The following is a 72,089-nucleotide window of genomic DNA, read 5'->3' on the forward strand; positions in this document are numbered from 1 at the left end:
ACAAGGGGAAATTGCAATTAATCATTACTAAAAAAGGAAATTAAGTAAGTCTTGGCTGTGTACTTCTCTTTTTGCCTTATAGAATACATGGACAAACCTAATTTTACTAATTTCGTAAAGTTAACTGGTAAATTTTGAAGACAATTCATTTTTTATGGGCCAGTCATGAAGACCTCACTGTAAATATTTTCACCATGCAAAATGCTTGCAGCTGGGGCTGAGGAGCAAACCTGTGTTGCATTTCAAATCCTGAATTGATTCTGTTCAGGATCGTCTACATCTCTATCACCCAGTGATAATTTAATATCCTTCAGCAGACCTTTTTCTCTGCTGCCTGTGCAGCCATCACTACCTACCTTGTAAATTATTTTTCTACCTTTAAACAGGCAAGGGAAGAAAAATGCCCCAATGAGCTGATGCTGGTGAAATCGTCTTACCTGCAGCAGACACAGTTGCTGGAATGTTTACTAAGACCTTCCATCCTTTCATGCCTGACAGGCTTAATGAGCCCAATGGGTACAGCTCTCTCTGTGGCTTCAATGTCTAAGCAGCCTTTCAGGTAATGCTGCCTCCCTCTGAGTTTCAAGACATGAAAATATTAATTACTCATTCGCGATATAAACAACCTGGTTTTATTTTATTTGTTGCAAATTTACCACCAAATTGTTCTCTTTTTGTTGTCTTTTAATTTGTTGGGTTTTACTCTGGCAAAGGAAATAGTGGGTAAGCTGGCAAATTTGAAGATGACTCACAAGAACCAAGGATTGTTTTCAGTTTGTTTTTCTCTTCAACACAAATATTTTTACCCTGTTCAGAAATCTGCTTCTTGGAAACACCTCCCCAGTTTCTCAGTCAGTACTGAAGGCAGGTACAACACACTCCACATTACAATTAATAATAATAGAAAGAAGTCTGTGACATTTCATCTACTTATTTTAGTGTCTGTGATGTAAAGCTCACTGATGACACCCAAGGTGTATTGCAGAGATAAGGTGATACTGTTTGCTCATATTTTGAAGGAAAATTTTGCTGTCTTCCATTTAAATATTTACAGCGAGTGCATTCATCAGGACAGCTGCTTTCAATAGAGAAGCACAGCTGGAACTATGTGCTTGTGTGCTGGGTAATTTATTTTACATTTTACAGGCCATAATTTAGGAACAGAATGCTAATTTCAGTCTGAATTTTCTACGGATTATAGGCTTGCAGGGCATGTGGTGTCCTTGACCAGCATTAGGCAGATAGTGAGCAGATCACTTAGTCAGAAATGCAGTTTTAGGATTTCAGACTAAAAGAAGGAAGATTTTTACCCCTCAGGTCTCCTTGAGAGAAAGTTAACTCAAGGTAGCTCAATAGCTTATCTTCAAATAGTAAAGTTCTGTTCCAGACTATATCTGCCAAAATTAACCAGTCAGACCAGGGAGAAAGATTTGGTTAATACCTTTCACTTTAGTACGAATGAGAAAAGTATTTCTGGGATTTAAATGAACAGAGCCTCTCCAGCAAACCATACCTCCTCCTCCTGAGTTTGGCTCATCCTGAAGGAAAGATGTCTTTCCTCCCTTTCGTTTGCAGACCTGAGCCCACAACCACCATCAAATGTTCTGCCTCAGAAGCTCTGTGGTGCTTCTTGCAGATTTTTGGGCAGCTGCAGAAAGGTTGGGATGCTTCTTTAAGCAAATGGTTACATGCTGGGTATCAACTCTGAACTTATCAGAGAAGCTGTACAGTAACAACAGACATGCAAGAGTGAAAGATTTGATGTTGACTTCTCCAATCCATCCAGTCCAGCCAAAAGACATGGAAAAGACACAGCTGTGTCCTAGAATTAAATATGTGGCCTGCTGGCTGGGTCCTGTCAGCAGGACCTTTGTTTTCTTGACCAAAGGATGTGGTGTAAGGAGGAAGAATGCATAAGGAAATTGGGAGTAAGTTCCCTTTGTTACAGACTTCTTAGTAAAAAAAGATATAAATGAGACTGACATTGTTATAGGCCCAAAGTGTGACCCAGATATTGATAACTAGAAAAAGGTTAAAGGAGGAAGAAAAATAATGTGTCAGTCTGCTGAACAGCTGCAAGAAGCATGGGGAATAAAGAGGAGAATCTGGGAATCTTAATTGTAATATGCTGAACTCAGTTGGGAAACCAGGAAGCTGGAGGATGTGAGTGCAAATAACTGAATTATCATCTGCAGATGGTTCGTGCCTTTTTCTGCAGTGGAATTGTCATTTCCAACATATTACAATTTTAAAATTTCCCCTCAACCAACAGGTATCCTTTCACCAAATCAGGTGCTACAGAAGAGGCTTTCCACAGGGAAATACCTCTCAGGCATTTTTCTTTGAGAAACAGCAAATGTTACACAGTACCCTACAGAGCAGGTTCCTGGCACTGCTACGTGTTCATGCAGAACCACCACACTTTGAGGCCCACTCAAATAAGAACTCCTAGCAGCCTGATTTATACATTCATGATTTTCCTTCTTTCAGAAAGAATTTTGCACCATCCTTTGTTGGTTTTTATAGAAATCAAATAAAAATTAATGCTGATAGTTGAATTATCTTCATTATTTCAGGGCAAACAGGATGCTGAGGTGAGGAAGAGCAGCTCAGATCTCACAGAATACTTCTTGCCCATTCATAAACTCTGACTGAACTGCTTTCAAAGGTTGCATTGATATACATTTAGAAAATAATCTTTTCAACTATGAATATTAGAGATTGGTATGCAAATTTCCCAACACTGATCTTTAGGCACTTAAATCCAAAAAGAGAGGCTGAGCATTTGAGGTTTGTACTGCTCCTACCTATTTTTATTAAATGAGTTGCCACTTCTGAAAATATGCCTTTTGTGACATGTAGACTGGAGTACCAAATACTGCCAGAAAAAGACATTATATTATCTTCCCAGTGTGATACAGACTTGCTTTAGCAGGTCTATCAGATGTGAATCAGCTAATTTCTTTAAAAACCTGGGAGTGGTGTACAAAACGTAGGCACTGTTTGTAGACTGATTTCTTGAGCTGGCCTGGAGATGCTGCAGTCCATGTGCAGGCAATATCACTCTGGAATTCAGAAATAAAAACAGGACTCATAAACTTGACATAACAAACTGTAGTCTGCAGCAATCTGGAGCAGATAGCAGAAGAAAAATGCTAATGGAGAAGTGAATGTTCTTTAAGACAGCTGATAAAACACTCATTGAAGCATATATTCTTATCTGCATCACTCTCATCCTTGAAAAGGTATTTCCAGTTGATTCTTTGAGAATTTTTAGATGGTATCTTTGTAAAGAAAATGGTAGTTATTTTTTTCTTTCTATGTCTAAGCACTTTTGCAGCTCTGTTTCTTTCTTCCCTCTTTATCATTGGCACTAAGTTGACGTGTGAGACACGAATCATATGTGATTGAAATATCTATCTGTATGCCATATTACTGTGTCCTATCAATAAAGCCATATTGTTCAGAGAAATCAGTCATTCCTCCATTTTATCAACAGCAAAAGCTTCCTTTTGAATTTCTTGTGTGACAGCTCTGTCTGTAGCACAACATCCATCTGCAGCACATTTTTAGTCTGGCAGATTAATAAGTTAATAAATGTCTAGATGAAATGAAGTCCAGAATTCTTCTTGGGAATAGTCTCTGAATGTTTCAGCTTCAAAGAGCTCACTTGGTTGTCACATGATATGAGGTTCACATTAAACAAATCTAATCACTAACCATTGACCTTGCTTGTAATAATACATAAAATCTCAGATACCAGTTTTACAAAGGTTTTTCAAAGTCTGCCTATTTTTTGGGCCTTCAGAGTGAAATATTTTTCCATGATATGGGTACAGATAGGAACACGTGAATCAGGATTACAATAAAATGTTTATTTTTTTAGAGTTTGGTCTAGGTTAGGACTGGGGAGAAATCTGGTTTTATTATTAACATACTCTTTAGGTAGATTTGCCTCAAATTCTGGTTTTCATTCAGCCAGAAATTAAAAGTTCTTGGGAGTCTTATGGTGTCTTCTGAAGGAGGCATACAGTAACTTACATACATGCCTGTACAACTTTACCTAATTACTCTTGTTTTGTTTTGTTGAAGTCACTGTTAAATTTTTAGGTCACTAACAAGCATATTCTTTCAAACCTGGTGTTCATCTGTTTTTCATTTTCATGCACAATAGCCAGATAAAATATCAAATGGCTGTTTTCTATTATGCAGGGCTTCAATCTGTGGGATTTTTCCCATGTGTAAAACAATCATTGTCAGAGCAGGAACAAAACAGCGTCATGAAATAATTAATAACTGTTAGTTCAACTCATTATTGACCTAACCCAAATCCCATTCATGGTAATGAAAAGATTTCAAGGGATTTGGGGTACGTTAGGTATAAAACTAAGGGTTATGCAAAGTCTTTTACTGTCTTTCTGCAATAAATGCTAAACACTTGTTTGTGCTGATGTTGAAATCTCAGTGGTGAGGGGTAGGAGAGGGGGCAGAGAGAGCCTTTAACATAGAAAGATTTCATGTGCCACTTCAAAGCTGTCAGGACTGCCCTTCTCTGTCAATTCAATTTTAGATATGAAACTTTTCACTCAGATCACTGAATAAATTTTACCTTACAGTGAGATCTCCCTATATACAAATGCTTGGAGACATTCAGTTATGCATTGGAAAGACTCAAAGAAAAATAATACCTCTACCCTGGGAAGGATCAGCAGAGCTTCAGGCTGAACACAAAAATTATGATAGGAGGAGATGCTAAAAAAGAGATCAACTGTTAAGCGACATAGTAACATCTAAAATTAGACTTAGGAAAGGTTTCTGGAGCACACAAAGCAAACTGCTTTTTCAGACTGTCACAGCTATTTGGGAGAAGGCAAGACTGAGAAAAATTTTTCAAAATGGAAATCCAAGTTAATCAGAATGCCTATATTTATCAGGGGGAGAGCATGTCTGCAGTACTGACAAACCAATTATGTAGCTCCAAGTGTTTCGACTCTTACCTGTGCAGAAAACTCCTTTGTGATGGGTGAATTTGATCAACAAAGGTCTATGGTTTTGTTTTGGGTTACTCACAGAGGAGGCTTTGTTCCTAGATGGAGAGGAGGACTACCAGGTGTGTGTATCTCAGCCCAGCTCTTCCCTACATTGCATCTCCCAGCAGTAAGGGCAGGAACACCTTGCCCCTGGAGCCTCATGTTCCTCAGGGGGGTAAACCACTGAACCAGTGCTACTCTCCTTCTCCTTTGCTGAGGATATAGTGAATCTTTTGAGGTTATAACTGAATGTTTTGTTTGGAGTACAGCAACTTTTGCTTTTCAATCTGGCTTAGCCATTATTGCCTCAGAACCACCTGCATTGCCACAGAGTGGGCACCTGAGCTGCTGGCTGCTTCCAGCACACAGGGTGACTATTCTTTGATAAGAGGAAATGTCCAGTGATCATAGAAACTGCTGATTTTATGAGTTTTTTTCAACTGGAGCGAGGAATGTGTACTCAACTCAGTCGGCAAAGCTTCAAAATTATAATGAGATGTAATTTCTGTGTGCATTGAAGCATGGCATGCAATGCCTTTTTTAAGAGGTAGCATTCAAAACAAAGCCCCATTTATTGGGGTCTGTAAGTAATAACACAGAATGGTCAAAGAGAAGGTTTTGCTTCTTTTTTGAAAATTGGTCAAGGTTATAATGTTATAATGTTTATGATTTTCATTACATTCAAGACAGGGCATCACAGGTCTTTCAAACTTGAATTTCCCTTTTTGTCATGAGAAAATCAGCAGGCTGAAACCATGAATTTAAACACCTATAAAAGCTAAATTTTTGTATCTTTGCTTTCCCTGCTTGAAAGATAACATATATTATTTGACTCAGTGACAAAACCATTGTTGAGATTGGATATCTGCACTGGATGATATCCATCTGGCCCAGGAGAAGTGCATGCCCTCAACTGTGCTGTTCACACTTCTCTCTAGGTAGCTTCAGCTGGAGTGTGGTGCACTTAATAGTCTGTGAGGGTGCTGATGGATCTCCAGTACTGCACTGCAGCCTCCATGCTTCCCTTGATGCCATGGAGGGACCTAGACCTTCCTAACAGAGGCCAAAGGGGAAGATGTCTGTGGATTTCTAGGTTTAGTAAATGACCCTAAGTTAGGTCATCAGTTGATATCATGGAACTGCGGTTCAGATTTCATCTATGGCCTTAACATTGAACAGAATTATTATCAACTTTCATGTTATAATTGGCAATGATTATGAGTTTTCTCAGGATCAGCCATGGCAGCTCAGTTAATGACCAGCTCAGCTGCTCAGAGCATAAAACTTCATTTGAAGAATTGCCTTGGTAGTATTTTCTGGTTTTCTTAAAATGAAAGCTTTGAGTGTTTTGCTTGAAATAACTCCATTCTTTAAGCAAATCCCCCTTGCTAAACTACACCTGAGAAACTTAAGTCCTAAAAAATTATTTGAGAAACTTTGAACTGCTCTGCAGTTTGAATATACAAGGCAGACCCCCTACTTGAGATCTCATATATATGCAGTTCCAGTGGCTTGAAATGGTCTCCATATAACCAAGGACCTGAGTAATTAATCTATCTGTACAACTGAAACTAAATTTTAGACACAGTATTTCATTGCTTTTAGAAGTTCATCAGAAAGTCTAGTATTCATTCTTATTTGAAATACTGAAAAGAGAAATATCAAGAAGTGTGGAAGTTCTAGTTGGATAATCCTCTTGCTCTCTCCTCCCAGCTGTATTCACACATCAAGGTACAAATGCCATGTTTGTATTGTCTTTGGTACTTATGAAAGGAAGCACCCTGAAGTTCCTGATCCTAGAGCCTGGCATTGAGGGTGAAACCTCAGGGCTCTTCAGGTCAGAGGGGTCAGGCTCAAAATCCCTCTCAGATAGTGGTGGTTTTTTTTGTTTTTTGTTAGACGTACTGTAGCTCTACATATTTCAATAAAGCTTATTGAGAACACCCTTCTTTAGTTCAGCTGCTTCATGTTGAAGTTGTAATCATTGCCACATGTTATGTAGATAGGATTTTATCCTCTTCAGATCCTGAGATTGATCACCAAATTCACTGCAGATCAGTCTGACTGTTGTGAAGGGCTTTTAGGGAGAATTGTGTTCTAGGCAAATCCAGATTCTATCAAAAAAGATAAAATACACAGAATACAATAAATTTTCGGGTCCATGTTTTTCTTAGTAAGAAATAGGTCTGATCAACCTGAGATGTATTTCTCTCCTTTCCCTATTACCTTCCCAATACAGATATTGCAACCCATCTTCCTAGAAGGAATTCTGATGCCACTTGTGGGATTGCATTACCTTCCTAAATGCCAAGTGGAGGCAGAATTGCTGAAGTGAGAGGGACTTCTGAAGCTTTAGTTCAATCCTTGCTCAAAAGAGGGCAAGGTCCAGGTAGCCCAGGGCCATGAATGATGTTTTTTTCAGGAAAATCAAGGATATTGCACTGTGTGGAGTCCTTCACTGTGGATGTGACAGTACAGGGTGGAATAAACTCCTTCAGACTTTTTTCAACCTTTTGTCAAAGGCAATATCAACATTGCAGACAGGTTTGGGGTGGCCACTGAGATGGTATACAGAAATATACTCTGAGGGAGCTGCTTGCCACATCCCAGTGTTTCCTGACCTATATGTATACACACATGCATAAGCAAATGTGTCTTAAATATATATGTAGGTACATGCATATACATTTATGCACATCTACATTTATGATTGGGTGACTGAGGCCCCACACAAAAAGGTAAAATGTACCATTAGGCATGATCTGCAAGAGATGACCTTGCCTCTATCTCCTTCCTTTATTGCTTGCAGAGCTTCACTCTCAAAGACCAGTGAAACATCAACATGGTGTATTTCCTGTCTCAATTTACAAATCTCAGTGCCAGAATTGTAGTGCAGTGCTAAATACAATAAAACAGGGTGAACAGTAAGTGACAATACTGTTTCTCAAGTAACATATCTCAGTTTATTCAGTGTATTTCTGCTCTCAGAGAATGAAATATGCTAAGCAGTGGACAAAAAATATGTTGCTTGATAAAAGAGAAAAAAAATTGTTAAATTCCCATTTTCAAGTCCCACTCATGCATATATTTTTATAGTAGATATAGATATACCAGTTTGATCTATTGTGTAGCTGCAATAAGAAAACATAATATAGAACTAGAAGTATAAATTGACTTCCTACTGCTGAACTGGCCTTATTAGAATTTAATTTACATATGTTATATTAAAGTAAAAAATAGAATTGTATATTAGCACCGGATTACTTCTGACTTGCAATTTTTCAGAAGTGTTGAAGGATTTAGCAGTCAAAATCCCCTTTGAGGCTCTCAAGTGTTCTACAATAAGTGCCTACAGTTGGCTGACACCAATTCTACTTAATACCAGTAGGCAAAGAAAGTAATCTGCTTTATTTCATGCTATCTGGTCTCTATTGTGCCCTGCTTTCAGGGCATGCACTGCTCTCACAGTGCCATTGAATGTGTGCCACTCACTGTGCAGGGCTGTGTCTGCCAAAGGGACTGAGTGCCATATTGGAAAGGTGTACACAAGGATGGCAACCACCCTAATGAGGAGAGACGACACAAAGCTTAATTCCTTAGGAGGGTAGCACAGTGAACATTCTAACCATCATTTCAGATCCTGATTAAGGTGAACTTCAAGTTAGATTTAAGTGGCAGCTAATGGGGTGGTTTAGTCTTTCTCATCTATTCTCATAAACACAAATTGGTGTTCAAGTCCTATTTGTTTCAAAATTGTCTAATTTTCTTGCTGTGGTGACCCACTCTTCATCAGTGAAAGGAAACAGTTCTTGGAAGCTCTTGAAGAACCTTAAAACACTTTCAGTACAAAAAAATTATGAGATGCTTGTGGCCTGGGAGAAGTTCAGAGGGTAACAGAGAGGGAGGGAGCTGTTATAAAACATTCTGACTGGAAGAAGAAAAGCTGCTTCCTCAGTGTTTAATCACACATTTGTGGCACAACCCTTCCATCTTTCATCCAGAGCAAATGAAATTGTGGAGACACTCTCAGCCAGCTCTCTTATAGTGGTGATGATTTTCAGCTCATCTTTCCTCACTGTGTTGCACATGTGCCTGTTCTTTTCTTTCCCTATTTTACTTGCTTTCCATTTCTTTACCAGCTTCTCTTTGTGTATCAGAGACTGAACTCCTAATTGTCTATTCTGACTTTTCATGTAGCCCTGAACTGCTTTTGATCTCCTAGCTCTCTATTCTCTTTTTCTTAGTCCACAAATAACTTCTTTGTGACATACCTGATTTTGTTTTCTACTATGCTTCTTCCCTATGTGTCACAATATTTCCCTTCCCATCTTATACTTTTTTAAGAATTCCCAAAAAGAAATACCTATGTCCAAACTCACAGGTGTTAGGAAACCTTATAAGTAAAAATCCTATCATTGATTTTCTTTTTCTGGTCTCTGACAAATTCCTGGGGAAAATATTACAGCTTTAGGTATTGCTTTTCCTATAAGAAAATCTCTGATACAGGTATGATATTCTCTTCAATATCTCTCAATTTTTGAAGGTTGGAATGATGGAATGACCACAGTCATTCCAGCAGCAGTTAAAAGTGACATGTTTTGTTTCTTTATGATGATATCTGGAAGATGTTTGCTCTCCTTTTTTCCTATTATTTCCACAGAGTGGTCTAATCTGTTCTGCTGATGATCATCTTGGACTAATGATAGCTGAAAACCTGCACCATACTTCACCACATAATGTATTCATACCCTATGACTGTGAAGTTAGAGTTGGACACAAAATCACAAGAAAGCAAAAGGTTCATGTGGTTGCCAACAGGGAAACTGGTAAGAGAAATTTGGCTTATTACAGAAGTGAAGCCTGAGGATCTTACACTGGCATCTGAACACAGGATCCATGCCAATTAAACTCAGTTTTGATTTTTCTGCCTAAAGTTACACAAACATACACACATACAAGGACTTTGTTTTTGTGGTGGATTGACCTTAGCTGGCTGCAGTGTGGCAACCGAGCTTCTCTATCACTCCTCCTCCTCAAAAGGACTGGGTGTGGGGAGGAAATATGATGAAAGCACTCATGCTTTGAGATAAGGACAGGGAGTTCACTTACCACTTAGTGTCAAAGGCAAAACAGATCTGACCTGAGGAAAATATTAATGTTAATTATTGCCAATTATTAACATAGTAGGACAGCAGGAAAAAAAAACAACCCAAAGCTAAAAATGTCTTCCCTCCACACGCTTCTTCCTCCGAGGCTCCACTTCATTCATGACTCTTCCTCCTCCCTGCACAGAGTGTAGGGGATGGGGAATGGGGTACACAGTCAGAGATAGGACTGCACCACTGCCATTCCTTCCTTTCCTGCTCCAGCATGGGGTCCCTCCCACAGGGTATACTCCTACATGAGCTGGGCTCTTTGTAGACTGCAGTTTTTCAAGAACTCCTCCAGTGTGGATCTCTTTCATGAGAAAAACCAGGAAATTAAGTCTTCTTAACCTAAATGGTCTTTTGGAAATTTTGGCCTAGTGGTCAGTATTGAATTTTGGAAAATCAGACCCAAATTACTATATCAGGGTTTATCTTAAAGTGACTACAATTATTTAAATTGATCAGATATCTGCATGTACTATTTCTTTGATTTCTGAATGTTTCCTGTATTATCAGCAAACTGCAGCCCCAGAAAAAATGTGATTGTGCATATTTGCCTTTCTTGCTGTTTCCTTTGTTTTTTTTTCCCCAGGAGCAAAGATCTTCAGTGGGTACTAAGGAAGATAAAATCTCTTCCTGAGCAATTAAGTCTTTCAGGAGATAATTTTGTAAGTGAAAAAGGTGCTGTAGACCCTTTTTTCTGCCATGATGAGCTCTATAATCTGCTCATCATCCCTGGTTCTGCCAGAAGCACTTGCTGGGAGCTGCCCAAGAACTTGGCTGATACCAAGCCTGTGGTGTATTTGCCCTCATGTCTGGGTGTATTGGAAGAGATTTCTGGACCTGGTCATTGGTGCCATAGAATTTCTATGAATGGCATTGTCTGTTATCTGTGATTTCTTTTCCTCTCAGTACAGGGAAGTTGAGGATGCTAGGGAGGATCTGTGGGCAAAGTGTCAACACCTTTCAGAAGCTGGGTATTACGGTGGCAATGGTTTAATTCCACAGACAGATCAGAAAGTTTTGTGAAAAGCTGGTATAAATGCAGAGCTGATACATGAAATTCTGTGGTGCTGAATTTTGCTCTCCTTGTTCATCCCAGGGAACAAGAGGATTAAGGGATACTGCAGCAGAAACCTTTCCTGAGATCTACCTTCCTTGGCCTCACCTGAAAGATTTTTCCTGTTATATCATTTTCCTTTGAAAAATAAAAAGCACAGTTGTTTGAATCAAAGGTAGGCTCTTTTAAAAATGTGGTTTTAAACAGTTGAATCTGGCTCCTATGCTACTGTTGATGAGATAGAGTATTCTGAGTATCACGAATGTGTGTCTTATGGGGTGTTTTGTTAAGAAGAATTGATATTTGCTTGTGTGGGATGGGAGAAATAGCCTGCTACTACAAATCCTCATGTAATTTCCATTAAGTTAAAAAGACTTTTACTGCACAGTTCAGTAAGGGTATGGGCAGGAGATATGCCACTCTTTAGCAGATGGTGTAGCAATTTCATTTGCTGGAGAGTGTTACAACACACCACAAGTATTTAATCCTTCTTAAACTGTAGAGAGTTCATTACATATAAATCTGATACTCATTTCTTGTTTTCCACTCTATGACGGTAATAGTGCTGCATTACTATAATATCTGAAGTTTTTCCTCGTGGCTTATTCAAGAGGTATGTCCTTTGAAGTATTGGAATTCAGTACACAAGTTTCAGCAACAAAGTAAGTAGAACCAGACTAAATAAAGCAGAAAATAATTTTTTAATATAAAACAATTGTATAAAGCATTAGTTGGGGTGTTATAGCCACGAGAAACGATTAATTCCTCATTCTAGGAACCAAATTATGACAGTATATTTAAATTTCTTTTCCAAAGAGATCAGATTTGGAGACTATTCAAGTCAAACAAGCTCTACTGAAGATATTAAACTTGATTCTATTTAAACCGGAACCAACTTAGTTGTGAATCTGTTCCTGTGTGTGTGAAGAGTGAATGGGAATGTCCAGATGGCTCATTCATCACAATTTATGTAAAAAATAATCTATGTGAACTCCTTTTATATGCTGGAAGGAGATTTATCTTTTCTCTCAGTTCCTTCACCTTCTCCAGTCCTTGTTAGCAATGGCCCTTAGCTTTAGAAAAGCAAACAAACCAAGTCCCTAGTTGTCTTGATCACCTGGAGGTACAAACTTGATTAAAAAAGTAAAGTGTGCAGCAATTTCAGATAAAACTACTTCTTTGGGAGCTGTTAAAAATTCACAGTTGTTAACTGAGGACACGGAGGAGGGTCTCTGATACACACCATGCTGCAGGTCAGAGCATTCACAGATTTGTGCTGAATTACTTCAGCTCAGAAAACCAGGCTGTTAGATGTGACAAATACATATCCATGATACTCAATTAATTCAAGTAAATGTTGGTACCTAATTTCCACAGGTTTCTTTTGTAAGAAGAGGATTTAGGAGTCTTTAGCTTAACCAAACAAAAGGTGAGGAAACTGGAGTAAATGTACTTGAAATGAGAGAAATATGTATTCCAAAAATATATCAGGAAACTTAGTTATTGTTTTGCTTATCATTTTATAGTGAAGTTCTTTACAATACTCTCTGCATTTTCAGAGAGTTAGTTAGCATCTATTACTATTGGAAAATCTGATTTTCTGACGACCAAATGAATCAATTGGGAAGTAGAGTGAGTGTGATTAGCAAAGCAAAGCAGATTCTAGTAGCACCTCTTATAAGCTGTTCTGCAGTATTAATTAAGAAAAGATCCATGGATTGTTTTCCTGAGGAGGAAAGTGCTGTTTCATTCCTCATGCACACCCACCATCCACAAGAGCTGCAAAAGCTCCTTGTGTAACTGTGCTGGGGTTTCTTTGTAATTGAAACACTCAGGGAAACTATTCCTGAATGCCAATCTAACCTATTGAGTAAACAATAAAGAACCACCTAAAATAAGAAGAAGGAAAGCAAAAAGAATGATACTATTATTATAGAATTGTGTAAACCAAAAAGGTTTTGCATTTCTTTGTCAACTTGTCGTTGTTTTTCAGAAAGTTTTTTGACAAAGATTTACCACAGGGTAGAACTGGGAATAAGCTCTGTGTAGTTGTGGCAATTACACACCAACCTGGCAGCTTTGGGCAGAGGACAGATCTCTGTGTTTATTAGGGGGAGACAGACTTCTCACAATCATCTCCTGATTACAGTAGTGACATGGGTCGTTTTGTTTTGTTTTGGTGTTTGTTTTTTTAACATAGCAGAGTACTTTCTAAGGACTATCTCATCAGCCATCAGTTCCTATCAAATATAGTGAGCTGAGTTATAACAACAGTGCATGCAGTAAAATTCTGCCACCATTTTGTGCATGTGCAGGAGCTCCCCATCTCTGCTGGAAGGGCAGTGGTGATACTGCCCTCAACTTTTCCCTCCAGGTTTGGGAGGGTCCCTTTCTTGGCTGATCTACCAGGTATCTTTTCTGCTAAAAACCAATTCACTAATTAGGCTTGCATTAAAGGTAAATTACTGAATTTACCTAATGTTCCCCCTCATTTGTGAGTCCAGCTGTCCTCATCTAAATCCTAGTCCACCTTCAGTATTTCTTAACAGGCTCTTTTAGTGCAGCTACTGTGAAAGAAACATACCGTCTTTACCTCAGTTGCTAACTGGAAAATCCTTTTTTATTTTCTGTAGCTCCTTTCCTCAAGCTCCAGTAGAGTGATAGCTCAGAACTTGTCCTTTGCTAACAAGTGTATTTATTGCAAACCTGTAGCGTGAGTTACTTTGTGATAAATTCACTTCCCAAGCTCTGGAAGTCACCAGGCAGATCTGGCAGCAATCAGAAGCAGTCTGCATCTATAGCAAAGGGAGGGGGAAAAGTCCCATTTAAAGAAACTGTGGAATAGTCAAAGTCATTAAAGTAAGGCTGAGAAGCATTTAAGAAGGTGACATGTCAATGGAAAATGTCTCCAATATAAATTGTCTTTCTCTGATGTGTCTTCAGTCATGTAGCATTGAGTAGGAAAGACATCTTGTTATTCAGCAAACCTTGATGCAAATTAATTCTAATAATAATTTATGGTATAAGACAGTGCTTGTTATGGAAAATAGGCTGATGGTTTAATTTAGAGCAAGAGTAATCAAATGGATCTGGCTGAATTTATTTTATAAAATATAATAAATGGAATGTGAACTGGGCAATGTTGAAAATGTTGACAATATGCTTATTTTTTGAAGTGCATTATTAACCAACCAAACAAAAGTAGCACTAAAGAACAGTTTTTTCAAGGAACCTGACCATAAATGTTTAAGATGAGACAGAGGTTTTATCTTTCTTTTCCCAGCTCATCTGAAATTAATGTTCTAAGTGATATGGCTGTGACTGCAATCTTGGCAGTGTTGGGGACAAGTCTCTATTTCTGTTTAGAGTTTCAAACAATAAAGGCATTGGGGAAAAGAAGGTCATTATTACTAAAGCATGTTTTAAGGCAAAATGCTGTTTTCCTGCTTGTTGCCTGCTAAGCAGATTGCAGGGTTGAGTCTCCTCTTCTGTTGAAGTCTCTTTAAGATAATTTTTTTTAGGTATGAAAACATAATTAGAAAAATTTGGATCGTTCTACAGGCCAATTTGATTTTCCCAGCCCAACCAAATTTCTCCTACTTTGAAAGAAATCTGAATGAATGGTTGGTCTACAGCTCATTACATCTTGGATGTTGGAAATGGAAGGGACTTGCAGAGGTGTCTGTCCAGCAGGTACATCCAGATGCTGTTATCCATCACCCATGTCTGTAGCAGAGACAGTGTGGTGCAGCAACTGAAAAGGGACATTAATAAAAGCCAGTGGATGAATGGTGTGCAATGTCACCCACAGCTTCATATTCAAACTTATAGGGGCTGAGAGGATGACAAGAAATACTTCTTCATTTCCTGTGGAGCCGATGGGCTACTGTTTCTGATGGTTTGTTTCCTGCCTGTGTGGGTTTTTCCCCCAGCTTTTATGATTTATTGGATTCAGTGTCAGATCCTGAGAGTTCTTTTTTCTAGGCATAGGCACAGTGGAATAGCAGATTTCCTTCAGATCCTTTAGGCATGAGGTCATTCCATGCATCATTGGGGTTTCTTTGCTGGTGTTTTGCCATTGCTTTCCCCTGCATGTAATCAGCAATTTGTATGTTTAGCTTACTCAGCACTGCTCTTGCTACAAAGTTGACTTGAATGGCTGGCACTTGTGCTGAAAAACTCAGCTCCCCATCTGTGGGCTGGAACAGGCTGTCATGTTTTGTTTGCTGGACACAGCTGTGTAAAATACATGTTCTGATTGATCTTCTGCAGGTTCTTATCTCAGCCCTGGCGCTGCCTTATCTGGCTGCTTTCCGCTATTTGCCCAAAGCAAGGGGCTAATCTGAAACCTCTGTGTGAGGCTCAGCCATCCTCTTCATTTCTATGCAGCACAGGGCTTTGTTCCAGGAAAAGCACCGTTAAATTTGGTTAAATTTGCATGTTAGGAGCACGTGTGTGTGATGTGCTTTCACATTGTACTGCAGCTTTGACTAATGAGTGTTTTGCTTTTCCTTCAAAGCCTTGTCACAGAGTGCAGTGCACAGGGCAGGTTAGCAGGATGGAGAAGGTCAGTGCAAAGCCCCGGGGAATAACATTCCACTGTAATGAAACACCTTTTTTTCAGAAGCAATTCACACACCAAAAGATGGGTAACACGGCACTGGAAGATGTTATGAATGAGTGTTTGGGATTGCTTAAAGAATCACCAGCAACAGTATCAGTAGAACCCAGATCTAATATAAAGCGACAGCATGACAAAGTTCATTGGCAAGGTTCACTTTACTGCTTACGAGATGGTTAAGGCACACTTGGGAAAAAAGAAACAAACAAAATCCACTCAATCAATCCAAACTAAAATAAACTGAAAACTGTCTACTTGTGTGTTGTGTGTGACAAAAGAATAGAAAGGGCAAGAATAAGAAGGAATTCGGTCTAAAGTGCTTAACAGCACTCAACAGTACTTAAACTTAACTCATGACTTAAATTAAATTTAGCAATTTAGCAAAAGAACGACACTTACCAGCATTTAACTTAAACTTTTCACTTTAGCAAAGCATTCATATGGGATTTATTATATCACAACAGTAACTTGCTTATAGGCCTAACTTAGCATGTAAACATCTAAGAGAGCAGCATTTCTCCCATTTTTGCCATGACATAAGTATACAGTATGCAAACAGACATAGTCAGTGCAAGGTACCTGTGAAAAATTCCCCTTGAAAATCCATGAAGTACTCACTTCAGATGCCTTTGTGTTTTCCCAACAGGTGAAAGGTTGAGCTTTGAGGAGTGGAGGGATCAGCCCAGGATCCATCCTTGTTCAGTGATTCCCTGAGTGCAGCAAACCTGAGAGCTGGCTGTCTCTGAGAATTCCCACTCAGAGGGATTCTGCTGGTCACAGCCACTGCCACCCAGGAGAGCCCAGAGGGGCACACTTTGGACCACCGTTTATAGGCCACAAGAGAATTGGCTTTAGTCATAAAAATGGTTCAATCTGGCCACACTTCGGATGGGCCACTTCCTTTGAAAGTGTGAAAACAAGGATGTCATGCCATTCAGGAAAAAAAAAAAATTCAAAGCTGTTCTTAAAAAAAAAAAAAAAAAAAAAAAAGCTGGAACTCATTAGATAGCACTAGTTCCTGGGAGCCCTCAGTGTTTCTGCCAAGCTCAAGAGGAGCTGAGCCCAGGTGCTGCTCATCAAGGCCAAGGCCAAATGAGCATTTCTCAGATCACAGTGGAGCCTAAAATAGGGGGGAGGTGATGCATCACCACAGAAGTGCACAAAAGCAACGGGGCATTTGCCACCAGTTAATAAATAGAGACAAACCTCTGCTTTTGGGGATATGTGTGGCAGCAGAAGCACAACATTAATCTCCCTAAGGGGACAGCAGGAGTACCAGGCTGTTACAAGGCCTGTAGAGACATTCCCCATGTGCTTCAGGATGTGGAGCCATGAATCAACTCTCTCCTGGTGAATTTTAGGGGAACTTGTCTGCAAATTGGTGCAGAAGGTGAGAAAGAGGAAAAGTGAGGGCTGTGAAGCATGTGAATAACATTGGAGGACTCTTAATGGAGAGCTGTCATAGCCACATCCTCACTGCAAAATGAGAGGTTATTAACAGGAGTGACTCTTGAACTTGAGCTCAGTGCATTTCTACACTCAGACTATTCAGTTTCATTCTAAAAAGATGGGGACTAAGAATAAAACCAGGTAGGAGCCTGCATTAGCACTTATAGAAGTGGGAAAGCCTTCAAACAAAAGTTTGTGGAGAGCTGGGATATGCTACAGCCAAAATGAAAATGGAAGGACCAAACAGGGCAAACAAACCTAGAAGTTTTGACAATAATTAGGGCTAATTTAAAATTATTTATTTATGCCAAAGGAAATATTAATTTTTGGGCTATTTAACCTGCTTGTATTTTCCAATGCCTTTTTGACTTTTTAACTTTAAGTTACCCAAATGAAAAATACAATACTTTCAATACAAAATCTCACAATGTTTAAATTGGAAAAGTTTTGAAGCAAAATGCATAATTTTTTCAGAAAAGAAGCAGTTCATTTTCAAAATGATTAATTTAGGATAATACTTCTTAGAAGCATCTTCTGATTCCATCTGCTGTGAGAGTCAGTGCATGGGACAGAAAATCTGTTTAACAATGCTGTAGAAATGTACATGTCTCTAATCTCCTTTCTTTTGGCTTGATTAGTATTGCTACAGTAATGTGCTGTGTCTTGGCAGCTGTCTAGCATCTCTGATGGCTCTCAGTCTAGAGATAATATCTCTTCCAGATGTCATTTTTGGGATAGATGATCTTACAAGGAAGCTGTTAATCAGGAAACCTGTGTTTCATGAGATGATAGTGTCCAACAAAACTGCTTCATGGAAACGCTTCAACAGTGAAAGAAAAAAAAAACCATTAAAAGTAGAAATAAAAATATCAGAAGGTTTCAAGGGCATGCATCCAAGCATTAAGAAATGCCAGATTTTAGTTTTATTTGAAAACCCTAAATTCACTCCCCTAGTGCAAATAATCAAATCTTTACTAATGCATTTTAGACATTTTAGACATTTTCTGCAGAATTTAAGCTTCATCAGACAATGTGTGTTCTGTTAATAATCAGTTAATTCATATTTTGTATGATCCCACAGATCGGTGGGTGACCTTTTTTGCACCATTCTTTGCTGTTTAGAAACAATCCAGAGCCAAGACACCTGACAGAGGACCAAATTGCAGCTGATCAGTACAATGTGAGCCTCTGCATAGGACAACAGGTTCCCACTGACTCTGGGACAGCTGCTTGAATATACATTTCCCAGCTCCTTGGCACTTGCTGAATGTCTGAGTCAGACCTTGATCTGAGGATGGAATTACTAATTCATGTCTGCATTGGTGTAGTATGTGAGTACTGCACAGACATTAATTACTCAGATCATTAATTTCTATAAAATACCTGCAATGTGAAGACAGATTGTTAAACCCTAGATTTAGAGATACAAGAAAACTTTGAATAAATTTTTCGTTAAATAATATAATATGTTCATTGTTAGTGTTTGCTATGTGCAAGCCCCTCAGGAGGCTGGATCTCACGGCCACCCTCGTAATTCAGGGTGTCTTCATGAATGCTGGCACCTCCCACTTCTCATTTGCATACCCCTCTTCCTCTGGCTCTTCTTCCCCATCCATTTTCTTTGCCTTTGCACTTCATTCTCCACTTGGGGATGTCTCTGATTTCCCATACCCTGATCTCAGTTTGTCTTAGACTTTTCTGAAGACTCCATTGTCTCCAAGAAACAGAGACTAGAACAGATGAGACCAAAATATAATGGATGTTGCTAAATTTATTAATCACTTTATATCAGTGCTATGTGCACTAGAGTTCTCCTGGGTAAATGAAATACTGTCCTTCTCCTCAAAGAGGAAGATGCAACCCAGAGGAAGCAGCACAATGAGCCCAGAACAGAATAGCCTGGATAGCAGAGACTAATACTTAACATATAGTAGCAGTTTCCTGAAGAAAGGAGCAATGAGGTATAGGTAGGTGTGTAGGTGTGAACAGCTTTCAGAGGATATAAAAATAAAATTGGAACATGTCTTTTTTGTTAAAGAACTTGTAGGGCAAATTCTGAGTAAGAATTTGTCATCAAAGCTGGAGATAAGCTTATAAAGATGTTTGTGTAGGGAAAATAGAAGTGAGGCCTTCCTGTAAGACAGTACAGAGGACTCTTGGCAAGGATGGTTATCACTGAAAGAATAAAATTGTACTGAACTACTGCTGCTGTGATAGGAAGAAAATGGGAATGACAGGAATTTTGCTAATATACCTGCAAGTGGTGTGTTATTCTGTCTTGAACAGAATATTTTCTTATGCATACTTGGGTTAAATGCCATTATTTCTCTTTGTTTTGCACTGTGCAAATGTTTGTCTTCATAATTCTGCACACACAAGCAGCATTTTTTAAAAAATGCTATGTGGTAAAAATTGAGTGATTCAGAGTTAAAGATGACAGCTTATCTGTCTGCCTGGAAATGCAGGGTATGGTCCTGCAAACATTTCCATTCCAGTTTGACACTTGTGAGTCAGCATTGAATAACTTGCCCAGGGTCATTCAAGAACAATACTGCCAGACCATAAGGAAATTTTTCATGTGTATTTGTAGGATTCTGTCTGGAGTTAGCTAAATTCCACAGGAAATATCTTTCTAAACAGCATGCAGGAAAATATTCACTGTGAGAGATTTACTGTGCATCTTTAGCATTTTTTCCTCAGGGCAAATTTCTGTTTATGTAGGAATTAGACTTAGGAAGCAGCAGTCATGGTAGCAGTTGTGTAGCAATTGGCCAGAAGCAGACAGGCATTGCTGTAACTGCCTGAGCTTTAAATGCAGTTCAAATATTCAGAATTTTTCATAAATTTTATTTGATCATCTCTTCAAACAGCAGCAGTACATAGTATGCAATGTTTTTTATTAAATCACAAATCTTTCCCTGAGCATGGGTTTCCTCCTACAGAAACATACAGCTTTTTGGATTTGTAAATGACAAAGACACGTGGGAGCGGAATAATGGAAGTCCTACTTTCTCATAAAGCAGGAGATACAAATTGCTATACCTGAGCAAAATATAACATGAATCACTGGTCAGTGTTCAAATGTTTTAATGAAGAAGATTAATTGTCTTGAAAAGTAATGTAAATTCTTGGTTCAAAACTCTGTAGAAATAAACAACAGCACAAGATGCTCACAAATCCACAGGTCTGTGGATTTTCAAGGAATTCTTGGTTTAAGAAACACCGTCCTGCTTCTCATTCCAGCTCTGGTGCTATGGCTTCCTTTTCTGGTGCACACATCTTTCAAATCAGTATCCTAACCCAAGCTCTTGCAGCCAGGGGAATTGCTCTGCTTAGGGCTCCTCGAGCTCTGTCTGCAGTTAAATGTGTTGGGGAGCAGGTTCTTTGTCTGTGCCAGTTTCACTTCAGGAAAGAGTTTAATTGCTTGAATCTGAAAGATGTGCATGGCAAATTCATTAATTCCACTGAGGTCTGTGTTTGTCTGTGGGTCAGCACCCTCGAGAACAGCTGTTAGAATCTTTCTGCATAACTATATGGCCAGAAACAAATTTCAGCAATTGAATGAAGATAAATGACCTCATCCATCTGAACTTCTGGAGTCAGCAAACCAGAACTAGGAAAACCATCACACTGTCACATTTTTGGTTGTTACATCTACTTAGGGAAAAAAAAGTACCTTGAGGACGACCCATCATATTTTCACACTTCAGAAGCCGGCAAACTTCAGGAAAAGAGGCAAAGAATAAAACCCCCAGAAAGTAAAAGACTAAATGTATATTCTCTCTTCTAAAGGCATTGTCAAGATTTAAAGAATAGTTATCCTTCTGCAATTTATGGACATTGTTCTCTCACTTCCTGCCATCCCATCATCTGAGACACTGTATGAACTCTGTGGTGTTGTGAAGATTTTGTTGAACCTCTTTCACTTTGCACCATCATCCTCACAGTGTCACTCAGGCTGTGTTGTGGTGATGAAGAGAGTCTCTCCATAAGGTGTCCTCCACTTAGAAGGATTAGAAAGTGTGGCCAAATATTATTAAATCCTCATACAGTATGAATTCATGTTGTTGGCTCAAATTTGTGCCAATGGATGTAACTGGGTTTTGGGTTTTTTTCCAGCATATTTTAGGCCCTATCAATTTTTTTGTCTGCACCATTTCCAGTTGTATCTGTGCCTGTCTTTGCCATGCTGGAGTCTGTGTTGTCTGCTTCCACAGTTTATACGGTTGCATGGCAATGGCAGATTCAGATTAAATACGTCAGATATTAATTATCATTATCAAAGTATTAGATTTCATTTTACAGACCACAAGGCAAATTATATATAGAGGATGAAAACCTGTGCTTTGTGTTGCTGTGGTTGAAGAGCACTGGAGAGAATTCAAGCATGTCCCCAGGTATTCTTCTCTAGTTATAATGCTTGGGAACTTGAATTATGGATATGAGCAAATATAGGTTGATAAGTGTAATTAAAATAATTTCCTAATCAGTGCAGGCCACATTCAATAAATTACCACCAGTTGATGTACTGGGAGAGAAGGATGCTGATCCCAGTTTGTGGTTTTAAGCCACATTCTCATTCATTATCAATACATTGTTCACTTTACCTGTATATCTGAGGTGCACTATGATTACTGGTGTCATTTTTAGCCTAGCAACCAAAGCAATATTCTTGGCTCTGTTAAGAGTCTTCCACTTTTACTACAATATTTTCTAAAATTTGCTCATCTGGGGCTGTTCACTTGTGCTGGCCCAGCACAGCAGTAACAGACTAAGTCACATTAAAATAATTGTCTTGGCTGCCTTAAAAAATGATTTTATATTTCCATCTAGAAAAGCTCCCCTTTAAAATGTTCATATGTTTAGCTTTGAGAGCAGAGATATTCAGTTACATCTTCTCTATTCCTGCCTGAGATTTGTGACATTTCAGTCACTCAGCTTCTTTGACAGAGGTGCAAAATTACATTTTACGTGCTCTGCTACAATGTGTCCTTCTGCCTTTTGCAGAAGTATGGAGCTGGTTGACTCTGTGGTACTGGTACCACCGCACAGCTGCTTTAATTCAACAACAGAATTGACTAGATACTGAATGTATCACATGATGGGAGTGGTTTGTCACCAAGAAGAGCCTCTGCTTATTGACAGTTTTTCTTTAACAAGAAGTTTGAATGTTTGACAGAAAGACACTGAGCTGCCAACTTAGAGTCCCAATTACTTAGTGCAATGTAGCCCCACTATTTTAGAGGGAATATGTTGTGTTATAGATCAAGAGTTCTATTATCATTATAGTGCAAGGATTCCATATTACCAGAGTTTCACACCTCCTCAACAGTTCTTGTAGTCCCTCTAAGCACTGCCTCTTCCCAGTCCTTACAGTAGCCATCTGACTCCTCCTCCCACCAATCCACTCTTTTATAGCACTGTTCTTATTGGCTACAGGTGTGGTCTGTTAAGATCAGGCCGGTTCCTAATCTTTAGTAATTGGTTCAGCTGCAACCCTTTGGGGGATAAGATTACATTCTTTACCACCTTCATACTGTATCCCCCAACAGGAATGAGATTAGAGGATTACCATGTGTTTGCATTGTCACTAACGACCATAAAAAGGTTTGGGGCAGAATTTTCTACTTCAATTTCTACTTTCCTATTTGTGCTACACTACACTATTCCATGTAGAAGATACATGTAAAGGCACCTGAATACCTTACCTTTTTGCATCTTGCAATCTGGTGATCTCTGTGCATTCACACATGGAAAATCAAGAGAAACAGTCTTGCCAGAGTTACAGAAGTTTAAAGGCACAAAGGAATCAAAAATTTTAGTAAGAAATAACATCTTTTATTAGAGACATTAGTATCATTTGAACACATAGACTAGCTTTGGGGTGCAGATGCCCTTCAAGATAGGAAATTTAGGTCTGTAAGACTTGCTGATCTGTATCAGTGGGATGTGCTACAGAGACCAAATGAACATTATCAGTCTCTTTTAAGGGTTTTAAACACCTTTCTAAACCAGAGGTGGTAAGGGTGTCTTTCCTTAAAAATCCAAGTTTATGGGCACAAAGACAACATATGGGATTCCCAAACCAAAATCCCTCCTTTATCTGAAAAAGCATTAGTACATATTCTCCTCCTTTGTGAATACCTAAACACTTCAGCTGCTTGGAGATTGTTATGCAATGGGGCTTTTATCAGTTTCTTCTTTGTATGCTTTTCCATTTCCCACAAGATAGCAAGCTCATATTGTGAAGCAACTGCTCACTATTCACCAGTGAATACCCAGACTACTAGATGATAGAATTTTTTTCCTGTTTTTTCAATTTAGGAAACACCCTCAAATGTAGGTATCAATCCTGGCTGTAATTGCTGCAATATCTATAACCAGCCTACCAGAGATTTGGGCTAATGATGTTATGGATATTCTGCTACTTCGCATGTTTGAACTAAAGACATATTTCTTAATATGTGGATGACACCTGAAGAAATACAGTATGTAGAGCTTTACCAGAAAACACAACAAACTCTTGGTGAAGAGCTACAATTTGCTAAAGCCCAAATTAAAAACCTTTCAGTTCTCATCCAAAAGAGTCTTCTTGTCCTTGGCGCCTGTAGCTATCTCAGAGCATCCAGGTGCTGGTCCTGAGAAGTGAGGAAGGTAAATGATCTTACACTCAATCCCCCTTCTATCTCTTTGTCATCAAAAGGGGTGGTCAGATTTGACAGAGCAATTTTTGGCCCTCCTTAATAGAGAAAGAAAATGCTGTGAAGCCAGAAGTCTTGAGAACTCATGGAATTCTAGTGGTTGCATTCAGGGAATTTAAAGGACAAGCCACATGGATTTTTTCCAGAGTTTTTCTAATTTAGAACTACATTATGGAGTGCAATGCTAAGCACCCAGTTGTGGTTACAGAGCTGGAGGTAAATTGGAGTCTTGACAGAAAGGGATGGGAATGGCTAATACAATTTTAAAACTGCTTACTCAGAAATTAATATTTTTTCTTGTCCTTTCCCAGCTGTTATTACCAAATCCCAGAAAGGTGTTTTTTAAGAAGTACTGCAATGCATTTCCTGTATGTTAATAGTATCCCAGAGTGTAATGAGGTGTTGCTGTGGTCCAAGTAATAAGACATATATTGGAATGAAGAGAGATGTAATTACTTAAGCAAAGAGTGCTGTAGCTGGAATATGCATCCATCATCTAGTCCATCACTTAGCCTTATCCCCAGCCTAAGGTAAAAGTGCATATTCCTTCCTTCCAATAATTCTGGTTCCAACTGTTGACATGGCCTTTTACCCAAAGAGCTAGGCTGTCAGATGCTAGTAGAAAGGAGTATTCAAAGGGAGGAAGAGCATGGAAAGTTAACAAGGACAAGTTTTACCAAATGTATTTAGAATGAAAAATCATCTTTTTACTAAGTTAAACACAAAATGCATGGATCTTGCAGCATCTCTTAGGAATAGATCTGTAAACCTCCTCTCTGAGTTTCAAGAGGTGCAATATCTGATCAATAGACTGAATAAACACTGATTATTTGTAGTGGAAAATTGCCTCCCTGGCTACTAAAATTGTGGAGCAAAGGCTCTTTCCAATTTGAGAAGGCACTTCGTTATATGAGTAGTCCAAAGAAACAGATCAATCTCCTATCCCTAAAGTCAAGGAGTCTCATCTGGCCTGAGAATGGTAAGACATGCAACTAGGTCTGTCCTCACAAGACCTGCATTTATTTGGTCACAATAAGAAACATTCCTTAAAGCTTGAAAATCAGTTGTCTGCCCAGCAGTTGAACACAATCGAGTCCCATATGTAGGCAGAATATTTTTATTCAATGCACAAATTCCTTTAATGATTCCCTGTCCAAAAAAAAAAAAATAGGCAATATATAAAGTACTTACAGGTGTCTTAAATGTGGTTCTTTATTATTTTGATGGTCATGATGATGATAATGTTGATGATGGTATATTTCTTGAAGTTCATTTGCCCACTTTCAAAGAGGAAATTGGATCTAGGATCATTTGAAGCTTCATCAAATGAAGAAGCTGTAAAATAAAAATTACTTCCTGCCACAGTTCTAATAAACCTCCTCTTCCTCCATGTCCTTCCCTCCATGTATAACATTCCCCGCGTAGGTTCATAATGGTGATTTAATCTCCTTCACTCTTGCTTTATGGAAGCCAGTAGCTGGAACTCTATTTAGATTGATTGTTCTTCACTTGTTATTAACAAGTGACAAATTAATGGAGATGAACAAAAATGAAAGAGGAGATTTAAATCCAGCTTCCTCTGCACCACAGGGCTTTGATTTCAGACAGTTTATTCCTAATTTGAAGACAATGACAGTGAATTGATAACATTCTGGAGTGTGTTAAGATTCAGTGTGAAGGCTGATAAGGCATTTTGTGGCCTTTTTTATTCAGATCTAGTTATCACCCAAAACAGGTCTTAATTCTTCCCTGCTGGTGCTCTTTGTGGTGTCTTTCCCCTTCACTTGGAAAACTTCACACAGACTAGCTACATTGCAATGAATAGTGCTATAATATTCCTTACATGCGCCTTGTAACTTTTGCAATTGCTTCATAACTGGTGCTCCAGACAATCTCTCTGCTGTTCTCAGTATGAAAGACTGAACATATCAGTTTTTACAAAATTTTAAAATGTTTCTTTCATCTCCAGGTGAAAATTACCTCTAGCAGGTTTTTGTTGGAGAGCAGGGTCTTATGGGTACTCCGTTCCCAAACCATATTGTTGATGCAATGGGAAGAAGACAAGAAATCTGCATATTAGCATAATTATTGTTATTAGAATCATCATCATCGTCATCATCATCATCATTATCATTATCATTAATGTTGTTGGTACTGTTGTTATTTAACAAAAATAATGATGATGATGACGATGATGATAATAATAATAATAATAATAATGATGTAACCAAAATACTAGGCTATTTGTACCACATTTTAAAATGTGACTTCTGTCCAAAGCATCACTACTTCAATTTTTGGCTTGACAGCCTGCTTAGAAAAAAGCTCAGTGAACAGCTGCAGGTTTCCAATTCCAGATTGTTCATGAAAGGAATACTACAATTTTAAACATAAGGAGTTAGCAAAGTACTACACCTTCCAATGTGCTTCAAATTGGATGTATTTCAGCCTCTCATTAGGATTCGCATGACTTTTCAGTGGTAATTTCCCCATTGTTCCAGTCAGTCCTTTAACTCCTTGTTTTCTATGGGAAAATAATGTTTGTGGAGACTTTGGCAATACACACTCCACTTGTAAGTCAGCCTCTCTTGCTGAGTGTTTCATCTCAGGTGCAGGCAAAGAGGAAAAACAGCTCTTGAAAAAGGCTTTTCACATCTAGGAAAAGAATGTGAAAGTGATCAGAAGCAGCTCATTTCTCTCCCAGCTCACTTTAAACATAAACATGGGATTTACAAAGTCTTCTTATGGGGGCTATAATCATGTCATGGACCCTGTGACACTATCTGTAAATCTGTGAAAGATTTCCAACATGGTTGGCCATTTCCATCGTCTTTCTAGTTCAGTAGCCATTCAAACAGATCAAGACCATGGCAGAAAGCATTAGATGAAGAAGACAAGATATAATTCCAGTAGAAAGCAAATATTGTGATATTGTGTACAGCAAACAAAGGTGGGTGCATAATAAATGAAATGTTGAAGAATACTGAAAAATTTGGAAAACCTACAATACAATTACTGTTGTGGGAGCAAGATACTAAGATAGAAGCTTCAAATCAAAATGTCCTCTGATATTTTGTAGGGGTGATTGAAATGAATGTTTCCCCCAATTTCACTTTTCCACCTCTCACAGCTGTGAGATTATAATGGATAATATGAGTACTCTTTAACTGGAAAGTAAGAAAACTAAATTGTTTATTGATGGAATGGAATTAACAGCAATAGTTGAAACTGAAGATGAGTGCAAGGAATTCATTAGATCCCCAAGATGCTGTCTGTGCTATAAAAGGCAGATGCAATTCAGTGCTGATAGATATAAGATAAAGCACATGGGAACACACACATATACCATCATGAGCTCTAAATTGCTGTTGCTATCAAGGAGACCTTGGAGTCACTTTGTATAGTTCTCTGGTGATCAAAATGCAAGCAGAAATTAAGGAATTTTTTGGAAATGAATAGAGAATAAAGCAGGAAACTTATGTCACTTCATAGCTAATCATATCACAAGTTGCTATTTGACACAAAGAAAAATTATAAGGAGGTTTTATAGAATGAACAAAGTACACATGAGAGGAAGGATCACTGGGTTTGCACTTGCCTTAAGCTATTACTAAGTGTCAGCTCCTGGCTATTTCCAAAGGGTGACAGATTTATCTTAGGTTAGAGACCCTAATAGACCATTCTTATATTCATTCATTTCTTGCATTCATGCTTTTCAAGTAGGTGAGTTTTGCAATGTATCCAACAAGTATTTAACATATGGTTTTAAGGGACTTCATCATTACATTCCTTTAAGAACTTTGGTTACCACATAAATACAGTAGCAGGCCCTAACTAGTCTTTAAACATAATGTCCAATCAGAAGCTGGTTTAGCTTGCTTTATTGAAAAAAACTACATAATGCCAGATGAGATTACTGCTCACATATTGTACGATGCACCTGGCCAGGAACAATGCCAGATATATGTCTCAACAGACTTCATGTTAAAATTCAATGAAAGAATCTATCAAATTTGCTCTTATGTACATCCTTCTGCAATAAAAATAATAATTATTTAAAAAGAGGTCTTATATACAATGAAATAGTATGTATACTGGGTCTTTTTCCTCATGAGAGATGCTGGAGGCATTAAATATATTACATAAAATGTACATATAAATGATATAGTATATTGTATAGATCTTTGTTCTGAATTCTGAAATTATTTGCATTCGTTCTTTGAAAATGTCATTGTTCAGCTTCATTATTTATTTTTTCTTTTTTTTCTTTTTTTTTTAATTCTGATTCTTTTGGTTCTGCTCTGTGGTTAGCATCTCTAGTGCCCTTGATATGACACTTTAAGAACAATGTCTGAACTAGAAAAGTACACTGTAATTGAGTGTTAATGGAAAAATATACATGAGCTTTATGACAGCCCCTTCCAGGAAGCTGCTGGACAAGCTTTCCTGGCATCTTGATATATTTTCAGTGCTTAATTCATTTTTCTTCTCTTAACATGGGACTAAATTCTATGTGTGATCAATTCAGTTTTTCTGCCAGCACTGCTAGCAGTGACATACACACAGCAGCAGGTAGATCATATGCTCTGTACTCACTTGAAGCAGCCAGCACATTGGGCTGGGGGTGGGAAAACTCTCAGCAGCAGGGAATGAGTGATTCTGGGCTGGATTTGCTTGAGCAGAGTCTCAGCCTTTGCAGGGGTCCTTCTTGGGCAGAGCTGCATCCCCTGCCTCAGGGGCTTTAGCAGAAGGCAGATTCTGAAGTTTGGTGAAGCTTGGTGAAGCTGTGCCCCCACCCAGCTGTTTGGAAGAGGATTCTCTATCGATTTCTTTCACATCATTACCACTTAAAAATCACCCAGTTTTCATGAGCCTTTGCAGAAGAGCTTACCAAAGCCATGTTCTCACAGGATACCCACTCTGGAGGCAAAGCCAGCTGAAGGAGCTGCCCTCCCCTCCTCAGCTCTCTCCTCTGCCTGCTTATTCCTGTCCCTGGTTCCTGTCTCAGCTGAGCTAGCTCAAGTGCTTCCAGGGCTGTTCTGAATTTCAGGTAACAAAATCAGCTCAGTTTAGAATAAATCCTTTTCAGATTTAGTTCTGGAAAACACTGAATGCAATCTTCAAGTAATTGTCCCAGCACAGCTGATTGTGCCAGCCAGCTGGGGAGCAAGGGGAGTACATGGATGGCTGTGGGTAGTGAGGGGAAGAGACAGGAAAACTTTCAAATCACTAAAATCAATAAAAAAAAAAAACTTTCAAATCACTAAAATCAATAAAACTAGTATCTGTCTGCACTGCACCTGACTATTGCAGGAATAACCCAGCAGCAAATTACTGTTCTCTGAAGCCAGGGAGAATCACAAAGATAATTATACTTACAAAAAATAAGCTTTCCTTGAGTGTGGTTTGGCTGCTGCCATTTGTGCCAGGCTCTTTTGGAGGCAGTGGCCATCCCTCACGTTTCCCACATGCATGTAGAAATTGAGTGTGGGGCTAATTTTTCTGTAGGAGCAGCCTGGTAGGTTTGATGTGTGGCCAGGCAGAGCATCACAGTGTTGCTGCCTGCACTGCCATCACCTGTGCCAGTGGCTGAGGGGCCTGGCTGCTGGGACTGCTGTCACTGAGGCACAGGTCAGAATGAGTTCTGGCACGTCCCCATCTGTGGCTTCTCAGGTCCTCCACACCAGCCCAGGATGGAAAATGTCTCCTGGACATAAACCCCAGTCCCCTTCTCCTAGCTTTTCCTCCCCATTCTCTCCATCCCTCTTTTCTTTCTCTATTGATTTTCTGCTCCCCACCTTTCCTGTAAGAGCTGGGATGTGATTGTCCCACCTGGTGCAGCACTGATAGCTCCTCAGCCAGAGTGTCAGGTCAGTTATTTGGCATCTCTGCCTTGGTGCCACCAGCAGTTATATTGTGGGGTCCTAGCCCCATTCAGCCACCCTCTTCTACCCTCTCTGTGTGGGAGTTTAAGCCAGGCACTCTTGGCCACCTCAGCAGGCCAAATTTAATGACAAGGGAGAAATCACCCTGACAAAATGCATACACAGCTCCCTACACTAAATCACAGATGCTAAATCACACACTCTGCCAGTCAAGCTCAGGATGAGAATTCACTTCATGAGCACTCCCCTTGATTTAAATAGAGGGGTATGCCAGGTATTTTTAATTTATGAGTCCACCACAGGGTTGCTGCTGGTGGCCACTGTTTGTGGTATATTGCTGTGATGCACTAAGCATATACTAAAATTTCCCAGCACATCCTGTCACAGAAATTCTCTGTGTCTGTACTGTGTTACTTTGACAGTCATCACTTGTGTGGGGTCTGAAACTTGTCATTCTTCATCTTTTCATCAGATGAAACTTCAGAAAATTTATATTTGTCTAGGAGGTTGTAATCTTCATTATTTTTTGCAGGGTATACTGATGGCATAAACAGCATTTATGACAGACTAACTACACTAACAATTTAATCATGTTCTCTGCTAAGAAAGATAGAAGGTGAGTTTCCATCTCAGACAAATATGGTGAGTTTTTTTGCCACTTCAGCTGTGTCTATATAATGGTGTCCTTAACAAATGTTTGCTTGTTAAGGACTGCACCTCAATTAACCCGAATGGTTTTCAAATTGAAACAGAAAAAGAAATGCATGAAAAGGCCACTTATAAGCAATTCAGAATGAATTGCTGCAATTTATTGCCAGCTTGAAAGTCTGAGATGGACCAAAGGTAAATCACTGCATTCTGAATCTATGCAAAATGATCCGCAAATTTTTCCCTCCTTGTTGAATTTGAAGAGAAAACAAACTGGCTCCTGAATACATAAGAGTGTGTTGTTCTACCACCACAGAACATTTTTAGCTTTTTACAGACGTGATTTTGTCCTTATGCTGATAGGCCTTCCCATCTTGAATCAAGAGCTGAGTCTCTTCAGAGACTCTTTATGGCACCTTAGCCATTGCTGAGCTGCAGACCCAGTATGTTCCCTCATCAGAGCAGCAGGAGCTGCTTCTGCCAGGGCCTTTTCACATCTGCCTGGCTTCAGCACCAGGTAAAATTCACTCCAATAGAAGAGACCAATGTTCCTCTTGTGAGAGGAGTCTAGCTGGGGGAACCTGACACTCAAAAAAAAAAAAAATGCTGCAATGTGCATTAAACTGAAATAATTCAGTCCCCACAGGGTCCCTTCAACCATAACACAGAGTTTATTTTGAAAGTCTTACTGTGTTTTAAGCTCTCATAATTAGCTCTGATAAGCAGTTTCCTGTCTGTATAAAAGCCACAACTGCAGGGCAACGAGGAGCAGGGCATCAGAGCAGGGCAGGCCCTGCTGAAGGAAAGATGTGGACAAACTGATTCAGTAGCTCCATTCCAATAAGCAAAGTGTGATCAAAACATGCAAAAAATTTGCTGTCTTTTTTTCAATTTGAAGATGGACATAATATTATTACTGTATTAATGTAATTGTTGCACATCTTTATTGATCAATTGTTGCACATCTTTATTGATCAATTAGGAGAAGCAAGGCACCTTAGAATCAGAAATGTAAAGCTGTGATGTCTGTAGCAACCAAAACTGCACTAAATATGTTAAAGATCTCAAAAGAAAATCTTTAATCTAAAAATCTTCTGATCTGGAACACTGTGAGTTTAAGTTTTTGCCTACATTCTAAACATGGGAGAATTGGATGAGAATCAGATACTTTAAAAATATGTATAACTTATCCAAATGTACAGCACACTACTCTGCTTGCATGCAGTGGAGTCCTCCTAGGTAGGGTCAAACTGGAATTTCCTGGCTTTGTTATGAAGTGCTGACCCATAAAACCTTGCTGATAATTCATGTGCTTTCAAGAACAAGTTGCTGCAAAGGGAAAAATCCCTTTTCCCTAATGATTAGACAGCTTTTCTTGAATGGTAGCAGCACATTTGCTCCACGGGTCTTTCTTTGCCATAGAATCCTGCTCACTAAATGCTTCCAGTTATCAGTTGGGTAAAATCCAGCTTTGTTATCTGGGATTCTACAGAACATCATTTTTTCTATGTCAGTTCACTGCTGTTTATTATAAGTTATTTCCAGACTTCCTTCTTGGCTTTCCCAAAAGATCCTTGCACTCAGCAGGAGCTGCCCCGTGTGACTGCACTGCAGTTACTCTGTGTTCACTGAGACAGAGAGGCGGCATGAGCAGGAAATGAGACAATAACAAAGGTGGAATATGACTTGAGGAAATTCCAGGAATTTCAAGGAAACAATGAGAAAATATTAATTAAAGAATGTCTGTTTGTCTGGCTCCAGTCAGATTAGCAAATAAACCCCAAACCTTGATGTTCTGATCTAGAGAAGAGAAAGGAGAAAGTGCAGATGGCTATTGCTAGAAATGAATGTTTAGTTATGAGAGGAACATAAGTGGAATTGGGTGGGATGTAATTTCAAAAGAAGTCAGAGTGAGAGAATTTACCTAAGGTGATGTACTACTACTGTGTACTAAGAATATACAGATTTGCTGCTGGGATTTTTCCTTGGGTTTTCTTTTCTTTTTCTTTTTCTTTTTCTTTTTCTTTTTCTTTTTCTTTTTCTTTTTCTTTTTCTTTTTCTTTTTCTTTTTCTTTTTCTTTTTCTTTTTCTTTCTTTTTGTACTTAAAGGAGTAGGCAATGACTTCATAAGTGGTTTTTAGCCTTATTCTCCTCCACTGTTCACACACTCTTGAGAACAAGTGCTTGGTAGTGATGGGAGCTGAAGAAACAATTATGGTCCCACAGCTGGAACTGTCTGCTGGGTGGCACTGAGGGCATCTGAACCTTGGAATTCCAATTGAGCACAGACACAATGATGAATGAGGCTGAGTTTGACACAAGGGAAATGCACTTGAATCATCCTCAAAACTAATCCTCAATGCTGGTTCTGAAGACCCTCCAATCATACTTCCTTTGTAGCTATCATGCCCTACTTTAATTTCTGTCCTCACCATCTTTCTCTTTCATTTTAACAGGAGTAAAGGACGTGCCATCAATGGGATTTTGTGCATAATGCTAAGCTGCATAGCAAGGAAACAATGTCTAGGAATGCTGGACAAAACATGACCTTTCTAAGTAATCTATGGACATAAGAGAAACTTGGATTGTTGAAGTGCAGTTCCTGATTCTAGAACTGCTATTTCCCTGCACTTATGTTGCTGCTTTTATCAAAGGCTTGAGAAACAGTTAAGTCTGATGAATACATCTAAGTTTCTGCACAAAAAGAAAATAACTTCAAATCTTAGCTGGTGCTGATCACACTGGAAATTTCTGGCCTCAGAGCAGTACTGGTAGCTCTTGTCCCAACCAGTTTTGTATCTGTTTGTATTGTTTTCAGGTTTGGGCAAATGACTTACTGGGTTTTGTGTATCTTATGAAATTCTCTATCTGTATTTCTTCCCATTAATTTTACAAAACATTGGCAAATGTGGACACAGCTGTGCCTCCTGCTATGTGATGGTACATAATGGCATGTAGCCACTTCTAATTTCTATTAAAACTCAGCACACTGAAAAACACATAAAAGGCACACCAATCAAGACAGAGAGGAAGAGCAATCAAGTTTTGGCTAAGCTTGTTTTTGTGCTCAGTGTTGTTCCCCTCTGTGTTGCACATTACTAAATATTTCTAGTAGCAGATGAAGAATTATTAGATTCCTCCTCCCACTTTGCTTCCCCCTCATCTTCTTACTTTTGTCCTCTAAAGTCCAGAAACTGAGAGCTTTCTACCTTATTCCAGAAGTAAACTCTGTTACTGTTGGTGAGTGAGGCTTTGCAGCAAGCAGGCTCAGGAAAGCCATGGCTCAGAGTGGATTCTTCCCTCTTTTTCACTGTTACAAACTGGGGAAATCCTTCACTGCTTGTGCTGAAGTGAAGGAAAAATCAACACCACATTCACTGCTCTGCATGGATCATCCACTATCTATTATGAGCTGAAAATACCATCATAGGAAGCATTAAGAAGGCACAGCTACTAGTAATGAGCATATGTGTATCTCTATTATACCGATTTTAAGATAACAAGGTATAGTGAATGCAAAGGGCCTCACTGAGTCTGCCAGAAAAAAAAAAAAAAAGAAAAAAAACAGTAAAAAAGTAGAGAAGAAAAAGAAAACCTTGCCCTAAGTAGTTATTTTTCTTCTTGAAGGCTGTTAATGAAAAGGGAAAAAAACTAACACTTGAAATGAAAGACATTGAGGACCTGCTTGTCCTTACACACATTCACTGTGTGCTGAAGCCTGTAACAATGAAAGGAAATGATAGCAGAGCAGGATTGCCCGCCCTCAGACTGAGAAACTTTCACTGCAAAAGCATTTTGAAAGAATAACCCAGAGTACAGTAATTAAAGCTGATTCGGTTTCTCAAAAGACGGCTTCAAGCTTTTGTGCTGAACCTTCACAAATTCCACAGGGCTTTATTATTAATTGTGTTCCCCCTGCACACTGCTCTCTTTGGGATGTTTCTGCTGTCACAGGCTCAGTATTTCTCACAGGCTTTCTGTACATAACTGAGACTTGTCAGGAGAGGGAATTGTTTTTCCAAGCATTTTTCCCCTTTGTCCTGCCTCTCTTTTGCCTTGTTCCCTTGGTAATTTTTTGTTTGCTTGCTTTTTAATTTTCTTCAACATTTTCTTTCAGAAAGTCTCTGGTGGAAAGGAATGACATTGGTGCTGGATGCTTTTCTTTCACCACTCTGAGATCATATGTCACACCCACCTGGGATCATTGCTCCTGAATGTCTGAACTGGTCTCTTGCAGGAGCTGCTTGACTCACTGCAGGGCAGGCAGTGGGTGGCAGATGAATGCAGCTGTGGGTGCAACACACACACCTGGCCTTGGATTGAGATTCTACCAGATATCAGGAGAGAGAGAAACAGAATTTCAAGGCTGCTGCTAGGCAAGGGAATCGGCATTGGGAAGCAATCTGTGCTGGAGGGAAGAATCAAGCCTTCAGGCTGTATTTCTCTCACAGCCATTTTTCTTATGTTTCTCTGTGTTCCTTTTGATTGGTTTTGTGTTTTGTTACTTTTTTTAACATGGAGAAGTGAAAGGCTGAATTTTGTAGGATTTGGAAGACAGGCTCTGTATCCTGGAATGAAAGTGAAAGCTAGCACTCTTTATTGTAGTTAAAGGGACTATAACATGAAAGGTTATAGTGACCCACTGTCATTTAAAGAATACCCCTAAGTACACATGGACAACATATACTCTTGCTACTTTCCAGGTAAAACTCCACTGCTAGTATTTCTTGCTTCTTTCTGTGATCACTCATAATAGATAAAAAATGTGGGGAAGAAAAAAACAGTTTCCAATTTTTTGAACTGGTGCTTGTGCTACTTTAACTTGTGACATTCATTGCTTGATGGTAGTCAGCAGATCACCTTGCAGGGCTAGACAATCTTCCATAGCAGTTCATGGATTTCAGCAAAACAGGGTAGATTAGAAGGGGACCTGACTGTGGACTGCAGTTCTTTCCTTCTGAAGAAGAATTGTTCAAATGGAAAGAAATAGGAAGTTCCTTTGCCATCAAATATATTATTTCATCCATCTAGATTTCCTGACTAATGTATGATTCTGCTGCAGGGCAAGGCTTCTGTTTGTGGAGAAACATGAATTTTATTATCATTGTCTGCTTGTCCTTGATGGCAAAGTTGAGGGTTCTTTAAGTTCTTTGGATTTATTGAGCCAGATGTAGGTATGTACATATAGGCATCTACTTGTGACTTAGTCATCTGCCCTTCCTTTACAGTCAAAAGGAGAAGAAAATTTTCCTGCACCTTTCTTGATTTTAATGAAGAAAATATCAAAAGAACTTATGCTACGTAATGCTCCAGAAGTGCCTGTTTGTTCCCATTAACTCCTCAGAGAGATAGAATGATCAGTTTAGATATACTAAGAAATAAATATCACTGCTTATCTTCACTAAGGGCAAGAAGAAGGATCTGAGAGACTTTGGGCTGGTTAGCATCACCATGATCCCTGGGAAGGTGTTGGAACAAATAACCCTGAAAGCATTCCCAAACCTATCAGTGACAAGAAGGTTACTGGGAGTAGTCAGCATGAATTTAGGAAGGAGAAATCAAGTCTGACCAAACCAATATCATTCTATGCTAAGATGATACTGACTCCCACTACATCCATAAATAAACTGGTAATGTATGGAGCAAATAACAGAGCAGTAAAGAAGACAGTCAGACTCTTCTCAGTTATGTTTATTGGAAGGGCAACAGGCAAAAGGCATGAGCTAATATATGGGAAATTACTTTTAAACATAACCATAATTTTTTATTATGATGTTGTCAAACAGTGAAACTGGTTGCCCAGAGAAGTTGTTGAGCTTCAGTCCTTGGAGATACCCAGGCTGGATGCAGTCCTGGGCAATCTGTTAAAGCTGACTCCAAAAGATATCAAACATATTAAATTATTGTTTGTTTGTTTATCCAAACCCAATGTGCTACCAGAGGACAAAAATTCTGGAGTTGGCTTCTGAGTCTTTTGTCAGGTTATTTGTTTCAGCTCCACTGTAGTGGAATCAAACCAATGATCCCATTGACTGAAAGCTCTGCCCCCAGGAATGCTTAAAAAAAATCAAAACCATTAATAGAGTGTGTGGCAATGCCTTGGATTCTTCTTGGCTATGAACACAAGCAATAAAGTGTAGTTTCTTTTTTAAAGACTGACTTCCGAAGTATCAGGTAAAGATCACGAGATCTGGAGAGTTTATCAGTATAATAAATGTTGCCCAGGAAGACACAGAGGCACATTAGCATCACATAGACGTGATCTAAGACTGGGTTTGCTCATAGCATCATTGACTGGGTCCAAGAGCAGTAAAAGAGCACACAAAGTGTGGGCTGAAAGAGAGTTTGTCCATGTCTGAAGTCAATATAAAATTTTCTCCCTTCTCTCTAGCAGAGACCACTAAGCAAGAGAATTGAACTAGTTTTTAATATACCAAAGTGTTTTTTTTTCTTCTCAAGGCCCAGAGGAAAACCAGACTTCTGTAAAGTGAAAGGAACTTGAAGAATTTCTTCTATTTCTTCCAATATCTAGGGAATCTGGCCTCATCTCTCATAGCCTACCTCATTTTGAGACCAGTGGTTACAGAATACTCAGAGAGATGCACCAAGAAAAATAATAATTCCCATTGTGCTTGGGCAGAAAATAACATCCTGTGTTCTCAGTAGCAGACCTGGGCATGTGGTCCAACCTCTGCAACCTCCAGGCTTCAGTACTGAGAGTCCCAACAGCGATGAAGCACTGCCTGCCAGGGCTTCAGCTGGTACAGACTGCAGGAGCATGTCATGCTTTGTCTCATGGGTCACTGCCCCTACACAAGTTTCTGCCCCTTCCCCAGCTCCCCAGTGGATGTGGCGTTCATTTCAGTGCCTCCAGAGTGGAGTTTGTGCCTGACATTCCAGCAGGGCTTGCTGCTTCTGAGCAGTCACTTAGGCTAACACAAAAATGAGTTACGAAGTGACAAGATAGCTCTAGACACACCAGTGAACTAGAAATAAGTGGAAAGGTCAGTAAAATATTCTTCTGCTGAGTTAGAATGTGTGTAATTTAAGAATACATGGAAATGGAGCAGTAGTTAATGCTTTGCTATTGCAACATATATTTTATTATACAAATACAACATATTTTTATATATTTCTTATCTCATTAGCACACTGAATAGGTGTTTGAGGAAGGCATGCACCCAAAAGCCCATTCTCTGCAAAAATAAAAGAAAGGAAATGTGCAGACAATAATGTCACAAGACCCAGATGCAGAATTTTCTTTAAAATCCCTTTATTTCTCTTTTCTTGTAACTTCTGATCCTGATCTTTAGGAGCAACATTTTTCAAATTTCCTGTGTCCTAGAAGCAGTATTAATAGAACACAGAAATGTTCTTTGAGCATGCACCAGGTGCAAGACTTTTAAAATCAGATCATTTTCAATTACTGCTGCATTTTCCCCTTTTTCTTACTGCAGCATAGACATCATTTGAACAGATGATACTTTATGAACTGACCCACTTAGAGACAATACCATGCAATGTTTGAAGCTGGTTTTCTGATCTGGCACATACTTGCAAGAGTTGGTGTCTCTTCTAATAGCCCTTTACCTCTACTGAAATCTGACTGCAACGGAAATGGGCGGAAAAGGCAATACTGAATGTGATAAATGCCTCTGAAAGCACAATACACAGCTCAATGTACATAGCCCAATGTATTGTGCTCCATCCCTTAACTCAGAAGTTAATGACAATGGTTCCAGGTGCTGTGAAAAGAATTGGGAACAGAATGGTTTATTAGGAAAATTTACCTAATGAGAGGGTCACAAAATCAGGACTTGGGCTTACTCTCCCTTCCTTGGTAAGTCTCAAGTCTTCCTAGAGGCACCCCTTCATTGTGTCCCACTTCCTTTCATGGAATGTATGGATCTCAGTGCTGTCCTACCCTCTGGAGTGATGATGGTGAAGTTTTCAAAAATGGTGGCAATGATAAGATTAGGAAAATACCTATAACAATTAGGTCAGGGAGAAGGATGTAGCAGGTATCTCTTCATCAGATGTTTTTAACCTTGCAGGAAGCAAGGCATTCTTCTAGGAAATCTTTGCACAACTGCTCTGATGTTTATCTGAGGGTGACATTCTGGCTAGCTCCTGTCAGAAGCTCTGCTGGTAGCTTAGACAGTACTTGAGATATGGAGGATGCCCAAGCACTGAATCATGGTACAATTATAACACACTGCTGAACTGTACCAGAAAACATCTCAGTTTCAAACCATCAGGTTTCTCATATTTAGTAAATTTTACTGTAACGAGCTTGTTCGTCTAACAGGCTGGAAAATCTGGTAGGAACTGCCAATTTGTACACATTTGCCACTAATAGGCTTCTCAAGCACTGTGGAGGTTTCTATAGCTGTGAAGCCATTCATGTGACCTCTCAGTCACTCTCTGGGGGTGGATGTTAGATCCATCACACCCTTCCTCAGAGCTATGATTTGTGTTATGGGTTGTAGTGGCTAGCAAAATTGTCAGTATCCAGAACTGCACTGTGCTTTGGCTGTCCAAAACCAGTGAGAAAGTCATCCCCTCTCCCAAAAACAGCGCTCTTCATGAACAGAATGAAAAGTCACCAGCTGGTGTGTGTCTGGCAGCAGACAAGTGGTGGAGGAACAGAGTCAGAGCCAAGTCTTAGTGGATGAGTTCACCAGTGAAAGGGCAGAATGGGCACAGCCTCCAAGGCACATCACACTGGGATGGATGAAAAGTGTCAGCAGACTTAGATAATTAATTAATTAATAATGTTTATTATAGGTTCCAAGGAAAGTGCAGCTCTCTTTGCATTCTCTATACTTGCAGTGTGGTTGTGTCTGCAAATGAGAATTTGTCCAGTAGAGTGAGGCCACCTGTCAGGCTGCAAGGTAGCTTCAGTACACATCACAGCTGTGTGAGCTTCCCAGTACATGTGCTGGTGGGTTAGGGACAGCAGTTCCTTCCTTGAACCCTGGGCAAGGGTGCTACAAGTTAGACAAAAACTTTTTTTTTGCTCTTGGCAGGGTGAGTTCTTCTTTGCTGACAGCAAACAATTTGCTCAGTGATTTGATGCTTCCTGACCGTTTAGTTACTTTGTACACTTAAGTAGAATGAAGTTTTAATCTGAATTATTCCGCTTAGATGCAAGGAAAAACTCTGCAAAATAGGACTTTGAAAGGCAAAATTCTCTCAGTTTTGGTCAGTTTTTATTCCAAGCCACTGGGCCTCAGGAACAGATGCCTGCTATCCCTGAAAAATACTGTCCTTCCTCTGCTGCAGATGGGAAGCAAATATGAAAGATGTTGCTCCATTTTGCCTGCTGGCAGGGGTATTTACCCACTTGTGCCTTCTCAATGGCAGGAAAAAGGCCAGGAGGATGAGAGTCACAAGATTGTCATCATGATAGACTGTGAATAGAAGCCCAAGGTTTAACAACTTCAGAAGGTTAACCCAAGGTCACCAACCAGTTTATCAGTATGTAGTCACTTATTCAATGTGGGATCAATCTGAGGATCTCAGAAATTACTGCCCTGGGATCTAGTTTTGGTAGTTTGATTACATTTACTTAAATATGCCAAGAGTGGAAATGAATAAAGCTGGTGCTCCAGAGGGCACTCCCTATTACTGTATCAATTTTCAACACAGTAACAAAAGTGCTTGTAATTTATCCTTAAAGTCAATTAAAGCTAAATGCAAGATGTTCAATTCTTTCTATGCAATTTGTTTCACTAATCTGTGATTTGTTTGTGTTCTTTGTTTTGTTTTATTTGGGGCTTTGTTTGCTTGTGTGTTTGGGTTTTCTTGTTTGTTTTCTTTTGGGTTTTTTTTCTTTGTAACATCATGTTTTTTTCTGAGTTTGTTAACCAATACAGCCAAACCCCAAAGGCTAAACCAAGAAATTCCTCAAACGTTTTAAAAATAATGAGAGTTTTAAATGTATCTCTTTTTTAGTTGCTATTTGAACTGTTAGAATTTAGGATTTTGATCCTTTTAGATTCAGCATTTCATTTTTCCCACTGTTAGCAAGGACTGTCATTCTCAAGAATTCCAGGAGACAGTGCTTCTACCACCAAGCACTATATAAAGAGAGAATACAAATGGTATCCAGACTGTGATAGGAAAATCCTCCTACTAGAGGTGGATTCATGCCTGTAACCTGAAAATTTCAGGCAAGAAATTTCTGGTGTCCCATGATGCAGAGAAAGAGAATTTCACAGGATTCTGACCATTCAAAAGAAGTCATTCACATATTCAGAAGTGGTCTTATTCACCTTCATAACCATTATTTGCTTCATTTCTGTATGGATATGATTGCATATAGTGAAGACCTATGCCACATATTTATGTGCTTGCATTTGAGGAGATTTAGAAATTGCAGTTGAGTGAATCTTACAGGCATTAGGCCTTAGCTCTGAAGAGATACTCAGAAGTAGCTTAAAGCCTTACTTTTATTAGGACTCTGATTTTTTTCATTAGAGCTATGCATTAAAAGCCTCAGCTTTAATAGAAATTTGGAAGTAAATTGCTGTGCTGCTTCAAAGCTACTAAAGTGGAATCTCATGTAGCTGCAAGGACTGCTTGCCCAGTGCAACAGCTCTGCTTCTCACATTGCTTTTCATTTGTCCATTTTCTCTCTTCCTTAGCACCATTGCTCCCCTGACAGCCACTTGGATGTGCAGCTGCCATCGTTCTGTCACCTCTCTAGACAGACAGCAAGAGGTAGCATCAGTCTCTACTGAAAGACTGATAATATGGCATCTTATTTTAGCTTTGAGGAGAGCACTGCATAAAGGTTGCCTTTCAGTATTATCCTGGTGGTTTTCTGAGTGATTTCTAGAGTAGGAAAAGAAGTTTGGATCTCCCTTTAGGATCTTCTAAGGTCTGATAGGCTCCTGCAGCCTGTATTAAGATGATGAAACTCCACCTGGACTGGAGAATCATAGACTCATAGAATAATTTAGTTTGCAAAATTCCTTTAAGATCATTACATCCAACCATTCACACAGCACTGCCAACTCCAGCACTGAACCATGTCCCCAGGTGCCACATCTGTAGGGTTTTAAATACCTCCAGCCATGGTTACTCCATTTGAATGTAAAGATTTTTTCTTGTTGGTTTGTTATGTGTTTGCCAAAGAGAATGCTTTTCTTATAAACAGACAGCATTTTGTCTTGCTAAGCTGACTTATCACAGGTCCAGCTCTGCTCTTTTTCCTGAGGAGAGGTGTTGTACCAGGGCTTGAAGTAAATCCAAGGATTGGCAATAAATTATGAGAACTGGAACCAAGGGATTAATCCTAGAGGAAAATACCACTTAGGAATAATTCAGAAAAGGGTCTGCGAGCCCTGCATCCTGCATGGGCTTGCAGCAGGGCCAGGCACTGGCTCCCTGCCCAGTGTGACAGACACAGTGGAACTCTGGAGGAAGGTCCAGCACCACCAAGGGCTTCAGAGGAGCAATCTCTGCTCCAAGAAATCAAGTTTTACAAAAACAGGACTTAAGTTTGTGAGACAGCTATTACAGTCTTTCTTCAAGCAAAATATTTGAACATAAGCTGGGCTGTAAGGGTACAGTTAGTCTGCCAATATCAGTGAACGGCATATACTTCAGCTTCACCTGCTAAGGAAAAGAACTTATCAGGCAATTGCATTTCCACATTGTCATTCTGTTTTCCAGTTCAGTGAGAAGAAGCACCCTGATTTAACTGAGACTTCCCCTGAACAAGCAACTCATCAAAGCAATACAAGGCTATATTATGCATGGAAATTTATATTCTTTCATGTTGTACCTTGGCTTTCTCTCTTAAATGATGATTGGTGGGGGTTTTATTGATGTTCAGCAGCTATATATCAAAGACAGCAGCTCATAAGATCAGAGAAAAATTATGATTATGTATTAGTGGATGGTTATTATTTAAAAACAAAGCCTATATTAGCTACCCCTCCATCAGACACACTCTTGTGGATATTTTTTAATGATTATTCCATTTTCTGAGTCTCACAAAACAATTTAAAGCTAAGCATAGTAGAGCTTATTCTGCTTAAGATATCAAGGGAATTTACATAATGACAAATTTAAACGCAAATGCACAAATTAAATAAATTCACATGTAAAGGAATATGCTTCAAAAGTTAGCACATTCTTGCTGGCTGGGATTCAGAGGATCATTAAAACCCTCAACCCTCTTGCTGATCATCAATCCAGAAAACATGTAAGTAGGTTTATAGAACAAAAGGCGAAGGCCCTGCTCTCCGTATCCTGTCTAGACAGTGAGTTGACCTTATTTAAACTGGTGCACTGGGGGCATCTCCCAGGACTTGAAATCCATAAAAGTTAAGGATCTAATTGCTGGAGATCAAATCATAGTGTCCAATAGAAAAAGTGTCCAAAATTTGTATGTACTTTGGGAATATTTTCAAAGGGAAAATTGAGCCAAAGAACCCGGGAAGGAATACTGCTTAAACTACCATCTGCAATTCCTGTCTGTTGCTTGAGCTGTCTTATTCTGTGCTAAAGTGAATCTTTCCACAGTTATGCTGTGAGCCATTTTGAGGAACTAAGCCAGCTGAATACTGAAACTAATTTTCCTTGGTTTGTTTTCCAGACAGATCAGTTCCTCAGTGTGATTTGGTCGTGGACAGCCCCAGGAATGATGCTAGGGCAGGAAGGAACAGCAAAGAAGCTGAAATGTGATTATGCCTTTGCTGACCATTGAATGCATTATTCATCTACTGCCATGCTGAGAAATATGTTTGTTTAGCAATTTGATGTCTTCTTTACAAGGGCATATAGGACAAGGGAGAATGGCTTCAAACTAAGAGAGAGTAAGTTTGGATTAGATATTAGAAAGAAGATCTTTGCTGTAAGGGTGGTGAGACACTGGAAGAGGTTGCTCAGAGAAGTTGTGGCCCATCTCTAGAATTGTTCAAGGCCATCTTGGATGGGGCTTTGATCCTGGTCTAGTGGAAGATGTCTGTGACCATGGCAGGGGGCTGGAATAAGAGGATCTTAAAAGTCTCTTCCAACCCAAACCATCCCATGATTCTGTGATTCTTGACATCTAGACTGACAGGTAATTGTAATAAACTGTGATATGGCTTATTACCCCTCCTTTCTCTTTAGTCCAAACATTAGGACCAAGATGTTCAGCATAGTGCCAGGAATAGGTGAGAGACTGAAAAATTCTGTAAAAGTTACCTCAATATTTACCTAATTAACTGCTTAATTTGATGAGGCTAAAACCACATTCAAATTGGTTGTCATCTAGTTATGGTCTGTTCACTAATATTTTTATAATACTTCTTATTTGCATGGCATAACTAATTTTATGTGAATTATGGTGATTTTTAAAAAAATCTGTAATTGTGGGAATGTGTAAAATGATCATTTATTCTTTTTCTCTGTATCTTACAGTCTGTGTTTCAAAATCAGCTATAGAATGTGACGGTAAAAAATGAAGTGTTTATCACAAGGATTTGGGCTTCTTATGATTATTCTCTACTGGGCTTTGAGGTACAGCTAACCCTCTTGGTGAAAGCATGAATCTTAGCATGATCTTATATAGAGTTGCTATGAAGATTAAATATCAATAGCAAAAGTAATGATCAAACTTTTCACTTAAAGAAGGTCTAGATATTTTGACTCAGCAGAAAGCACAGCACACAATTTGAAAATAAGATACATTTTAATACCTTGAAAAGTAATTTATTTCAAAATGTGAGCACTAAAGAAGTGTATGGGTAGATGTATGGATATGAAAGTACTCTGCTTATATCTGATGTCTTGTAGTTAGATTAAGTCTTGGAAAAATCTGTATGATTGTTTTAGTTAATGTTTCTTGAGACAACATAGTTCTCTGTGGGTTAAGTAATAAACAGAAAACCCTGAAAACATGAAGATTTTTATTTTAGGCTACTGAGCCTTGAGTTTGTGCCATAAATTCCATTAGTGTGGGATAGTTGATAGATTTAAACTTGTGAGGAACTGCTTGTTCTAGATTTGTGAGTTTTAGATTCTTTTGGAGATGGCATCATCTGAGCTGGCATCCTCAATAATGTCCTTTCTTAAAACCTCTTCTTTGAAAGCCTGATCTTTAGAAACATATAATCATTTAGGGTGGAAAAACCCTGTAAGATCCTGAAGTCCAATTGTTATCTTAGCACTGCCAGGTCCATCACTTAGCAGCTTTTAAGTGACCTTAAGTGCCACATTTTCACATCTTGTTAACACCTCCAGGGTTGGTGACTCCACCACCACCTTAGGCAGCCTGTTCCAGTGCTTGATAACCCTTTCCATGAAAAAAATTTTCCTTATATTCAATATAAACCTCCCCTGGTGCAACTTGAGGCTCTTTTGTCTTGTCCTATCTTTTGTTACTTTGGAGAATAGACAGACCCCCACCTGTCTACTCCCTCTTTTCAGGGGATGGTAGAGAGTGATAAGGTCCCACTTGAACCTCCTTTTCTCCACACTAAATACCCCCAGCTCCCTCAGCTGCTCCTCATAGGACTTGAGCTCTCTTCCCCACCTGCACTGCCCTTCCCTGGACATGCTCCAGCACCAACTTTATTTTTGTGGTACATTTTTCCACTGATATGGGCTTCTTACAAAGGAGATTTTTTACTTCATGAGCAAAAGATATTAGGAATTAATGCCCACACTCTGAGAAGTGAGACAGATTGCCCTGATTTCAGAGAGTTCAGTTCAATTATATGCTCTATCACAGACAGTGGCACCTTTTCCCTCTGAGCCATTAAGGCACTTCCCTAGCCACTGAAAGGGGAATATAATAGAATTTAAAAATCCACCCAGTCCTCTGTTCAGCTTTTTGTTAGCTAATTGAATAGGAGGTAGATAGTTTTGGAGCCAAAACGGAGGAAACTCACCTGTGCTTGCCTTGACACACAAACAAGGGCCTGTCAAAAAGTGACAAAACACCCTTAATTCAGGCACTCTTTTTGAAATGAGGCAGCAGTGATTCATCCGACCATGTCAGGTCTTTGTACCTGCTGGGACCACTGCCTGCATTCTCCCACCTCCATCATGTCCTTTTTTCTCTGCTCTGGCTGCTGTCTTGGCCCTACATGCTCTGGGCAAAGGCTGTTTCATACATCCTTCTATCATTTACTCTATTGCTGGACCCTTACAGTAGTTCAGGTCCTTGGGGGATCTTTGCTGCATGACACCAAACAACCAGCTGAGGTGTTTAAATCTGAAAGCTTTTTCCTCTTCACTGTGTGAGCAATCAGGGGAGGAAGAGGAGCTCTTGCCTTGCCTTTACAGGCTTATTTAGGCACGTAAATTGAGTACTTGACTGAATTGCTCTCTCTCTTCATTGACCACATAGGGAGCCTCCAGAGACTTATGTCCTGCCTTAGGCATCTAACATCAGACAACTACAAATTGGCTGTGTGCTATCATGATTACAATTTTTTTCCTCTCTAGCTTTATTTATAGCTTTAATCATTTCAGTTATTGTTTGTGTAGTTTCTATGGCCTCTTCTTTAACAGCAAGATGCAATTTTTGCTTTGTTACCTTGACCATCTAGGCTAGTTTTCTTATTCTAATAATAATAATAATTCACTTCAGGGAGCCTTCATCCAGTTTTCAATCCACTTTGCAAGCTGCTTTTATTTGCATCCTCCAAAGCCCATATGAATCACAGAATCATTGGGATTCAAAGAAACCTTCAAGATAATTTTGTCTCCAACCATCTACCCAGCACCACCATAACCACTCCTAAGTGTCATGTCCAGACTCCTCTTGAACACTTCCAGAGACAGGGACTTCAACAAACTCCCTGGTAACTTTTTCCAATGTCTGACCACTGTTTCAGTGAAAAAAAACCATCTAATATCCAATCTGAACTTCCTCTGGTGCAACTTAAGGCCATTTTCTCTTGTCCTTTCACTTGAGACATGGCAGAAGAGACTGATCCCCACCTGGATACAACCTCCTTTCAGGGTGTTGTAGAGAGTGATAAGGTCCTCCCAAGCCTTCTCTTGTCCAGACTAAACAAACTCAGTTCCCTCAGCCACTTCTCATAACAATTATTTTCCAGACCCTTCACCAGCATCATTGTCCTTCTTTGGATAACCTCCAGTTCCTCCATAAGAGTGACACCCAAGAAGATCTCACTGAAATTAACTACATCCAAGATGAAAAGCATTGTCTGTTAAATGAAAACACTGTGAATATAAAACTTCACTTAAGTTCTGCCAATTTAAAAACATCATTGGAATGAGAACTGGATTTTAGCTGAGATTGTGGAGAAAGTGAAGCCATAGTTAAAGTTAATTTGGGGGAGTTGAATTACCCATCTTTGCTCATAGAAATGCTGTGGGAGCTTCACTGACTGGAGAGCCAAGATATCCCAACTCTTGATTGCTGGCTCTACACCAAATTGTCTCCAGACAGAATTTCATGTGATTTGCTGAAACTGTCTCCAGTTTCTGGTGTGCTTGACTTTTCAAGCTGATATAAAAATAAATCCCGTCAAGTTTCTTAGCACAGTGGAAAATTACCTAGTTTTAAACACTAGCCATTTTTAATAAGTTTTGTTTTCTGGACAAAAATCTGTATTTATTTCCCTAGGCTAAGCAGACAGGTTGCACACAGTGAAGCTACACTGGTGTCATGCATGAAGCACAGCTCCCAAAATTAGTGACTATCTGTGGATACAGCCCACTGCCAGAAAACCCAAGGAGCAGAAAATGCCTAAAATGCTTTACACCAAAGAAGTGCTTGTAACTAGAGTGATTGACTGACTTTTTATTTATTGGGGATTGTCTTTTCCAGGAGGAACTACCTTCTGCCTTTGTGATTGCTACTTTCCTGATAAATGGAACAAGAAAATAGTTTTGCTTGAACTCATTCATTTTACCATCTGTGAGGCTCAGGGGGAGTTTTGATCTGCTAAAAGTGATTGATATCATTATATTCTGGATAGAATGCATTCAAATATTATTATTTAAGGTCCAACCAAAATAATGAGCTTATTTTTTTGCACAATAAGATCCTACATCCTTTACACTTTTGCATTCTTTAAACTGTGCTTCTAGAACATTTTTAAAAAGTACCCACAGCTTTCAGTTTATTTGAAAAAATATTATCATTTTCACATACATTTAATTAAAATTTGAAGAAATTTAAATGGTGGCATGAAGCAGATTTCTGCTGGAATAGAATGTGAGAAAAAACACCCCCTAAGATGCAGCAGATTTTTTTTATGCTCCTACTGTTCATACTTTGTCATTAATTTTCTATTATTTTTAGAAAGTGTACTCTGGTATGTATTTTCTTATTCAGTAATTATTAGAAGTACAGATCTATTTATAGAACTTCAAATAAAGAAGTTAACCACCTTAATCTGATCACTGTCAGCACTGGGGACAGCACAGACCCGCCACCACAAATTGTTCTTTTGCTCCACAACCTCCAAATTCTGAATATTTTTTATTCCATACAATTCCATGCCATATCATAGTTTGTATTCCATATCATACTAAAATACCACAGCTTGACTTCACTTCTGGTTTAAAAATTATCTGTACTGAAATAAGAGTTAGAAATGAAACCTAAGCATGAGAGACCTGCTCTGTTTCTTCAGCATCAAATCTGTTGATTGCAGTTACTACGGTAGATTTTATCTTCCTTCACATTTGGAGAATTAGTGTATCAACATGAATAAGTGATGGATCCTATTTTCTTTTTATTAATTTTATTCTGTGCTAAGTGTCACTGCCAGCATGGGGTAGCTTGTAATGACCACTAATTTCATGGTCATCTGCAAAGTCTTAATTTGTGATAGCAATAGGAAAGCTTTTAACAGCCAGTTGTGTTTGTAGGTCCCTTGACAGATCTTCTTAAGCCCACAAATCCATGCATTTTTCAATTTTTAAATAGTGTTCTGCTTCAAAGATGTAGTTTAACACTGCCAAAATGATATTTAATATTTCAATATTTAGATTTTAAATTTTTCTCTTTTTTTTTCTTTTAATGGTACAGCTAATGTTTTATGGTTTTAGCATAATGAGGGTGAAGTTGAAACAAGACATGTATGATTGAGGTTTGCAGTTGACCTTTCTAACATTTTTAATTTTCTGAAATTCTACTATCTTGAATTTTATCACCAACGTGTAATGGGAAGAAATACCAGAATTTCAACAATCAGTTACAAGATAAGAAAAACATTTAACCTGGCAGACTATGCATTGAGCTGACAAGGTTAACCAAGGTTAAAAGCTAAGAAAATTTGGCTGAGTGGTGGTTGCTGATTAAATATACAAGGATGATAAATGTGTAATATTATAATGGTGGTTTTATATACTCCATTTTAAAAGAGAACTGTAGCTTAATGAAACCTTAATTTAAGCAACAAAGAATTAATTTCTTGTATTTTTCTTCCCTTCCTAAATTTACAGGAGCCAAATAAAATTAGAGCCTTTCTTTGAACATTTTAAAGATTTTACTAATTTTGGACTGCCTGGATACTTGCTTTTATTAATATTTTATCCTGCTTCTTCCCTTGAATTGCATTTTTTGTGGCACTATTTTAATTAAAGGGAGCTGAGAAGCAGAATTGTTCTTCAAATCTTCAATTGAAATAAAATGGAGTTTGGTGCTGTCAACGTGAGACTGAATGGTTTACTCTTGAGGTTTAATTTATATCAATTATAATTGACCATCCTGCGAGTATAACGTGGATAAATGTTAAGGAGAATGTAACTGCTATGATTTTTCATACCCAGCACTGTGTAGTTTGCAGAGTCTTTAATGTTGTGTAGCTAAATAGGTATTGATATGGTGTGGTAACAGCCACCTCTCCAACTCAGGTTGCAACATGCCATCCTCACTAACTCCTGTATGTCCTTCTTGCAGGGGAGTAAAATGAAGGGAACATAAATACATCTGACAAAGTCATCAGGGATTAGAAAACAGAATTCAGCAATAAATATGGTAATTAGGCAATTTGAGACTTTAAGCACAGGGTTCTTTGAAAATGCAATTTTGGGACTGAGAACCAGCACTGAAATTTTTACCATTAAGGAGAATTATGATAGAACTGAAACTTTTTAATGACATTTAAACATTTTTTATTGGGAATTTAATAACTTTTCTGCTCATGCTAGGGAAATTTTAATGATGAAGCTACGTATAGAGAGCTTTCTGTGCACACCCATCCTCCCTACTCTGTCTAATCTCCAGCAGCTGAATTTAGACTCCTCCAACATTCTTTCTATTGCAGTATGATGATGGGAGACTGCTTAGCTAGCTATGAGAATGTGGAGTTTCATGATTAATAGTAATTTTGGACAGATAACACAAACTAATTTCATGTATTTGATAACCCTAAGTAAGCTTTGCCATTTTTCAGTATTATGTTCCTCATTAATATCTACATACATTTTTGTGGTCAGTGTTTCCCATTATGAAAACATGGTAACAAAGCTAATATCTTGAAGCTTTGTAAGTAGGTGATTCCTATTAAAGAAGGCTTGATGACTTTTTAAAGTGGAATTTGAATAAGCCAAGATGCTAAGTCTGAAGCATGACAACAGTAATATTTCTTTAATCCATGAGATTTTTCTGTCATGTCTCTCTACTCCTCCCCACTCTCCAGTCTGCCATCAGCTGCTCCTTGGCCCATGGGGAAATCTCTTGGTCTTTCAAGCAATGGCAAAACTCAAGAAAGAAATCTGTGCATGGCATCTTTGGGGAATGTATGATGTTAACTTGGTCTTGGTGATGAACCATAAATTCAATGTCACACATTTTGGGGACCAAACCAAGATATTTGCAGACTTGCACTCTTTCAATATTTCAGAGTGTGAAGGGATGGTAGAATCTTTTTCAACTGTTTCTGCAGCAGTGTTATGTTTAATTAGGGACCATTACAGATCACTAATAAAAGCCTAACAAAGCAAATCTCACTGTAACTTGCAAAATTATTATAACTAGCCCTGAAAGCTGAGGCAGATGGAGGCAGCTGAGGCAGAGGTAGATAATGATCTATGCTGGGCATCACTTGCATTTCCCCTGGGCTTGGCTAAGCAAAGTGTGAGGTGCTCCAGCCTGGGGAGCCCTCCCTCTCAGCATGGCAGGGCAGCTGTAGAGATATAACATCATCTTTTTTTTGCAGGAACAGTAAATGCAGGTGTGATGGTAAAAAAATCTGTATGTGCAGGTGAGGTGTTCTGTGCTGCTTTTGAAACTGTGCAGTTAAAGATGAACACTCTGTACTGCTTCCTAGACCCTAAATCTGTGCACTGAAAGTATACAGATACTCAAAAAGGTCAGGAAGTTTTGAACCCTTTTGCCAGAGGCAGAATAACCAGTATATCTATCACCCCAAAATATTTCCCATGTGGTTGCAGCGCAGGAGACAGGATGGAGAGAATTATGTGCTGATAAAAGTTAATGAATACTTTGTGTATGCCTCAGAGAACAAGCCCCCTTGATTTTTAAATCTCTTCTGTGTCACTTCAGCTCCCCAGACTGATCAGTATCTCTCAGACAAGGCTTTGTCATTGGAGTGCAGCCAAAGCATATTTTGGCATAGGCAATACTAACAATCTGCCACTCTGTGGATAAATAAACATTTGCATCATTGTGTGTTTAAAAACTAATCCTGAAAGGCATTAAGTTGCATTTGCAAATGTCCTCAGTGTCAGTCTGGGTATTCCTGATGTCCTCAGGAGCATTTTCCAATGAGCTCCCTTTCCTGCATTGTGTGATTTCCATCTGAGCACTGGGGCATGCTCACTCTTCTTTAGCTTTTTTTTTTAATGTAAAAATTCCCAAACTGAGCCATGCCAGTGTCACTCAGCTATCTTTGCTGTCACTGCTTTTGTGCAAAGTTCACACAAAGCTAACAATGATCTCAACTGGACAGCAAATCTACAGCCCACCTAATATTTTTGGATTGCCTTTTCACACGAGCAGTGCAGCCCAAAGCAGATGGAACAATACAGCAATGAGAGGAAATACTCTTGCTGTGTATATATCTACTGCACCATTACAGTGTCCAAAGGGGCAGACCAGGCTTTTCCATTAAAAGGGACCATTGACCTTAACATCCCAAAACATTTCAAAGCCCTAAGTAAACCCATTTCTATCCTGAGTTCATGTATTGCCTTGCAATCTAGTGCCTTTTTTGATGTTTATAGGTAAATGTTTTACAGTAAGGATAACAAACCCAGAAAGAAATGAAACAACATCAATTTCAGAGCACATTTGCTTTCCTGGAATAAATCCTTGTAAGCTGGTACACTCTGATCTTGTGCTGCATTTTGTCCCTCAGTTTTAGCAGTACTGCAGTTTGGATTGCTATATCCTACTGTCTCTGTGGGACTTCAGGTTCATAAACCAGTGAATGAATTATATTCATCCATTTGTTTCGTTTTATCGTCTGTGGCAGATAGGATAAGGAAAATAACTTTGTGTAATAAGGAATCTTTGACTGATGCTGTGTAAGTTTGAAATATATAAGTCATGGCTGGCCCTGTGTATGCAGCTGAGCCCAGTTTGGTGTAAAGAAATCATAGAAATGCACTGATTTGTGGCCTTTCTGCAGCCTGTAACTATGGCCACACTTTAGGACCATTTCCTTCTTCTTGGTGCTTTCTAACGCTTCCCCCTCTCTCTGGCATTGTTTGTTCCCACTCAGCCACACATCTGCACCTCCTTTCTGTCTGTAGAAAAAGGCAGGAGTTGCTGCAGGACCCAAAAACACATGTCCCCAGCCATGTGTCTCTTGTCCCAGCTTTCCAGAGGAGCTGGATCCGGGTGCAAAAGCCTTTTCCATGAGCAGCTGCACTCATCCCCCATTTAAGAAATGGTTTTGCTTTGGAAAACAGCAGGAATGGCCACAACTGGTCCCCAGAGAGACCCTGGAGCCCAGGGAGGGCTCCATGCCATAGCAGGAGGATATTTCTTGCAGGAACTGTGACCATGGAGAGTCCTGGCAGGATCAGCTGTCCCTGAAGAGCTGTAGCCTGGGGAAGGGTTTGTACTGGAGCTCTCTTCCCTGCTGCATGCCACAGATTAATCCTGTGTGTTCAGTGCCATGACAATAATCAGTGGTGACAGGTTACGGTAGGGACCATGATGTTTCCAGTGGGAACCCCAGTAGCATTTGGGAAAAGTCTAAGGGATATTTTGAAGTTTAAATTTGGAGCATGTTCATTCTACTTAATATTACTTAATTACCTAATAACAGTTTTTCTATCACAGAGACCAGCTGAACCAGAGCAATAGCAGAAAATGCACAAAGGTCTGAAAGTGATGTTGGGGTTTGGCTATGATGCATTGAGAATTGTAGGTGCATTGGGAACATTTGGACTAGCTTGTTAACACAGTTTTGACTCCCTGAATGAGATTTAAAGTGACGATGAGATGAGAAGTTCCCGTTTGACTCTAAATACTGACAGGAGGTTGTTTATTTCTTTTTTTATTCTAATCCATAGTTCCAGGATTCTGTGACGTTGTGCCATGACTTTGCTGTTAAAGGCTGGCTCATTGCTGGAAAGTCAAACCTCAAACCCAGAAACTCTAGCTCTAAAGAAGTGAAAAATGTAAGTGCTAATACAATGTATTTTATAGCAATTCCTGGAATATGAGAGCTTGGAAGCACAGTGATCAGCCTGGAGGCCAGTATCCCTTGCAGTTCATATAATAAAATTAATCCTGTGCATTTTGCTTGATCTCCAAGCATTACTCCAGCTACTTGTCATGAGGAGAGTAACACAATCCATTCTGACCAAGCCCAAATGATCCAAGATTTTATAGGCTAAGACCAACACCTTGGTTGCTATCTGGAAGGCAAATGGCAAGCAGCAAAGACTGTGGGTTTCTAACTTTACCATGTCTTCAATGAACCACTTCATTCAATAACCAAGCTGCATCCTGCCTTTGCTCCAGTGCCAAGCAGTCCCAGAGCAGGGTCCCCAGTGGAGCACATTTCAGTAGCCTCACTACTTTAGTTAAACTGGAGGAGGAGCTGGTCAGTTAAAATTAAAAAAAAAAAAACAACAACACCCACATCACATATTACTGTGTATAACTTAGATGTTAAGGATGGGATTAGAATTTGCAAGAGCTAAGACTCTTCAATATATTTGCATATATTATGTAAATGTCCTTGAAAATATATTGACATATATTAAACATATGAACTCTGTAATTTGTGGTACAATCTCTTACACTGAGAAAGTTTCTGTATGGAAACTAGTGAAGTTTAGCTTGAAAATATGCATGGTAAATGTTTATATAATTAGCTAGACATACAAAGTGTAAGGCTAATTACTTTAATTGATTAATTTCAGTTGTGTAGACCAATTCTTAGAGTAATTACTTGACAAATCTTAATTGATTAGTTTGCTTTTTTTGAAGGCATTATTAAAGCTACCATTCCCTGGGGGGATCTTCATTTCCAAGAAAAATATATATCATATATTGCTAATGTCCTGGACACTGGCACAGCACTTGCTGTTCAGGGACAAAGCACTGCCAGCCCTGGAGGTTTTCTCACCAGCCAGTATTAAAGGTGTTCAGATGAACAATGTGGAAAATAGCTGCCCCTGCAGAGAGTAATCCTCTAATATCCAAGTACTTGTCTGAGCCTGGAAATGGCTGAGGAAAGAGCAGGAGCTGCTGCTGCAGTGGCATGTGTGCAGAGGATGTGGAAGCATGGAAGGCAAAAGCTGTATTTTCTGCGTAGGAGCAGTCTGAGCTGCATAACTTTACTTAAAATGTAAGGTTTCAGGGAGCTTCACCAAGGAAACAACACTTTTTCCAGCAAAGTCATCAGGAAAATATTCCAACTATTTTGGTGGTTTTGGTAGGCAGCATTTTGCCTAAAATCTTTGGGTCATGGCTGCATATCTTCAAAAATTAAGGCTGTGATCTGCTCCATGGATATTTGTGTGTGTGACTGTATTCTAGCTAAAGAGGCAGGATAATAAAGTTTCTGGTTTGCTTTTGCTGTGATTGTATTAGCTCCAAGTTTTTTTTGTGTCTTTAAACTAATGTTTCTGAAAACACAGAGTTCAAAAGCCAGTTCTACACAGGAAGGTTGATACTTTGTTCACAGTGGTTGTATTGTTAGTGAGATTAACTCATGGATTAGAAATAGTGAACCTGCTAATTTAATTCCCCCCACCACAATCTTCCTACCAAAATGCAACACTCTTGTCCCAAATACAAAGATACAAAGACTTTACAAGAAAGAAATTACCTTGGGAAATGTATTTATTTCGGGGGGGGGGGGGGGTTGTTTAAATTGTTTTTTATGTTTTTTTCATTCTCAGAAGTAACAGAATAACGTACTGAAAACCAGGGAGGAAAAATCAATCTGAGGCAAGAAGCAAGCATGAAATGCTGTAGCCCAAGTGGATAAAATGAGATATAAGCAACTGAAAACAGAGACTTAGCATGGGAAACGTTAAGCAACCTTATCTCTCTGTGTTGCTAGCAGCTCCATCTGTTACACACAGTAAAAATACTGAAACCAGAAAAGCAAACACAGCAACGATCAACTTTATTTATTGAAATAAAGATGCATAAAACAACACTCTTATATCAAAATGTCCTAGAGGAAGAAAACCAATCTCACCAACATGCTTTCCCAGTACTGGAAGAACTATGAAGGGAATTGCTGGAGGCAGAGAGCTGCTTTCTCTGTAGGTAGTGATACACCCTGAGATACAGAGGACAGAAGGGTTTCTAACACAACAGAGGCTTTATATAAATTGTTCCAATTTGCATTTTCTATAGCTATATTAGAGACCCTGGCTATTCTGTTCTCTTTTTTTGAAATTAATTGTTCTGAAAGTATACTGGTCTAGGCAACTTACCGTTTCCCTAGGAGATTATAAAGAGGGAATCTATTTTGATGGTTAATCATTAAATGGAGTCCTTTCCATTTCCAGGAACAGAACAGCTCCTAAAAGAAACAGTGACTGAAGTGAAATACTCTGTATTCATGCAACCTTGAGTTGTAAATAAGCTGAAAGTCATGCAAGCAATGGCACATGTGAGTCAGGTACTCTCTGAATAAGCAACTGGAACCATTCTGTTTGCAAACAGTGAATTGGCCCAAATGGCACCTTAGGAAACAGGATGTTATCATCTGAGTGATCTAAAATATATTTTCTGCTACGCTTGCTGCAGATGACATTTTTTTAGTTCTGTGCATTCCTAGATAACTTACCTAAATTGAAAACTAACTTATGATGTCAATAATCATACAAAAGTATAATTTTTGTAGGTTTTTTTTCTGTAAAGAGGGAGTCAGCATTGTAGTCAAACAGACTGATCTAGCTCCCTTCTCTAGGAGTGTTGAAATGAGGATGCAGAATCTGTAATAAGCATTGATACTTCCATTTGCAACACCTACTGAAGATTCCTTCAGTCAAGGATTTAAATCAAATGAAATCTTTGCCCAAAGCAAAAATCAGTCCTACAGAGACAAATATATAATTGCATTTGATTCAGGCAACTGCCCATCTTCTGATCAAACAAAAAAATTATTTTCTTTTTAACCAGTTCCTTTCTCACCCAGAAGTTGTGTTTGTATAAAATACCACACACAATTATGCTAAATTTCATGACATCTGCTTAGCTGAAGCAAATTTAGTAACTTTTTTTGCAGAAATATACGGTCAAAGAAATGTATCTGGCTTAAATGTTTGCAGGATTAGTGCTTATGTATTGATGTATGTATCCTTTTCCAGAGAGTTTTTAAACAGAGCCTCTGAAAAGATCTCTGAGTTCCAGTACAACACACCAGAATATGCTGAATTACTCAGCTGCATCACCAAGCATGGCAAGTGTGTGTGGATGAGGATGTGTTTTTGTAATTTCTGTCAGATTAAAAACAGGAAGTAAAAGGGGTGAGGTTCTGCTGCACCAACAGATGCCTGACTGTGATAACCCTGCTGACCACTTCACTCAACTTTCCATGTAGAGCCCAGGTGATGTCTTACGATGAGTGCCAGCTCTCCACACCTCTGGGATGTCCCTCTGAAGGCACTCCATGCTCCTTTCAGTCTCCTGGCACTGGCTCCTACTCATCACAAAACAGGCTCAGATACTGTGCTGCAAATGAACCCAGCCTGATTTCCCTGGAATGTGTTCCCAGCCTGAAGGGGCTCTGGTGCTGCCTGGGTGCTCACAGACAAAGCAGTGCCACGGCACACAGCCATGCTCTGTCCCACAGAGGCCCCTTCAGTTCCATGATGAGCACAACCCTTGGTGTGAGCTGGCCCACACCAGGGAGAGGTTGCCCACAGATTGCCCTGGCAATTTTTTGGGGCCAGCACAGAGCAGCTGTTGTGGGCTTGAACATCTTGTGCTGAGGACAGGGGCTTGGAGAGGGGGAATTAGATGTATGAATATAAAATCCATGTTATCACTTTGCTTACTAGGACCAGAAGAATGGTCTCTAGGAGGTTTTATCTAGACACATAATCTGAAAGACATGAGCCCAGCTCTTTTTACATGCAGCTTCTGAATCATTAAGCTACAAAGCCCACTTAAAAATGAAACTTGGGACTTTGCTTCCATAGTGTTTTCCCTCTCAGCATCATGAATAAATACAAACTAAGTTTTACTTTCTATTACATCAACAATGTTTGGCTGTGCTTGCTCCTGTCATAATTCCTGCTCTGTATTTTGGAAGGAACACAGCTAATGAATGATCTTTGTTGCCAGGGTTTCATTAATCATTTTCTGCTCTAGGAAGCTGCTGGGAAATGTGAATGTGCCATGATGCTCAGAAAGCCTTTATGCTCACGTACTGCTTGTGTCAGGTGCTGTGGTTGGTCAGCAGCAAAGATCTGTGTGAGCTTGCATGGGTTGGGGAGGTTGCTAAAACTATTCCTTTTTCTCCCCATTTCAAATATGAAGGCATATCTTTCTCATGTCTTCCCACTGTGCCTGAGCTCTGCAGATGACTCTGCTTCCCTGGCTTTAAGAGTTTGTGCTATTTGTTTGATGGGGTTTTGTTTTCATTTCCCAGCTATCAGTGATGCCTGGTCACTATAAAAGTGTGAACCAATTTTTTCCTGAGATTAGTGTTCCTACAAATCTTCCAGGTATTAATTTAATAGAATGATTTACAGAATTTCCTGCACTTACCTATGTATAGTCTGCCCCAGTTTTGTAGGGATTGGTTTAAACTTGTCTGTGCATCCATATCAGAGAAAATATCCCTTTAGATGCTGATGAATCTATGGTGATAATTTAATATAAATAGCTTTGATGTGATAGGAGGGAGGCAGGCAGAGAAATTATGCCTGTGACTTTGACCCCTTGTTGAACCTGTGGTGCCTGAGGGGAGACATCTCCAGTGCTGAGAAGTGCAGGGGATCCTGTCTGAGATCAGGTTAATCTCAGCCCAAGTAAAATGTTAAAGAATCTTTCCTGGCTTACTGCAAAATTTCAGGGTGTGTGAACCCCACTTAGCATTTGCACAGACAGGCTCCTTCTCCTCAGTTGCCACATACACCATGCTACATTTACAGAACTTTCAGCTTTTACCTTCCATTTATAGGACACCTTCAATCTGGGGACTGCCATGCTTATCAGATTTGTGGTCTTCTACCTTTATAATTCTCAGAGAGGTGAAGGGTCTTGAGTTGCTCTATTCATGAACTTGCCAGGCTTAGTGCATGGAAAAGGCTTGTAAATTGTTTTTTTCTTTTCCACTGAGTTTGTTTTCCCAAAGACACCATTAACAGGTACAGTACAATTTTACCTTTTCTTTTGTGGTGGGACAGATACCAATGCAGTCACATGGATAACATCCACCTGGGTAGGAACAAGCCCATCTCTGTAGATGACTGGCTCAGCCTGGTGCTCTGGTATGAATGGTTACTGAAGAGTGAAATGCAGCATCTTTAGAGCCTCCATTAGAACTAATTAGTTTCATCACTGCTTTGTTGGTTGTGGTTGCTTTTATTTGCAATATAGGGTACATTGACTCCTCTGCCTTTCTTTCTCAAAACAAAAAATTACCTTTTCTCCTTCTCTGTGTTATCTGAAGGTAGGGACCACCCTCAGGGAAGATGCCAGTTGATGTCTGCCACCTAAGGTCCTGCCCTTGACATTGATGTGATACTTGAAGATAATTCACATCTACAAGTTCATATCAAATGAACCCTTACACAACAGACAGAAGAAGCTGGGGCATGACTCATGATTTTCAGAGCTGGTTTTATGTTTTACTTTTTTTATTGAGTCACTTTTTATGTCCCTTTGTGTGAATTCTGACTGCTGCTTCTGGCATTAGATAGAGCATCTTTTGGTCAAGTTCTGCTTCTCTTAGTCACATCAAGCCTTTGAAATCTTTCATCACTGACACAGTACAGCTGCACTGAAGCATGGTCTCCAAGTAATTTCAAAGCATTGATTCATGTTGATTTTTTTGCTCTGGTATTATTTTTCTCTCTAACTTCCTCATTCTATTGCAAAATTTGAAGATGCCCTCAGTGCTGCCCAGCTTTGGGCATACAGTGCTTTGCTGAGAACTTTTACAGGTCTTGTGGACAGATGGTTCCTGGTTTCTGGGATTGCAACAAGGCACTTCATAGGGCGTTAACATTTACTGCCACAGATAGTGAGAAAATTGCTTTCTGTTTATCTTTATCTATGATCTTATTTGTGAGAAAATAGTGGCTCAACCTTTTTAACCTTCCGTATGCTTTTTTGAACTTCCGTATGCTTTCAGACAGCTGCTATGTTTCACTGTCTTTCTTTATTATAATCAACGTGTTCATGAAGTGTTATCTTCTGTTCTCAAACAGAATTTCATTCCTCAAACTACTGTGACTGAATTCAAAATAGATAATATTTAATTTCTGCCTGTATGAGTAACAAACAGAGTATTCATCTATCACTGGTCACAGTGAGTGCTGGATGTACAACATGAGGATTTCTTTTAAACAATGGACCCAGTTTGAGGAATGTGAAATATCTGTTATATTCTTTTCACTCTGAACTTCTGCTTTGGATCAGGATAAGTAAATCATCTTTAGATTGAATGACAGAAATACTAGTAAAATGAAAAAAAAATTGAAGAGAAAAAGCATTGCTGCACATATACAGAATTTATAGTAGGCTATTAGACTTAGGCTAATCTTTTTTTTAGTGTCCAGCATTTTTTATTCTGTTTTGCCACTCTGTCTGTTTAATAAGTTATACCTAAAAGGTTAAGTAATGCTGCACCATAATATTGTGGCTTGTGTACATCATAGTATATCACAGACCAGATGCTCTACAGATGTAAATCAAGAGGGATTCAGTGGCATCTGAGGAGCAGTATTGGTTTATTAATCAATATATCAACTGGAGATCTGTCACTTTATATGCAGAGATACATTTATACATAAAAGAACTATAGAAGGTATGTTCATTGAATTGTCAAGTTCCTGACACTTGGAAAGGAAAGCTGATAGATGAGATACAAGTGTCCAGATGATTTCATGGAACTGCACTTTTATTTTACAATTGACAGCAGAGAGAAACAAATTCAGCAAAGACTCTGCTCCAGAAGTTTAATCCTGACAAGAAATGTGTGAATATATTACATTATGTGTGCATGCACACAAGTGTGTATTTAGAGTGAGAATATGCATGTGCATACATGTGTGCTATGCAATGTATATATAATATCAATTACAGTATCTGCTTCCCTTACAGCTGAACTGGGAACATGAACAGGAGCAGAAAATGTGTGAAAACAGCTGTCTCCAAAGAATCCCTCTTCTCTCCTGACTGCAGGTTGCCAGTGTTTCCTAGAGACTGCACAAGCTACAAAGTTGTGCATTATTTAAGAGAAAGGCACATAAATCCCTCATGAGGATTCAACCCGAATGTGTTCTTTAAAGAGAGAGGCTGATGCTTGATTGTACTATAAAGCTGTGCACTTTTCCATGCCAGCAGAGAATGTGCACTGAGCAGTCATTCAGTGCCTCAAAAACATCTGTGGCAAGACACCTGATTCGATTTAATTCCTTACCTTGCCAGGAGTTTTGCAAGGCTTTTCATGTTGAATACAATGGGCTCTTCAGCTTCTTTCCTGAAACCCTTGGCAGCTCTGCCAAGTACTCCATTGCCCAAATCTGCTGGGGGGTATAAGTTACAACAAAGAATACATGACAAAGTGTACTGTAGTACTGCTAATCATCCACACTAAGCAAACAGGGACTTGGTCTATCAGGATTCTTCAGCATTTGCTATATGCCAGGATATTCATGGTGGAGAATGGAGCTGGAGGAGGTGACACTGGGGCACCAAGCTTAAGGATGCCCAGCACAGCACATTCAGCACAGCCTGCTGCAGGTGCAGCTCTGGCTTAGCAGCCCTCTTTCGTGTGGTGCTGTTTGACATGCTGCTGAGAAAACTGCACAGCCATTTTGAGGCTGCCAGAACCCAAACTTTACCTTGGGGGCTGAGAAGTCTCTTGGCTTCCAGGGTCTGTTTGAGGTCACTGTCATTGTCACGTGTGGGGACAGTGACAGAGGTGTGCTCTCCCTGGCCGTTGCCAAGGCAGTGGTTCCGCTGACTAATCAGTGAGTTTCTGAAATGGTTGTTTTTGTACATTTTCTGCTTGGAGATTAAGCTGAGCAGAATGACAGCCCTTGATCTGCTCTCTGCTCAACATGAGGGAGGCAAATTAACACAGACGTGGGTGGAAGAATCAAGAACTGAAGTCTAAATCAAGAGGAAAGACAAGTTTTGAGAGGGGTGATAAGTGATACAGCAGGTTATGAGCAGCTAGGAAAGGAGGATGAAGGAGCACGAGAAAGGCCACCTCAGAATGATTGGTGAGTGCTCACTTTTTTGGGGGAGGGTGTTTTTTTGGCTTGTTATGACCTCCCCTCTTTGCTGCATTGCTAAGACATCTCAAAACAGATGTCCAGTTCACCATGTCCACTACTAGATTTGATGTACTAAAGCCACTGAGCACCAATGCATGCCAGATCCTGTTTATGTGCTAGACTAAATATCTCCATGCTTCCTAGAAACTGATTCACCCACATGGGGGGAAGAAAAATGTTCACCAACACTGCAAGGAATTGGCTACAATACTAAATTAATATCAATAGAGTGAAAATGGCTAAGGTTGGAAAAACTGAAATACTCCAGCAATCAGTTTGAAACATTAATAAAGACAGACACATGAAACCGTCTTTATGGAGTAAGGGAGTTAACAGAGAAGTAACTCACTAGTGGCACAGAGATAAGCCACTAGGCTATCAGCTCATGGTGTATTCATCAAGCCATCTCAGCTTAGATATGCTCAGTAAACCTTTATCTTCATAGAGCTTTACAACCTATGCAGTTTGTTTTGGCTGTTTTTTCAGCACCTGCTGCTTTCTGAGGAGTTACAGAGAAGAATCTACTCCAGTCTGTGACCTGGCTGTTTATATTGTAGCTAGAGGTCACCTCTATGCTTGAACAGAATCCTTATCAAGCTAAATGCTCTTTTTTCCCTCAGGCATCAAAATTTTGGCATGATAAGATAACCTGAGTTGAAAGTTCATATTGATATGAACTCATATGAGTTCATATTCATATAATAGGCATCATTCAAGCAGGAAAAATAAGTTGTATCTATTGTTTTCCCATGACTAGAATCCCATTTTGTTTGTGGACACTGGAAGTAACCGGCTCCACTCAGTGGTAATAGTAGTGATGGCTCTTCTAACATTTAACCATAGCTACTAGAGTGTAAATCTAAGTTAAACACACCAGGGTGAAAATGTGGTCTCTATAGATTTCCACAGCAGATACAGTCTTACCCTGCAGTAAAACAAAGCAAATAATTACTAACCTAGAGGATCTCTTTCTGTTTGAGTATATCAAAAGAATGAGGAGAACTGTAACTACCATTAGTGGAAATAGAGTCTACCCACATTCTGATATTTACTCCTTGTTCTTTGGGTGAACGCAGGGTTGGATGTAATCTCTGAGGCCCAGCAGTCTCCTTTGCATGAGACATGAGGGAATTGATTTTGGCCAGTGCTGCTTAAAAATCACTGGCTGCCACATGAGAACTAGGGACTGTGATCAGGATGTGGAGCTGACATTCCAGGGGTGTGTGTGCCACCTGAAATCTGGGGCTCTCCTTTAGCCAACCTGCTTTGAATTTTTAGCTAGAAGGTGAGAGAAGACAGGAATCACTCTAATGTAATATTAAGCACTTGTATAGGGATAACATGTGCAGCTACAGAGCTGTTTACTCAAAACTCTCAGCCATCCAATTTCAGGAATTGCCTTAAATCCTTTGTGCTGCATTAGGTAACTGGACAACTATTTGCAGTAAGATAAGCCTGGCACTCCTGATGTTCATGGTATTTCTTATGCAGGCAAAGACTGCAGACACAGAGTTTACCTGTTTATCTCTGGTTATATTTAGTAATCTTAAAAGATGGTGAAACTCAATGATAACAATCACACTATGCATCCATATTGTAACTAAAAGGTAAAATGTTTTGTGTTTATCTGATTGAGATGGAACAGCTCCAGCCCAAGCTTGTCTGTGACTGGAGTAGGATATATATTTACTTTCTGTTGTAAGCTCTGTAGTGACCTGCAAACAAGAGTCAAAATTCTGTTCTCCTGCATGTGGGAGGTTAAGCCTTCTTCCCTGAGCACTGTGCAGGGAGTGTGCAGCTCAGTAATGCTCATGCATTTTACATTCGTAGCAGCAGGATTTTGTTTCTCCACCATGCTCAAAACAGAGCTGAAATGGCACCTCTGGGTCAGAGAGATCCAAGGGCACAGCCCAGGCTGGAAGGAAGGGATCTGCCTGCTCTAAGGGCATTGCAGAAGTAAACGTGAGGCAAAATGATCCTTCAGGGACATGTAGGGAAACCCAAATGCAGATCAAGGGAGGCTCTGACCAGTCCCTCAACTGGTGTGTGGAAGGCTAGGGTCTTTGGCTCATTTCCATGAGCTTAAGATGTGACTGTGACCTGACATATCTCTCAGGTATGATATTTAGTTTGCTGAACCATGTGTTAACTACTTAACTACCAGCTTCTATTCAAAACTGTATAAATATTATTATGTGATCCTTTTTTGTCCCTTGCAAATCAGAATATTCTGTGATTCCATGATTCTGTGCTATTATCTGATATGGTTTATTTTCAAAGCCTTTTACTAATATGAAGTAAATCAGAGTAAGTCAGATGAAACTCCTCTATGCAGTATAGTCATAAAAACAGTGAGAGAGCAGAATCATAATTTGCTCTGTCAAACTTCCATGATTGGATTTATCCAGTGTAAGTGTGGGTGACAGTCTTGGATTCAGAGTGCAGCTTGCAGGGGACTGTCAGCACATGCACACAAAAATGTGTGTGGAACACACAGACTCACACAGATGTGTATGCACACATATAAATCTTTCCTTGTGTGTGTGACTGTGTGTCTGTGTACACATACATATCTATAGAGAGAAAAGGTAAGAGATTGAGTACATATGAGCAAATAATTCAGCTTTCCTAAGATCCAAAATGCCCTCTGGATGTGTTTGCCTCTCTTTGCTAAGTACTGAGAAAATCTAGGGAGGCTGAAAAAAGGCTATTTTTAGTAATAAATTTCCTAGCTTCTGCTACTAATTCTGAGGTAATTTGCTACACTGAAAGGTGTTTGGGATTTAATTAACTTGGCTTTTAATTCTGATTGTTTGCTTTGTTCTTTCTTCCACTGTAGGCAGGGAAAATGAACTGTGGACTTTCACCTTTATTACCAATCAGTGCCCAATCACTTCCACTTTTGCATTCTCAGACATGTACACAGAGCTTCTGTGCAAGAATACAGACATTTCTCCTGAATTCAAAACTCTTTTTGTTAGCAGAAAGAACTGAATAAATAAAAATTCAGGGAACCTTGTCTGCTTTGAAAAACAATATATTTTATACTATCTCTGTGGCTTACATTTCAAACTATTCAAGTTCAATTCTGCCTTTAAAACTTATTGTTTAACTTATTTCTGGTCTTAGTCCGGGGAATCTGCTAGTCTGAGGTCCATGCAGAACACTTCATTATTTCTACATAAAAATGGTTCTCAGTGCTGCAAGGCTGAGCCAAACAAGGGAATTCACACCACCCAAATCTCCTTTCAACTCCAGCCAGTCCAGACTCGTTTTTGCATACTTTGCAAGCCCCAAATGCAGAAGATGGTTTGTCTTTCCACAATAGGCACAGTGACACTGAGTACACAACAGGGCACCTTCTCAATCTTCTACTTTTGTAGAAGATTGTTGACATTTTAACCTCTTAATTTAAAGCCATCGCCTGAGATGACTGCTTCTTCAAGAATGAGGAACATTTGCCCAGTTCTGCCAAAGGCTGTTGTTATTTAGTACAGAAAATTTGTTTTGATAAAACATTGTTTAAATCAATGGCAGTATCTACCTGTTGATAAAACTGTTGTAGTAGTACATCTCAAAAGAACAGGAGAAACATAATTGCATTTAGTGACTATTTGACACATGAAAACAAAGGTGCTTAATTGCCCCCTTTCCTAGTTTCAGGGCAGAATCAGTCACAGGAAGGCAGTGCAAGAGGCCGAGGAAAGAATTTAACCCTCTTGTTCCTTATTCATAGCACTCAGCTTGTTATTCAGAACCTGGTGTGTTGGTGAGAATACCTATTGATGAGTGTTTCAGTTTTGTGGAGTTTTAGCCAGGTAAATTGTGTTGAATTGTATAATTGTTAATATTTAACTGGAAAAGTCCAGTTTCTTCCAAATGTGAGTGTTGGAAGAGCTCCTTGATCTCATATCAACTTTCTGTATGAATGGCACAATGCTGCTCACATTATCCATGGTCACACTTCCATGCAGCCACTGGACAAGACTGACCCTTCCTCGAGCCAAAATTTTAGTTCTGTGTACAGATCTGCATCTTATTTGCTCCCCATTCCACTTTCCAGTTTGCAGATGATCCTTCTGCAAGAAACTTGAAAGAAGAAAACCTTAATTTCAAGATTGCACTGGATTTAGTTCACATCAATATAGGATCTTTGACTCAGAGAGATGAAATACTGGGCACTGCTATCAGTAAATAATCATAGCTTCCACATGCCCTTTTCTTGTAGAAGTATCTTCCATTTGGCCTGTATTAGAACATACCTCTCTCTTTGGCTATGCTGTATTTTTGTTTCTCCACCAGAGATTTTGAAGTGTACGTTTGTGCCTGAACAGAAATTGCTCTCAGCATTGCTTGAAACAGACTCTGTTTGCTAAGTAAACAGTTTGTACTAGTTATCACTAGCCTAAAATGATAGCAGACTTTTGAAAACTTATCTAAAGCAAAAATGGCTGCTTGAGATCAAAGTCCAGATCATAAACTTCATTCATTTTGGTTTTATATACCAGGAATAATGATTCATATTCTCTGTCTCTGTTTCTTTTCATGCACCACAGTAGGATGTCTCATTTGCAGCCAAAAAGAGAATAAAGACCAATGAATGGCAAATTAAATTCTTGAAATTCAGTTTCTCTGCCTTTCCTCAAATTTGCAAAACATTATTGCTAACATAACACTTTAAAATCTACAATATATATTTTGCCCTATTTCTAGGTGGGCTTCTTTATTAAGTCACAAAACACTAACTGCAGTATCCTATAATAATGGTCTTAAGTGTGGCAGTAAATTGGCAGGAAATTATTGTAATTTCCCTTCTTGAAAAAACAGGCAAACCCATCCACAAATTCATGTTTGTGTGAAAATACCCAAACTCCTTTTTTTCCATTTAAGGTCTCTATTACCCACTCTAACATTACACACCCCTTATTTGCATTACACATCTTGTTTTTCAGAAGCTACATATAAAATTATAGTTTAAAAATATAAACCAAAAGTTTTTTACAAAATATTGAAATTCCCTCTAGAATTACATTTCATGACACAATGTAAGCAATCACCCTATTTTCATCTTTCAAAACAACATTCCAACCTGGCACAACATTAGCCTGCAGGAAATATATAGAACATCAGCAGAGCTGGCAGCCTGTTGGGACCACGTTTCCTCAGTTTGCTCAGTTTGCAGTGCTCACATTGCTTTAACCTTTGTACTTTTGCACAAGTGCACGAGGGATTTGAAACCTCTCACACCCTCCACAACCACATATTGCCAATCCACAGAAGTCTTTGCCTCTCTGGTTACCAAGCTAATGGAAGAGGAAAGGTGGAATGAGAAGTGGGTGAATGAGCTCTCTGCTCAGATTTGGATGACAAGGAAGAGGAAAATGCCTGGCCTTGGGAAGAGTTAATCCTGCCTAGCCCAGCCTAGCATGACAAGCTGCGTCATGGTGACTTCCCTTGCAGCACTGAAAAGTTTGAAAACACTGTTTATTTAGGGCTGTGTCCAAAAGCACAGTCACACCCTATCAGGAGCTGCAGCTTTCCTTGGGTGCCAGCTCTCTGTGCAGTCCCCAGGGACCAACAGGGAGAGAATCCCCTGGTGAGGCAGAGCTGAAGCAACAGCAAACATTGAGACAAGGCTTTAACACTTAATCATTCATTTTCAGACTCTTGATTCAGAAGCACTTTTTGGGTGTAGGCTTACAAAGAAGCAGGAACTTCCGCTGAGTGTCAGAGTGTTCTTTCAAGTGCACTTCCCTCCCTAACAGGCTTACACATTTCCCATCAGCTCGGGGCTTACGTAGCTCTAAAACATGTTTTGCTGTAACAAAGTGGAAAACCTGAATTTGTCAAAAATGAAGTGCTTCCAGGCCTACCCACATTTTTAAGTAAGGTTTCTATTCTGTTATGGCTCTGCTGTTGCAATTTATCTTTATGTGCATGTTTCAGTGCTTGCAGACATGAATTCTATGTCTACAAGCGCCCTGTTTTTCAAAGGCATGCTGTGGAGACAAAGGTTGAAACCCAAATCACTTCACAGCAGTCTGCAAGTCTGCCTCTCTCTTCAGAAGCTGTAAATGTGTCTTAAGCAAAAAGCAACAGTTCTCCCATCTGTAAATAATGGGCTTGGGTGAAATAGCTCAAATACCTGAAAAAATCCGTATTTAAAACAGAGAAGGAAATTCTGGTTCTGGGCAGTAGCCTGGAATACTTTAGGGCTGGATTAGTATGCAGGAAGTAAAGAAATGAAAAGGCAAAGGGTGGTTTAAAAATGTCATTGCACAAACATGCATGCATATTCTCTCAGGCCCTGCTTGGTGGTTCAGTAATGCAGTAGGCAATGATAATGATACAATTTCATAGCTCTTCTAATCCCAGAGGATGCACAAAATGCTTGACAAACTGATGTTCTTTATAAGCAATAGTCTGGGCCTCTCCTTCTCATCTGTAGAGGAGTGGAAAAGATTACAGTACAAATATAGCAAAATCTGGTAAGCTCAGAAGCAAGGGGAAGGAAAATATATTCCATTCAATGAATACATTAAAATTTGTATAATAAAGAAATTAGGACAACTTTACACTTAATTAGCAGACAAGCTAGAACTGTTCCATTTTGGTTTTGGGAAAGCATGGTGGTAATAGAGAACAGAAATCACCTAGAAGACACATAGGCCATTTGTACACATAAACCTCTGATTCAGAAGAGAATATGGAGGTCTCTGATCTCATTACATGGCAGAGAGAGAAAGATACAGCCCTGGTAAACTTTATTTATGAACCTTGTAATTTCCCTTACTCTTGACTTTGCTTTTTGCAGTTTGCTTATTATCTTCTAAGTAGATTTTATTTAATTAAATAACACCCTATTAGAATCAAGTAAAAATTCTTCTGAGGAAGGAGTCACCACATGTGAATGAAAGGTTTTATTTGAGTGGGAAGGTGAGGTTCAGTAAATTAGGTGTTGTTTCTTGTTGAAGCCTATAAAGACAGGCTGCCTTTAAAGGTTTCTCAGTTGGGTGATGGGATTAACTCTAAGAGTAGTCTGTCTTTTATCACAGACAGGGAACCCTGTCAGACCAGATGCATCATTTGCCTGCCTGACATCAGGCTCACAAAATGCTCTCCTGAAACACAAATGACCAAATTCAGTGAGTTTCTTGATTTGTATTAGAGAAATCTTAGTGCAATGTGAAGTTACATTCTAGCAGGCAAAAAGGATTCATAAGCTTAATACATTGATACACCTCAGCTACTAGTAGACAATAAATGGTTATTTATCAGGACATCAAAATCTTTCACAGAACTTCTTCCAACACTTTACAGTCTTTGGAGCAAAGCAGTCCAAAAGTCCAAGAAAGAGCATCTTGTGCTTTGAAGATCTTGATGCAGACTACACATCTGCTTTGCAATGTTATCGTCTGTTGTTTCTCTGTGGCGTATTTAGGCAAGTATCTTCAAAAGGTGTTTGTAATCTCAGTGACAATTTCTTCTAAGAAAAGAAGAAAGAACTCTTAAGGTGTTTTTATTGTCACCTTAGCTACAGTCTATTCCAGGAATAAAGCAGCAGCTAAAGAGCATTGGTTATTTCACACAGGAGGAGCGCAGAGGTGGGATGCTGGCACAGATCCCCAGGCCCAAGGAATGGTGTCTGTGCAGAGGAGCCTGCCAGACTGAGGATGAGACTGCTCAGTTGAGCAGTGAGCAGTGTTGGTGCCTGTGCTGGGTGGTGATTCCTCACCTAGCCCTCTCCCAAAGGAGAGCTGGTATTCCAGGGAGAACACACAGCTCTAAGAAATCAGGCGAAAAAAATTCATCATGGGACCACCTCTAGCAGCTGCAATGTCATTTATTATTTAAGGTCTCTCAGATGATGAAGGGACAGATGCTGTGGGCATCCTCAGCATTGACAGGTTGTTCATCAGTGTTATGAATTTATATATCTCCTACAGGTTCTGCTATCAGTTCTGACCCAGTTAAATGGGTCAGGCAAGGAAGTACATTCCCTAAAGGATTTGCAGTCTCCTATACCTCAAAAACTTCAGTCACAGAGGAAATATCCTACTTTGATGTGGTTCAAGAACACAAGAGAGGAGAGTAGAAAGGGAGAGGAGTAGAAACTTTATAGCAAGACCAGTTTGACCCAGAAGAGGGACTGTATGCTACATATTCAAGACTCTTTGGGGTGAAAAAAACGGGAGAGAAGAGCAAGAAAATGTTCTCAGTCTACATGTAGAAATTGTTAAAGGCGTATAGAGTGAGACATTCTGATAATCTCTGTATTATTTGAAGAATGATTCTTTTTATAATGCCTTTATTCCCACAACAATGCTTCTGTTCCAATAGCTCTGTCAGAGCTACTGAGTGGTGAGTTAACCCTGCTGCTGCTCTGAGAGAAGTGGAAGCTGCTGAGCTAAAGCAAAGAGGGTGGATAGACCTTTTCAAGCTGGAGAAACCATCAACTTAGAGGAGAGGAAGTGACTGAAAAAACAGGCTAAAGGAGACCTAATAACTGAAAAAACAGGGTAAAGGAGACCTAATAACAATTTCCTGAGGAAAACTGCTGGTCAGAACAATTAGCTATGAATCTAGGAAAAGCCATAACTGAACAAAGAACAGAGGATTTATTTTAGTTTGGTATCTGGGAACACTTTGGATGGAAACTAAAAGCATACTTTCTCTTTCTAAGCAGATCCCTAAAAAGAGGTGACCAGGGCTGCCTCCCAGCTCCAGCTCTTCACTCTTCATTATGGCACATAATGGGACAATTGGAACAGTAAGTATGGTGCAGTCATTATGCCAGTCACAGCTATGCTCTGTAAATGTGACTGCATGGAGTATCTGGTTTCTAACACAAGCTGTGAAAGGATGTCCCCTTTTTACCACGGTCAGGGAGGAGCTGATAGGCTCAACAGAGACTTCAAAAAACCTCAGCCTTTCAGTTAGCATGGAGCTCAGTGCTCTCATGTACTCAATTTTCTCAAGGGGAATGCCATGCAATATTGCCCAGAGTAGTTATAAGGCATTAGCTGCCATCCCATTTACAAAAAAAAAAAAAAAAAAATCACTCCTTTCTCTGCTGCAGTTCACCAGTGATCAGTTATCCACAATACATCCTTGATCATGTCTCAATGGAAAGACTTCTTTTTCATTTTGCTGGGCTTTATGTTTAGCTTGTGGGAGGCCAGGCCAGTTAACAGTGTAATGTACTTTAAAAAGGAATGTGATTACTAGGAACTATTTTTCTCCATTAAAATCGGCAGAGAAATTTACTTAATTCTTCGTCCTTTAATCAAAGCAGTAAAGAATTTCAACAACCTGTAAATCTGGCTGTAAAGAGTTACAAAATAGGGAAAATTCACAATAGTGTCATTTTTCTTTGAAACTCTTTTATCTCAGTGAAAGATATTTGAGCAAACCCATCACAACACACACTGCTGTACAACTGACTGATGTTCCTGTTAGGAATTCTTGCCACAGGTTTTGCAGCAGAGGGTAAGGGCAGAGCACCATCATGTTGAAAAGCATTGGTGCTAGTGGTTTTAAAAATCACTGCTCTTTTTCTAAAACCCCAACTTGTGTCTTTACTAGCCTGTACCATGTGACACATACAAGCTGTGTTACATTAAAATGTTTAATTAGAAATATGAGTTATGCCTTGCATAGTAACAAGAAACCACCATAAAATAATTTATACTCTGATAGTCTCAGACTATCACAGCAGTCATGCATAAGTTCAAATCCTTTTCAGTGGGACATTGATTAATTCATTCTTTGATGAATCTAGGCCCAGGCATTCAGCAGCTTCTTCCCTTTCTCAGCATGAGTTTAGTTATGTGAAGCCAGAAATGGCCTTTGTATGTTTAGACTTTGAGAGCACATTCAGCTGGAATCCTGCCTCACACCTAGGGCTAGACCTCTGCAATAATGCAGCTCTGCTTGTTCCAGCTCTGAACAAAGACAAGCAGGGCTGTGGAGTTATGTTACTCACTACAAGTTGAGGAATCAGCTTTCCATGTGGCTTTATCCTCCCACCCCCTTTCCCACAGGAATAACACAGTGTGAGTTAAGCTTGTGCCTTTGCCATTATCTTGCTTTAGTGGCTCAGTTCCAACACACAGCCATGTACCACCTCATTATTTATATCCTGCTAGCATCTTATTTAGTACCTCAGCTTCCATCACAAATGTATTGGGATAACTGGATAAAAGACTCATTATAATTGCAGCTTCTCTGCAGGGGTCAGCACCTCCTCCCCATGAATATGATAAGGTGCTCCAAGTGCCACCTCACCTGCAAATGGTGTTTTTCCCTGAAGACTCACTTCCCACAGGCTACAAGCTGCTAGTGAATTTCTGAAGTAATATTTTAATAACTTAATTTAAGATTTAACAGCTTTCTTTCCTGTGCTTTGTTGTATAATTAATCCATGTGACGGAAACTCATCAGACTTGGGGATCTGAGATGCATCTGGACATGCAAGGGTTGTAAACAGCCCTAAAACCTGTGTTAGGGCCTATTTAAGGAGGGCAAATTAGAGCTGTGTGCAGAAAAAATAAATTATTTTATCCTTGGGTGTAATCAGAAACTACTTTTGATAGCTGGATGTGTCTTTCAATAATATCTGTAGTTTGCTATAATAGTAGTAAAACCAACAATTTTTTGT

The sequence above is a fragment of the Molothrus aeneus genome, chromosome 1 (assembly GCF_037042795.1).
Source record: "Molothrus aeneus isolate 106 chromosome 1, BPBGC_Maene_1.0, whole genome shotgun sequence".
Classification (NCBI taxonomy): Eukaryota; Metazoa; Chordata; class Aves; order Passeriformes; family Icteridae; genus Molothrus; species Molothrus aeneus.